Raw genomic sequence first — 72,089 nt, forward strand, 5'->3', positions numbered from 1 at the left:
GCAGGTTCACTGAACAGGTATGCAGTGGTGGGTTCACTGAACAGGTATGCAGTGGCAGGTTCACTGAACAGAACAGGTATGCAGTGGCGGGTTCACTGAACAGAACAGGTATGCAGTGGCGGGTTCACTGAACAGAACAGGTATACAGTGGCGGGTTCACAGAACAGGTATGCGGTGGCAGGTTCACTGAACAGGTATGCAGTGGTGGGTTCACTGAACAGGTATGCAGTGGTGGGTTCACAGTACAGGTATGCAGTGATGGGTTCACAGTACAGGTATGCAACAGAACAGGTATGCAGCCAGGAACAAGCTAAGCCTAGCTAATCTTTCCCTATGAGAGACAGTCTGCAGCAGCTCGCCCTACTCTCACTAACGCAGGCACACGAGTGAGCCTAATGGCCGCCGCTGCCTGCCTTTTATTAGGGGGGGAGTGGCTCCAGGGGCTAGTGTAGCCTAATTGGCTACACTGGGCCTGCTGACTGTGATGTAGAGGGTCAAAGTTGACCCTCATGGTGCATTATGGGGCGAACCGAACTTCCGCAAAAGTTCGCCTGCGGGACGCGAACGCGAACCACTGAAGTTTGCATGGAACCGTTCGCAGGCGAACGGTTCGGCCCAACTCTAACCCTTACCTAGCCTGGCACTCGGTGCACCCATGGGTGCACTGGGTGTCAGGCTAGGTGAGGATAACAGGTGAGGAGGTGGGGAGAGACAGCAGGAGCCAGCAGCTATGCGTCCGAAAGGAGGCATTCTCTGCTATGTGGGAGGCGTTGGAGATCTTCAATCAACTTAATTGAAGATCGCAACATAAGAGGATACATTGTTCGTTGGATCGTTTACCAAGGATATTGGCGTGGGATTTTTTTTTAAAGGTACAGGTAAGTATTTATGGTTCATTTAGAATAATATAATACTTTTCTCGTGGTTGTGTTTTTATTTTATTTAACCCTTTGTGGAAATAGGTAAGGGGTACTTTGTACCCCTATACTCATTTCTCCTGGGAGGGGGGTGAGCATCTGGGGTCCCCTTCTTAAAGGGTCTCTCCAAGATGATCCAGCACAGCTCTTTTATCTGAAAATTACTTTATTGGATCATAAAAAATACAAACATATAACTGCATAGTGGCTACGGTCCATCGTTTCAGACCATCCCAGTACTTGTTCACGCCACACAGCCAAATAAACAACTGCAAGCATGCTCCTTATATAGTCAAAGCTGTGACATGGCAACCAATCAGAGAAACCTATGCAAAAGACTGGACCTGATGGGGAACTACAGGGCTTGGCCACAAAGGGTACCGCCCTCCCACTCCATTGGTCAAAAATTTTGAAATGCATGATGTCATTGCAACAACATAAACATGTAAATGAAAAACATTTCTAACTCTGATCTATTGCACCTATGGGAATTTAAAAAGTTCCAGGGTGAAGTCCAGGGCATCATGATGCAGAGGGCATGGGCACAATCATGTGATCGGTAGAATAAAACTGCATATAAGAGTACACCGAGCGCTACCCGCCGTCGCCATGGCAAACGACGTCACATGACCGCCAATGCGGAAAGACGTACGCAATGACGCCTATACAGGCGTCCAATTGCCGCCGTGATGCGGAAAAACAGACGCATTGTACGCGTATCAAAATACGGAACTAACACAAACAAAAGTATGCATGCCCAATGCTATCAATAGATGACCTGGATTCAACCCATAAAGTAGCACCCCTAGTTCTATACTGCATCACAAAAGTGCAAAAAAAAATAAGATACAAGAGGACAAGAAGAAAATAACGCCTAAAAGGCACCCCCACCCCCAAAACAGTAGGCACAGAACCATAGGACATCTACCATACAAAGTTTAAATCATATTCCTTATTTAATCCCCCACGAATAATGGTCCCCAACTCCCTTATCCAACGTGCCTCTCTTTTTAACAGTTCTCTACCCCTATCACCCCTAAACCCACGGGGCACCCCGTCAATTACTTGAACTGTAAGCTGACTGACATCATGTCTAAATTGAATAAAATGTTCTGAAACTGCAGGGTCCAAGCTTTTACCCCTGATATTAGATTTGTGTTTAGAAACAAGATCTTTAAGCTCCTGCGTGGTCTTTCCCACGTAGCAGCTGCCACATGGACATTTAAGCATATATACAACAAAGCGTGAACAACAAGAAAAACGACCTCTAATCGCATATCTCTTTCCAGAAGAAGGGTGCGAATAAACATCACCTCTAACAATGCTATGGCACATGTGGCAGCCGAGACAGGGGAAAGTACCACACACACGAGGCACCTGTATATTGGAAACTCGATTAGGGTCTGAGTGAACAAGCCTGGATCTTAGTGAGGGGGCCCTTCTGTAGGAGAATAAAGGAGGCTGTTGGAATTCAGGAACATGAGGGAGGGAATCTTTAAGGGTGCGCCAATATTTGGTAACAATGCATTGTACCTCATCACTAATAGTATTAAAGGTAGAGACGAATGCTATTCGTCCCTCATTCCTACCCCTTCTACCCAATTTGGTTTTCCTCTTTTGGTATCTCATTAGTGTGTCAGAAGGATAGCCTCTCGACTGGAATCTCCTGCCCATTTCCACCAATCTCCTTTCCCTCAATTGACTTGCTATTAGGAATGCTGACCACCTGATGTCGTGGATGGAAGCTATTAAAATGAAGCACCGAATTCCTGTCCGTACTTTTAACGAACAGGTCCGTGCTAAGCTTCCCATCCTTCTTAAAGACACACGTATCCAAAAAGGACACTTCCTCCCGGTCCGCATTGACCGCCAAGCGAATATGACTGCATTTGCTATGTAAATTGTCAACAAACGTTGATAGGGTCGAATGTGGCCTCGACCACAGACAAAAAATGTCATCGATGTACCGCCACCATCCTCTGGCGTACATCGTGAACAAGTGGGTCATGGTATACAAAGGCCTCCTCCCAGAGGCCCATAAAAAGATTAGCATAAGAAGGTTCCACGGTCGACCCCATGGCAGTACCACGTCGTTAGATTAATTGGAGCAAAAAAGAAAGGTCCTCAGGCCACCATGATTATACCAATATACAAAAAGATTTATTGCAAAATAATTCATACAAAGCACAATCCCCTGGATGTAGCCCATAAATAAGTAACGATCCCTCCCCGAATTTAAAAACCAACAAACCATGCGGAGCATTAGCCAACGGCTTCCGGATATCTTGTCACATGATTCCATTAAGCATGATATGTTTAAATAAATATGGATGGGTCTCACCCGTGGAGAAGTCCCCTCTGCGTGTCATGCAGTGCCGCTCACTCCTCAAGGATGTCTGAGCGTTCCGGAGACCATGCGCATGGTGATGCCGGTATCCCCTCAGGCTGCCGGTATTGATGATTTCGCCTTGTGTTATTTTTCAAACACGCTGGACGCACTCAATGCGCTGGTCCTGTATGCGGGGTTGATTGCGACCGCCAAGGTGACGTCACGCGTCATGCACGCAAACACTCAGCAGGCCAAGGCGAAATCATCAACACCGGCAGCCTGAGGGGATACCGGCATCACCATGCGCATGGTCTCCGGAACGCTCAGACATCCTTGAGGAGTGAGCGGCACTGCATGACACGCTGAGGGGACTTCTCCACGGGTGAGACCCATCCATACTCATATCATATTATATCATATCATGCTTAATGGAATCATGTGACAAGATATCCGGAAGCCGTTGGCTAATATTACTGGAACTTGTAACCTATATATGGACAATCCTATCCTTAGACAAAGGGAGGAAGAGGGGGCCCCCGAAAACATTTTTGAGATATGATGGCAGAATGAAAGGTGTATGTATGCGCGGGCGACTGTGTTGGTGTGTATAATCTTATAGGCCTGGGCCAGTGATTGACATGCTGATCTAGTTGCGGGCACTGCATCACTCATGCATAACCTCTGCTCCGCATGGTTTGTTGGTTTTTAAATTTGGGGAGGGATCGTTACTTATTTATGGGCTACATCCAGGGGATTGTGCCTTGTATGAATTATTTTGCAATAAATCTTTTTGTGTATTGGTATAATCATGGTGGCCTGAGGACCTTTCTTTTTTGCTCCAATTAATCTGATTCCAGTACTTAGGTTGGCCCCACCCTATATTGTTCAGGGATATTAACCAATTTATGAAGCACCATTGCTCTCTCATTTATTATAGTACCACGTCGTTGTTGAAAAAATCGGGGACTCCCAGATGCCACCATAAACCCCCCCAGGGAGTCATCGCCCCCACCTCCCCCTGGGTGGGGAAGGGCCCATTGTCCATGGATTGGACAAGGGCTCCGGGGGGGGGAGGGGAAGGCTTGGCCGCAACTCCCACCCCCCCCGGAGCCCCTCCATACCATGTACCATGTGAGCTGGAATAGCTCAGGGTGCAAAACCCTAGTGTGCTGGGGCTCCACATTCTGGCCATCCCAGGCTGCATGGGGGACAAGGGGTTACAGAGGCTCGGGAGGGGGGACCCTACGCCATTTTTTTTTCAGATTTCCCCCACACAGCACATAAAAAATAAAAATAAAAAAGGTCACAAATGTGAAAAAAGTTAAACACCTTTTCATAATCCAGATCCATTGAGGACGCCATCCACGCCCTCCCGTTCATTCCGCCATGGCTCCCGCAGTAATAATGGCCCCGGTCGGGTCCCGACCCCTCTGAACGGGTCGGGTTCTCATTCCCCCCTCAATATGGCCGCCACAGATTGCCGCGGCTGCGCAGTCCGCATAGACGCGATTGCGGCTGCGCAGCTCTGGGACCTCCTCCCGATGCGTCCGATGTATGCACGCATATTGATGATGTGGCAGGAGGAGGGCCTAGAGCTGCACAGCCGCAATCGCGCCTATGCGGACTGCACAGCAGCAGCAATCTGTGGCGGCCATATTGAGGGGGGAATGAGAACCCGACCCATTTGGAGGGGTCGGGACCCGACCGGGGCCGGTATTACTGCGGGAGCCATGGCGGAATGAACGGGAGGGCGTGGATGGCATCCTCCATGGATCTGGATTATGAAAAGGTATTTAACTTTTTTCACATTTGTGGCCTCGGAAGTCCATTAAATATTGTTTCCTGCAATGCCCCTACAATGCTAGAAAATTTGCCACTGTTGAGCCATTGCCCTTTGAAATGGTGTGAGATTTTGGAAAGTGAAATAGGAGGCCCAATGAAAGCCTATGGGGGATTTAACCACTTTTGCACCCCTGTAACTCTGGTTTGCAGAGATATAGGGAACCCAACATTGGAGTACAAGTATAAGAATATGCCTTCTACCTGCATGAGACATGTCGTGAGATTCAGACGTTGCTAACGGCCATGGCTGCGACTTATGTACGTTAGAATCGCCACCATTACCATTGCCAAAATAAACAGGTTTTTGTGACCCTAGGCTATGACCTCTTTGGCCTAGGAGCCCCAAACTCTCCAATCCTGAGCCCCCTAAAAGTCCCTACAATGCTAGAAAATTTGCCACTGCTGAGCCATTGTCCTTTGAAAATATTTGAGATTTTTGAAAGGGAAATAGGGAGCCCAATGAAAGCAAATGGCAAAATTCAGCACTTTTGCAGTGCATCCCTATAATTCTGGTTGGTTATCATCACCCGTCAACTTTAGCAGTTAATAGCAAAGGCCCCTTACATCCTACAACACCAAATTTGCAGCATATGTTAAAAAGATAGCGGGAAACAATATTTAAAGGACTTCCGAGGCCACAAATATGAAAAAAGTTAAATACTTTTTCATAATCCAGATCCATGGAGGACGCCATCCGCGCCCTCCCATTCATTCCGCCATGGCACCCGCAGTAATACAGGCCCCGGTCGGGTCCTAACCCCTCCAAATGGGGTGGGTTCTCATTCCCCCCTCAATATGGCCGCCACAGATTGCCGCGGCTGCGCAGTCCGCATAGACGCGATTGCGGCTGCGCAGCTCTAGGGCCTCCTCCCGCCGCATCATCAATATGCGTGCATACATCGGACGCATCGGGAGGAGGCCCTAGAGCTGCACAGCCGCAATTGCGTCTATGCGGACTGCGCAGCTGCGGCAATCTGTGGCGGCCATATTGAGGGGGGAATGAGAACCCGCCCCGTTTGGAGGGGTCGGGGCCTGACCGGGGTCTGTATTACTGCAGGTGCCATGACGGAATGAACGGGAGGGCACAGATGGTGTCCTCCATGGATCTAGATTATAAAATGGTATTTACCTTTTTTCATACTTGTGGCCTCGTAAGTCCTTTAAAAAAAAAATATATTTTTTAATTATTTTTATGTGCTGAGTGTGGGAAATCTGAAAAAAAAAATGATGTGGGGTCCCCCTCCCGAGCCTCTGTAACCCCTTGTCCCCCATGCAGGCTGGGATAGCCAGAATGCGGAGCCCCGGCCGACTGGGGCTTCGCACCCTGAGCTATACCAGCCCGCATGGTCCATGGTATGGGGGGCTCTGGGGGGGAGGGGTGGCCAAGCCTTCCCCTCCCCCCCCCCCCAAGCCCTTGTCCAATCCATGGACAAGGGGCTCTTCCCCACCTCCGGTGCCCCAGGAGGAGGTGGGGGCGACGACTCCCTGGGGGGGGTTCATGTTGGCATCTGTGAGTCACCTTTAAAAAGGGGACCCCAGATGCCCACCCCCTCCCAGGAGAAATGAGTATAGAGGTACAAAGTACCCCTTACCCATTTCCACAAAGGTCTAACTGAAATAAAAACACAACCACGAAAAAAGTCCTTTAATTTTCTTAATTAACCAGAAATACTTACCTGTACCTTTAAAAAAATTTCCCACGCCAATATCCTCGGTAAACGATCCAACAAATTACAGTATCCTCTTATGTTGCGATCTTCAATTAAGTTGATTGAAGATCTCCGAAGCCCTCCACATAGCAGAGAATGCGTCCTTTCGTACACATAGCTGCCGGCTCCTGCTGTCTCTCCCCACCTGCCTGCCTGCACCTGTCAACCCCCACCTAGGCTGGCACCCAATGCACCCATGGGTGCACTGGGTGCCAGCCTAGGTGGGGGTTGACAGGTGCAGGCAGGTGGGTGGGGAGAGACAGCAGGAGCTAGCAGCTATGCGTCCGAAAGGACGCATTCTCTGCTATACTAACAGCTCATGAATGAGCCGGATCTTTTTTAATGAATCGGTTCTTTTTTAATGAATTGACTCTTATTTAAAATCGATTTTCTCAAAAACTATAAGGTCTTTTTTGAAAAAAATGTTTTCCTCTTGTGCCCACTGTTCTTCTTAACATTCCCAGTAAATTTGGTCTTGCTAGCTTTTAAAGGGTCTTTGCTATTAACCGTTAAAGTCGGCGGGGGTAAATTTTCCCACGGTCAGAAGGAGAATTTACATTGAAACTTTAAAATTGATTTTCTCAAAAACTATAAGGTCTTTTTGAAATGTTTTTTTCCTTTTGTTCCCACCGTTCTTCTTAACATTTCCTGCAAGTGTTTGGTGTTTCTAGCTTTTAAAAGGGCTTTGCTATTAACTGCTAAAGACGGCGGGCGTATAATTTTCCCACGGTCAGAAGGAGTTATTTTAAAATGATTTTCTCAAAAACGATAAGGTCTTTTTAAAAAAAAAATTCCCCTCTTGTAGTCACTGAAAGAGCTCAGGTGTTAGATGCCTTGAAACATCTTTTCCATCACTTTTCTGGCCAGCATAAATGTTTCTAGTTTTCAAAGTTCACCTCCCCATTGAAGTCTATTGCGGTTTGCGACAGTTCTCGCGAACCAAACTTTCACGGTAGGTTCGCAAACCTAAAATCGGAGGTTCGGGCCATCTCTACTGTTGGGCTGATACCACCTATATTTAACCCAAAACATAATTGCTGCATAATTTTATGGAGGTGTCTCCCCACACAATTAATTAGTGCTTATCTTTAAAAAAACAAACAAAAAAAACCATGATGCTACATGCATAATTTACCCTAAAAACCGCTTTGGAAGCAATTTGAATCCAATCGGATATCCCGGATACTGGGTTCAGATATCCAATTCTATTCGGGTACCAGAATGTTCAGATTCGGATATCCGATTTGGATCCGGATATCTGGGTATCCGAATCCAAATTCAATTCAGATTTTAAAAAGGGGTGTCCGAGCAGCACCCCTGCTTATCATTTACATGTTTTGGGCTTCCCTTCACGCCCAGTTTATTATGATATTGTTATCCACCCGTGCCTATTTTTCCTTGCACCTCTACTTCATGCAATATATACCACAGGAAGCAGCAAACATTAGTATGGACATATTACATGACACTAACATTCATAGGTTGGGGTTCGATAGCCAACGTTCCCAAACTTTGAGTATTTGTCTGGGCAACTCCGATTTTGGAACTCCGATTTTGGTACACAAGTTTTTTACAAGGCAGAGAGCGATTGATTTTACTTTTCCAGTCATTGACTGCGGGAACAATTCTGTGACGACCATCTGAAGGCGACACATTGCTTGGCCACAAACAGGGTTTCCACAAGGAGTAAGAAGGCAACAACTTTTCCCCAGAAGTCTGCTACTGGAGGACATTGCCATAACAAGTTAATAAAGGAAGGGTTGGGGGCATTACATTTAGGGCATTGGTTAGGAGTGGAGGGGGAGACATGGGGAGGGGTTGAATAGCATTGGTGGATGGTATGTAGTTGGGTTAAACATTCCCTCATGCAGGGTGAGACTTGGCGTGAGATAGGCAAACATTCCTCCCATTCCTCTTCATCTATAGTTGATCCCAGTTGCGTCCACTTAGACATAAAGGTTTGCGGGGATGGGTTCAGACATATGTTCAATTAGTAGAGGGTTCCCATATTGGGCTTGATTCACAAAAGACTGATAGCACGGCCAGTTTCACGCAAATTTTCTTTTCGCGTGAAACAATAATGTTTTTGTGCACAGACGTGAATTTTTCCACGCAAACAATATCGATTTCAGGCAAAAATTAGTGTTAGCTTGCAAAAACGTTATCGTTTTGCGCAAGAAAATTTGATCGCGCGCAACGCGACAATTTGCACGAAAACGGCCGTGCTATCAGTTAGCACTCTTTTGTGAATCAAGCCCATTGTGTTTCACCATCCCATCTTTTAAAAGTTCAAGAACTGGGGAGGTACCAGAGTGTGGGAAGCCTTGAGGAAACTGAACTATCAGGGTGTGTTGTAGTTGAAGGTACATATATGGATAGATATTAGGCAGTGTTATTTTGTGTCTGAAGAGTAATGAAGGGGACTAGTTTAGTGGCATCAGTGAGAGCCGTCATTCAGCTCTTCCCCGCGCTGAACTGAGCGGCGCCCACCTAATATGTACTCCCCAAAGAGTGGCGTTTTGCAGCTTTACAGAGTTCCGGGAACAATGGATTCTGCCATAGAGGAGTAAAATGGCAGTGCTGCACCGCCTAAGCCCGGAAGTCTTTATAATACCTGGTATCTGAGTTTGGCTCTAGATTTGTGCTATAGTATAGATACAACCACAGACCTGAGATTCTTAAGACACTGGGATATATACTGGTGAGTTGTGTACAATGTGAAGGACTTTCTTCCCTTTATATTTTAGTTGTTTTTTTTTACTAAGTTTTCCATTTGAGGGACCTTGGCCCAAAGCTGCACAGCCTGCAGCCAGAACCCTGTTATTTTCTAGAAAGTGACCACACCAGGATTATGTGGCAATACTCTATGAGAAGGTCTTTGTAACAGCCGACCTTCTCTTTAGTAGTAGAGCACTACTGCCTTTGCCAACAGCCCGACAATGGCTGCAAATCACTAAGGACCTGTTTCCACTTGTGCCGCAAACGTCAGTGAGACGCGCGGCGGCACTTCCAGGTGTGCGCGATCGCAGGCGAATCCCAGAAGTTGTGCTATGCACGGTTATGGGATTCGCAGCCTTTCGCATGAAAACTGTGAGCAGTTTCGGCCGAATCGCTAGCGCAAGTGATTCGGCCGGCGGGCACCATAGTTTCCTATGGCAGATTTTCCCCGTGCGATTTGTGTGCGGGGAAACTCTGCGGATTCGGAGCGGAAACCACTCCAGTGGAAACGGGCCCTAAATGTATTTCTGTAAAGCCACTGCGGGTGAGCTACATGCTCAGTGCACCAATGTTTTTGGCTTGCTGAATTACAATTGCCAGTTCCATTTTGGGTTACAACCATTTAGTGAATCATCCTCTATTGTCTAATGCTGGGCATACACGGTCAGCTTGTTCCTTATCAATCGAGCCGCTGATAGCTCGATTGATAATATCCGACGTGTCCCATCACCGAGGGGATCAATTCCGCGCTCAATACCCGCGGGCGGACAATAGCGGCGAATCGAGTGGAAGATAAGAAGCGCCGGTGGGGACAAGCGGGAATCGTTCCAGGTGCACGCGCGGACGAGCGCGGACGAGCGGGGATGAGGCGGGAGTCGATCCGGCGGCTAATTGGCCACTGGATCGACCCGTGTATGCCCAGCAAATATTCAGCAAACTGCTCAATAAAAAAATATTCTGAAAAAAGGTGTTTTTTTTGCTGTTGTTCTTAATGTCTGCATTCTAACTTGTATTTGATCAATAGGACTGAGTCCACCTTAAAACCCTTGGCACCAGAACTTTCTGTTATGCAGCCCCAATCCTTTGGAATGCATTGCCACACCATTCAAGTTCAAACTGAAAAGTCACCTGACTATTTCCTCTGTAACACAGTCCATTTTGCAACTATAGATCTGAGACTTATCTATTAATGAGCTTTGAGTCCTATGAAAGAAAAGTGTTTTATAAATGGTGTTTTGCATCTTTGTTTTATTTTCTATACAGATCAGTTATGGACCAAAAGATTCTTCCTGTAGCGAACAAAGAAAGTTCCCCTCATCATACCACATGTTTCCCGGTGGGAAGAGTGAGTCCAGAGCTGTTGTCCAGATTCTGAGGCACTTTGGCTGGACCTGGGTGGGAATTGTGTCTGCAGATGATGAGAGCAGCGAGAGGTCCAGCATGGAGCTCCAGGAAGCCATCACACAAAATGGAATCTGCATAGAATTCAAACTTACCCTATTCCACAAGATACTTACATGGGGAAGAAGTTTCAGGGGCACCCTAGCTCATTCCAGTTGTCGGGTGGTTATCTTTGCTGGTAATTTTGAGGACCCTAATTTGCTGAGCACTCTGATAGATATAAAAAACTACAGGAAAGTTTTCATTTTTCCTCTCAACCTCCCACACTACTTCCATCCCCTGGCTTCTTTTACGCTAAATGGATCTTTGCTGTTGAGCTTGCACAAAGTGGAGATTCCAGGCTTGAAAGACTTCCTGCTAAGTGCCAGCCCTCAGAAGTACCCAGACGTGCCTTTTCTGGAAAGTGTTTGGAAGGACACATTTGACTGCTGGCTAGGAGTCTGCAATGGGTCCGAAAGCTTCAGAACCTTGGAGAAGTCACGGTATGATGCGGAGGATTTCCGAATAGCATTCCAGGTGTATGCGGCAGTCCATGCTCTGGCACACGCCCTGAATGATATGTATTCCCATAGATCGAGAGACTCAACATCACAGGCAACCTGGAAGGTAATATACATCTTATATTTAATGCTCTACCAGGTGAGCGAGCCAGACCCTTATCATCCACAGCAGTCAGAAAACCACATTCTGAAACATTTCATGCTATTCATGAATGCTATTCTTTCCTCTATTATTTAAATATTGGAATACTATGGGCACCTACATGTCCTAGTGCTGGCCAATAAGCAGTTATAAACAGAATACCAAAGCAGCTCGGAGTGACCCAAAACCACTAGTAAAGTAAAGGGGACTAAACAAGACTGAAAAGTCCTCCTACTAAATAGCAATACTCAGTGTAATTTTCCCTCTTAAAACGGAAGGTATTTGCAATAATTCCGTTTTAAGTGAGTGACCGTGGTTACCCACAATGCACCACTGCTGAATGTGCAAATTATCTCTCTATGCCCCTGAAGCCAGGCTAGCATCCAGAACCGCTGGTCTATAGCAAGCCTACAGCTTCTTTGGTATTCTATTGTAAAGGTGAAAGTCATATCCCATAGAACCACATCAATCCCTGCCATGCACTGAGGAGCAGTGCTGCTCGGATACCCCTTTTCAAAATCCGGATCCGATTCGGATCCAGATACCCAGATATCCGATCCGGGTTGGATATCCGAGTTCAAAATTTTCTGATCCAAATCCGAATTGGATATCCGAGCCCAGTATCCCGGGTATCTGGGAAAATTCGGATATCCGGATAGGAAAAACAGAAGTGGCCTTTAAATTGCTTTAAAAAATTTTTTTTAGGGTATATGAGGCATGTAGCATCATTATTATGTAAAGGGGAACACTAATTGATGATGTGGGGACTTAACCCCCCCCCCCAAAAAAAAAAGGCTGTTCCAGACAGCGGTTGTGCAGCGGCCCACGTTGTGTCCAAAGTTCAACCGCACAACTGGGACATGACAGTTTTCAGCCAAGACACCTCCAAAAAATTACGCAGCAATTGTGTTTTGGGTTAAATATAGGTGGTATCAGTGGCCTGTGGTACCCTGGCCTGGCGGTAGGAGCTGCACAGGCAGCAGGAGCAGGGCAATGCAGCAGCAGCAGGTGTAATGTTTGCCAGGAGCATGCCGGACGTGGCACATTGCAATTGGCACTTAGCATGTGTCACGTGGCACTTGCCACATGTCACGTGTCACTTGGCAGGTGTCACGTTTCACGTGGTACTTGGCACGTGTCAAGGGGCACTTGCCACCTATGACGTGGCACTTGCTACGTGTCACATGGCACTTGCCAAGTGTCACATGCCACTTGCCACTTGTCACTTGTCACGTTTCCCGTGGAACTTGCCACGTGTCACGTGGCACTTGGCAAGTGGCATGTGAAACGTGGCAAGTGCCCCGTGGCAAGTGCCAGGTGACACGTGGCAAGTGAAACGTGACACGTGCCAAGTGACACGTGACACGTGCCAAGTGCCGAGTGACAGTCAGACAGCAGAGGAGAAGAGACTAGTGCACACTAACTGTCACACTGCCACTGCTCACAGCATAGCAGTTCTGTACAAACCTAACACAGTAGTACTACTACTCTAACAACTACTAGCAATGACTGCAGTACTACAGTACTAACTACACAATAACACAGTAATTCTATCCCCTAATCCCGAACCTAACCTATACCTAAGGCTAATAGCTGGCCAGCAGGCAGCAGCTGGCCTGGTCTGTGCACAGCACCCACATAGGCACATAGCAGCTGCCTGCAGCACACGCTCTGGCTGTCACACAAATGACATCAAGCTAATTAATGATTTAACAATAGTATAGTGATAGTAGTGAAGGGGTTAATCACTGAACAGCTTATCACTGTGTACAGCCCTTGCTACTAGGCCCAGCAGCACTGGAGCACACACTCTGACTGTCACACTATGACATCAATCAAGCTAATTAATGTTTAACAATAGTGTTGTAATGAATAGCGGAGATGCCGCCGCGCGGACAAGCGGCAAGGCGGCTGTCTCCGCGTTCAGGCCGGCGACCGTTTCCATGCAGCAACATGTCTCTAGTTTGCCTGGTCCTTCTAGTGCACACAGATGGAGAGATACGCGCGCGCGCCAGGCGACAGGACCTTTATGCCAGCAGAAGGGGAATCAGCTGATCAGGCCGATCAGCTGATCCCAGCTGGACTCCGGATTGGCTGAATGGCTGGGGCGGCGCTGCGGAGCGCTGTAACTATATATAGGACTTGTTTGTCAGTTGCTGGTTGTCTGCCGTTGCGAATACTCACGTGTGAGCACTCAGACCTCAGTCAGATCCTACAGTGTGTTAGAACCAGTTGGAACTGGGAATTCACACTTAGCCAGATTCCGCTTTAGGAGATTACTGTGTTATTACTGTGTTATACTTCAGACTAGTTCCTGGGTGTTGAGACCAAGGACCTCACACCTAAGTCTAGGATATTACTGTGTTATACTTCAGACTAGTTCCAGGGTGTTGAGACCAAGGACCTCACACCTAAGTCTAGGATATTACTGTGTTATACTTCAGACTAGTTCCCAGGTGTTGAGACCAAGGACCTCACACCCAGACTAGGATTGTGCTATATTGTTATCTGTTATGATCTCTGGCTTTGCTGACCTCTCTCCTGCTTTCTGATTCGGTACCTCGCATATCTGTCTACCTGTTGCCAACCTTGCCTGTACCCTGACACCGAATCAGTCTCCTGTCTTTGTACCTTATCTGCTCGTGTGTTGCCGACCTGGCTTGTATGACCCTTCTGGCTGCCACCCGTCCCTTGGGTGAACAGCCATTCTGTCCTCCTTGTGACACCAACCCTGTAGGTGTCCATTTGCTGTAGACTGCCTGCTCCTCAGGAAGTCCTTCTCACTGTGCAGTCAGGGGACTTTACCCATTGGAGTCCGCTGGCTGCAATACAGTCTATTCCCGATCCATCAGGGAACCCCTGGCTGCAGTACACTCTCCCTCTCCTCCTCTTAGGGAGGTTAGTGTCTACACAGTCAGAGGTCGCCTGCACCTCAGGTGTTCACTGGCTGCAGCTCAGTTCAATTCCCAGCTCTTCAGGGAATCATTGGCTGCAGTAGTGTCTGTATCTCCCACTCCTCGGGAGATAACCTTTCTTACTGTTGCACCAAACACTCACATTACATTAGGTGTCTTGTGTCAAGCTATACTTGTATTATTGGTGATTCTGCAGATCACCATATAATCAGGTATAACATCTGTATTATTGGTGATACTGCAGATCATCAATAATCAGATACACTCTGTGTGCTGACACCAATCATTACAAGTGTAGTGATAGTAGTGAAGGGGTTAATCACTGAACAGCTTTAGGTTTATTACTATGTACAGCCCTTGCTAGGCCACCAGCACTGGAGCATGTCTCTCAGTGAGCATTCAGCAAGCTAAGACGATATGTCTCATCATGGCAGCCCTCCTTATTATACAGGGGGGCTGGCCAGTGTTCCTTTCTGTGATTGGGTGCCAGGGTTTAGGCTGGGAGGCCTCTGATTGGCTCAATGAGGTCAGGTGGGGCTGGCCAGGGTTCCCCTCTGTGATTGGTTGCTAGGGCTTCTGCCACCTCACTGCATATAGGAGTTATTTGGTGGGGAAATCACTGATTCACAGCCAACACTGTTACAACAAGGTGAAGGCACTAAGCAAGTTACACCACCTCATACGTCTGAGTTAGGTGGCGATAGTATGGATGTAACATGTGAGGAGGGGGATGGTGAAGTACCTGATGTTGGTGCAGTTTTGGAGGTGTCTGAGGAAAGCGAAGCTGGGCAGGAGGATTATGATGACGATTATACGGATGCCACGTATGTTTCCAATAGAGTGGATGACCAGGGGGACAGTTCAGAGGGGGAGGCAAAGAGGAGTAGGAGGAGACGAGTCCATGAAAGAAGCAGAGGGAGCTCGTCCTCAGAAACAGCTGGGGGCAGTGTCTGGCGCCATGTATCACCAGCTATGGACAGCCAGCCAACATGCCCTTCAACGTCAGCTGCTGATGCCACCATAGTGCCATCACCCCAGGAGGGCTCAGCGGTTTGGAAATTTTTTAACGTGTGTGCCTCAGATCAGAGCAAAGCCATCTGTTGTCTCTGCCTCCAAAAATTGACCAAAACCAAACAGTACCAAGCGCTAGGCCATATTATGGATTGTGTTAACCCTAAAAAAGGGGAGCCTCACAGTGGTAATTATATCCACAATACACCAAAAAATCCACTGAAGTCTCACAATAACAATCTCAATTTATTAATAAATGCATACAAAACCTCCAAAAATTGAGCCGTGGAAAGGCCAACTCTCACGTAGGGACAAGTGCCTTATGAAGGCACATGGAGAAAAGGCATAAACAGCAATGGAAAGAACACCTGAGGAAAAGCAGCACCCAAAAGACAAGCCACCCTCCTCCTCCTCGTCCTCCTTCAGGTGCAGCATCTTCAGCCACTTTCTCCCTTGCACCTTCACAGCCACCCTCCTCCACACCGCCTCTGCCCTTGAGCGGTTCCTGCTTCTCTGTCCACAGCAGCCAGGTGTCCGTGAAGGAAGTCTTTGAGCGTAGGAAGCCAATTTCTGCCAGTCACCCTCTTTCCCGGCGTCTCACAGCTGGCGTGGTGGAACTATCAGCTTGCCAGCTATAGCATACAAACTGGTGGAGTCTGAGGCTTTCCGTAAATTTGGGACACCACAGTGGAAGATACCAGGCTGCAACTATTTTTCTAAAAAGGCCATACCCAAACTGTACCGTGCAGTTGAGAGGCAAGTGGTGTCATCTCTGGCGAAGAGCGTTGGGTCAAGGGTCCACCTGACCATGGAGGCTTGGTCTGCCAAGCACAGGCAGGGCCGCTACATTATGTACACAGCCCAATGGGTCAACTTGGTGAACGATGGCAAGCAGGGAGTATGTGGCTGCGCAGCGGACCAACTTGTGACACCTCCACGGCTTGCAGGCAGGCCTCCTGACACCACCTCTCCTTCTCCTCCTGCTACATCCTCTTCGCTATCATCATCCTCCTCCTCCTTGCCTGAGTTGCAGTTCAACTCTAGTGGTGCTGCCATCTCCTCTCCAGCTACACAGCCCCATCTCCCCAGAGCCTACGCTGCATTCCAGGTACGACAGTGTCACGCCATCTTAGACATGTCTTGCCTCAAAGCGGAGAGTCACACTGGACCAGCTCTCCTGGCTGCTCTTAACAAAGAGGTGGAGCAATGGCTGACCCGCACCAGCTGGAGATCGGAAACGTGGTGTGTGACAACAGCAGCAATCTCCTTTCCGCTTTGAATTTTGGAAAGCTGACACATGTACCCTGCATAGCACATGTGCTGAATCTGGTCGTTCAAAGATTTGTGTCAAAGTACCCAGGCTTATAGGACGTCCTGAAGCAGCCCAGGAAGTTGTGTGGGTATTTTAGGCGGTCTTACACAGCCATGGCACGCTTTGCGGACATTCAGTAGAGAAACAACTTGCCGGTGAGACGCTTGATATGCGATAGCCCGACTCGCTGGAATTCGACCCTGCTCATGTTCTCTCGCCTGCTAGACCAGGAGAAAGCCGTCAACCAGTACCTGTACAATTACAGAAGAAGGACACAATCTGGGAAGATGGGGATGTTGTGGCCCAACAACTGGACACTGATGCAAAATGCATGCAGGATCATGTGGCCATTTGAGGAGGTGACCAACCTGGTGAGTCACGCTGAAGGCACCATCAGCGGCTTGATCACCTACGCTTACTTCCTGGAGCGTGCCATGCGTAGAGTGGCGGATCAAGCTGTGGAGTAGTGTGAAGAAGAACAGTTACGGCAGGAGGAGTCGTGGGAGCAATTTTCATCCGAACCAGATGTTTCCTCAACACCTGCGGCAGCACAGAGGGGGAGGAGGAGGAAGAAGAGGAGTCGTGTGGGGAAGAAGAGGAGTCAGACTCGGATGATGAGGAAGGTGTTTCTGTGGAGGAGGAAGAGGCGGCGGCAGAAGAACAACCGCAGCAGCCATCACAGGGGGCTTGTGCTGCTCCACGTTCCCGTGGTATTGTTCGTGATTGGGGGGAGGAAGAGAACTTACGTAACATCATCACTCAGGAAGAACAAGAGGAGATGGATAGTACGTCTGGATCCAACTTTGTGCAGATGGCCTCCTTCATGTTGTCCAGCCTGTTGAGGGACCCCCGTATAAAAAAACTTAAGGGGAATGACCTGTACTGGGTGGCCACGCTACTAGACCCTCGGTACAGGCACAAAGTGGCAGACCTGTTACCAACTCAACAGAAGGTGGAAAGGATGCAGCATTTGCAGAACACGCTGGCAATGATGCTTTACAATGCGTTTAAGGGTGATGTGACAGCAGAAAGCAATAAAAATACCACTGCCAGTAATCCTCCTTCTCCCATGTCCACCCAGGCAAGGACAGGACGCTCCATCGATCTCATGGTAATGTCGGACATGCGGACATTCTTTAGTCCAACGCCTCGCCGTAGCCCTTCGGGATCCACCCTCCACCAACGCCTGGACCGGCAGGTATCCGACTACCTGGCCTTAACTGTGGATGTAGACACTGCGAGCAGCGACAATGAACCCTTGGACTACTGGGTGTGCAGACTTGACCTGTGGCCTGAGCTGTCCGAATTTGCCATCCAACTTCTCTCTTGCCCTGCCGCAAGCGTCCTGTCAGAAAGGACCTTCAGTGCAGCTGGAGGCATTGTCACTGAGAAGAGAAGTCGCCTAAGTCACAAAAGTGTTCAGTACCTGACCTTTATCAAAATGAATGAGGCCTGGATCCCGGAGGGATACTGCCTGCCCCAAGAGTAAGTCAGTCCTCACACACAGCATCTCTGCCTGCAGGCTGCTTGCCTTCTCCGCCACCACCAACAGGTTCCAGGACTCCAGGCGGATTCCTGAATTTTTAAGGCCGCTGCTAGCAGCGCCCGCTATAGTAATTTTTCTGGTGCGTGTACATGCCTGCCTAATTTTTCTGCCTGCACTGCGGGTGGCTGCAACAACAAAACAAAAGGCATGTACATGTGCCTATTCCCCTTCGTGATCATTACCTTGCCGCGGTGAAGGGGCTTGCGTATCACAATGAAGCAATGACCGCCGAGTGTCTCGGGTGGGGGTGGCACACCAAAGATATTAAGGTTGTTGCTTCATTGTGGTCAGACTAAATTTGATCAGCTGGACATTCACTGTTGTTCTATCATTGAGCTACCACAGCCCGGTGACCATATGGGCTGGAAAACCACCACGGCCTGCACTCTGGCCATGTTGCGCACCAGTCCAGCATGGCCGTCACTATGCAAACATCTGTTTGCGGTGCGTTACAGAGTGAGTTTGGTGTGTCAGTGTGAAGCAGTACCCTAATTACACTCCCTGATTGATGTATACACATGCAAGATGTTTGAAAGTCTTTTAGGCCTGCAATTTAGCATTCACTGTGTTTTCTGCCCTTAAAACGCTGCTTTGCGTCAAATCCAGATTTTTCCTTAGGACTTTTGGCATGTATCCCACTTCGCCACCTGAGGGTCCAGGTGTTAGACCCCTTGAAACATCTTTTCCATCACTTTTCTGGCCAGCATGAGTGTTTCCAGTTTTCCAAGTTCGCCTCCCCATTGAAGTCTATTGCGGTTCGCGAAAGTTCGTGCGACCCGAACCTTCCGCGTAAGTTCGCGAACGGGGTTCACAAACCGAAAATCGGAGGTTTGCGACATCTCTACTAAGGAACGCACGATACCCAGCATGACCGCACAAGGTGCTCGGAAGTGGTTTTTAATTTGCGCTTAGTGAAAATACCACAATGTCCCCTATACTTTCCAAGTAGTTTTGGGTCATCCTGACCTGCTTGGTTGCTGTGTTGTTCTGGTCCAAGCCCCTATTCCATACAGCCATATAAATTCCTGCCATGCACTAAGGAGGAACAAAAGTCTGAAACAGGCTGTCTGCATGAGGGGTTTATGTGGCTGTATACATTTTTTTATATCAATAAGTTTTTATTATTTTGTTGAAGCAGTTATAACAAGGTTATGCAACACATCAATGTCAGTACAGTTGGGTGAACATTGATATATATGTACTAATATTAAGTATATAAGCATATGACATACTTAAATTATGAAATATGGTGAGAAATAATGCAACATAGATATCTGTATAACATTGAAAGGTTTCAAGATCAACATCAATATCAATAATATCAATAATAATATCTAGTATTTCTCTACTTAGGGCATAGTCCTGTTGGGTGTTGTGTTGCCCAAGACTAGCCGCCTCTCTAGGTGTCGAAACACATCATGTCAAGAGAGGGGTTGTCTGTTATAGGGCAATCATAGAGTGGTCTTCATGCCCTGAAATCGAGAGGGGAGGGAGAAATAACAATCAAAACTATCAGAACTATCCAAATGATAACTAATAGCTACCAACTAGTACTAAGTTGAGGAAACTTAGCTACATTAACATCTGCATCTTGGGGGCGATAAGACAATGTTGATTGATCTAAAATAACGATAGGGGAGTTAGTGGTATTGGTGGGTATTTATTTATTGGTGGTTTATTACTGGATTTATTGATGGGGTAACTTTTGCGTCTTGATTATTTATTTATTTATGTTGTTGGAGATCATTTACTCTGCGGGGAAATCTGCTGGCCAGTCAATTGTAAATTCAAGTATAGAGGGAGGCGGCATAAGTAGGGTTTTATGGTCTCTCAAGTTACGTTCCATGCGTAGATTTAAGTCTACTGTGTTTCTCAACTGGTTCAAGAAAGAAATGTCCGTGGTGCCCCAGTTTTGTAGTATGAGGGATCTAGCTGATGCAATGATGTGGGTTATGATTAGTCTGAATCTAGGTGGGTAATTTTCTAGCCCGATGTGGAACAGAGCCAACTCAGCTGGTATCCTTATTGGTTTGGAGAGTCTTTTGCCTATTAATTTAGCTATTGAGTTCCAGAATACTTTAATTTTTGGGCAGTGCCATAAGATGTGGGATAGTGAACCAACGTTACCACATTGCCTCCAACATAGAGCCGAGGCCGAGTTGTCAAATTTAGTTATTTTTTTGTGAGGTATAATACCACTTAAGGAGTATTTTATGTATAGATTCTTTATGATTTGTGCAGGCAGAGAATTTGTAAAGGTTGCGAAATGCTAACGAGATATCAGAGGGGGTAAAAGAGCAGTTGAGATCTTCAGACCATGCACGGGTATATTTATGGAGAAGCGATTGGGTCCTTGCCATTAATGTTTTGTACCACACTGATATTCCTCCTTTAACCTCTTGAGGACCGTGGGCTTAAACCCCCCTAGTGACCAGGCAATTTTGTTCAAAATTGGCCACTGCAGCTTTAAGGCCAAGCTGCAGGACCGCACAACACAGCACACAAATGATTCCCCCCCCCCCCCCCCTTTTGTCCCCACCAATAGAGCTCTCTATTGGTGGGGTCTGATCGCCCCTGCAGTGTTTGGTTTTTTTATATAAATATTTATGTTATTTTTTTTAATTAAATTTCTGTATTTTTTAATGTATTTTATTCCCTCCATCCCTCCCACCCCCCAGGCAGCCAATAACGGCGATCGGCTGTCATAGGCTTCAGCCTATGAGAGCCGATCGCTCTCTTGCCCTCCAGGGGGACAGCCGTGTCACACGGCTGTCCCCAGTACAGCGCTGCTGCTGATCGCAGCGCTGTAAAATGCAATTAAGCGGCGGTTTCGCCGTTACAGTCTCCCAAGCGGCAATCGCCGCTCGGAGACTGAAGGCGGAGCTCAGCTCCGCCCACCAAGTAGGAGATGTGTGCGCAGCGTGCGCGCGATCTCCTGCAAATGCAAGCCCCAGGACTTTACGCCAATCGGCGTTAGGCGGTCCTGGGGCTGCCGCCGCGGCCACGCCTATCGGCGTGTAGCCGTTGGCAAGTGGTTAAGAGAAATCGGGAATGAATGAGGGTGTGTATGTGGGGTGGTATAGTGGTGATGAGATTATGACTAAGGCTGAGAAGGTGTTTAACTCTAAGATATTTAAAAATCTCCTTAGGGGATAAGGAGAACTTATCTTTTAGAAATTGAAAATTATGTACAGTTCTGGTGATGGGGCAGACTATATCTGAGATATAGAGGATACCTTTGTCATACCATGTCTTAAGGTCTAGATCTGGGGTGCTACACGGTAAAGAGTTCAAGGGAAGTTTTAGTGGTCTAGTTGGGTTATCGTTATTATTTTTTGTTAGGTAGTGGGCCCAAGCCGAGTTTGTTGCCTGTATTGTTGGGAATTCTGATTTATATTTAGATAAGCCTAATAATGCCAGAGCCAGGTATTGTACAGGGGAATACGTCTCGATTGAGTTTTCAATCTGGCACCATTTCTTCGGACTGTCTGTTTTCCACCACTCTGAGGCGGTGTCTAGTATACATGCGTAATAATATGATTTGATACATGGGACCCCTACCCCTCCAAATTCCTTCAATATGGATAGGTTATGATAAGCAATTCTGTGTCTTTTTTTATTACAAATGTAGTTTGCAATAATTCTTTGTACTTGGTTGAAGAAAGTATTCGGCAGTGGAATCTGCAGTGTGCGAAATAGATACATCAATTTCGGAAGGGATTTCATTTGGAATGCTGCTATCTTGCCCACCCAAGAGAGCTCGAATTTGGCTAAGGCTTCCAATTCCCTTGTTAGATTTTTTAATAGAGGAACATAGTTTAGTTCATAGATTTTCTTAGATGAAGAGGGGATGTTGACTCCCAAGTATGGAATGTGGGTCTTTGCCCAATGAAATGGGTAGGAATTTGATATCTGTTTCCTGAGAAGTGGAGGGGTGTTGATCCCTAGCATCAATGATTTACTCTCGTTCACTTTGTAGCATGATACCTCTGAATATTCTCGGAGTGTCTTAGTTATATGCATAAGTGAGTTTAAAGGGTTCTCAACAGTGATCAACACATGGTCCGCAAAAAGACCTATTTTGTGTGATACACCTTTTATTGTTATTCCATTGATGTCTTTGTTGCTTCTGATGGTTTCCGCTAGAGCTTCTATAACTAAGGTGAATATCAGGGGGGAAAGAGGGCACCCCTGTCTTGTGCTGTTAGTGATATAGAATTTATGCGAGTAAAAGCCTGCAACATTTACTATTGCTGATGGAGTGGAGTATAGTGACAATATTGCAGAGTATATAGGACCCTCAAACCCAAATCTATGTAGTATCTCCCCAAGAAATCCCCAGTGAACTCTGTCGAAGGCCTTCTCGGCATCAAGAGCTAGAAACAGGGAAGGCCTTCGACAGAGCTCCGTAAACCTAAGAAGGTTCAGGACCCTGCGAGTGCCATCCGTGGCTTGTCTATGTTTCGTGAACCCCACTTGATCCCAGTTTATTAATGAGGGTAGAATGTGGAGGAGTCTAGTGGCTATAATTTTTGCAAATAGCTTGGTGTCCGAGTTTAAAAGTGAAATTGGAGGGAGTTGGAAGTTGGAGGGAGTGTCCGTGGCTTTGCCCGGTTTTGGGATAACGGATATGATTGCTTGCGTGAACTGTTCCTGCATAGAGCCTTTTTTGATGAAATGGTTGAATAATGTTGCTAGTTTGGGGGCAAGGGAGGTGCCATAGTACTTATAATATTCGTTTGTGAAGCCATCAGGGCCTGGTGATTTATTACTCTTGAGGGTTTTTATATTGTTAAGAATCTCCTGAGGACAGATTGGGGCGTTATGCGTAGTTAACTGTTTAGGGGTGAGGGACGGGAGTTTAATTTGATCTAAGAATTGTTTAATCTTTTCAGGAGCAGGTTGAGTGGTGCTAGGGTCGTCTTTTAAGTTGTATAGAGTTTTATAGTAGTCACAGAAAGCATTAGCTATGTCTTTTGGGTTATAAAGGGTAGATTTGGTAACTGAATGGACTAATTTGGGGATTCTAGTCTTTGCTTGTATATGTTTGAGTTTTCTAGCTAGACATTTTCCTGCTTTATTACTACTGGAGTAGTGTAAAAGCTTCATTTTATAGATTTGGTGGTCCATGTCTGCGCATAGGAGTAATCTTAGTTCATGTCTTAGCGAGGATAGTTCCTTGTTAGCTATATCGCAGGCCTTGGCTTTATTTTGCGTTTCTAAGGTTCTAATCTTGAGTAATATGGAATCTATTTGCTTTGTTCGCGCGTGCTCCTAGTTGGATTAAGAAATCTCTAACAAATGCTTTATGGGCATTCCACAGACACTCTGTGCCAACTTCAGAGCTTGAGTTAAGATCAAAGTAGTCATCGTTTTTTTGCAAAATATGTGTTCGGTTGGTAGTGGAGTTTAGTAGGGAGTTATTTAGCCTCCATAAGGGGCGGTCTGGTCTGGTCCCTGATACCTTGATTGTTAATGTTATAGAAGCATGATCAGACCAGGAAATGGTGTTTATCTTTGCCTCAGAGATTTTTTGAAGTGTTAGCTTGTCAATACGTGAGTATGATTTGTGAACTTGCTAGAAGAATGAAAAATCTTTTTCTTCTGCATGCAATGATCTCCATGGGTCATATAGATTTTCTGAGGCAAGGATTTTAGCAATGGAGTTTTTGCGTTTGGAGTCTAGACATGATGTGTCTAACTTTGAGTCCACAATAGCATTATAATCTCCTCCTGCAATTAATGCTCCTTTTTTAATATCTTGGATTTTGTTAAATAGAGATCGAAGGAAGTTGAGTTGACCTGAATTAGGGGCATATAGGTTGACTAAAGTGAAAAGTTCACTGATCAGGAAGCAGACCAAAACCAGATAACAACCTTGAGGGACTCTTATTACCTTGTGGATTTCCGTTTGGATACAATCGTGGAAAGCTATAAGTACTCCCCTCTTCTTTTTTCTGCAATTTGCATAGAAAATTTTAGAAAATGAAGGATGGGAGCACTTAGGAGCCCTCCCCTCAGCGAAATGCGTCTCCTGTGCAAATAGTACATTCGCTTTATTGTCTAGCGTCTCCTTCCATAGAGATCTCCTTTTATATGGAGAGTTTAACCCATGTGCGTTTACAGATAGAAGCTTAAGGTCTATAGTCATAATTCAACAGTATACCAGCTTGGTTATGAATAAAATCACCAATATTCATCCACATACGATCAGCATTGTAGAAAAGTGAGAGAAAAAAAGAAAGTATCCCCTGTAGATGCAGATTCTTCATGCTTATATACAATAAAAAGGTAACTACATGAAGGTAAACAAGAAAAAACCTGTATAGAAACTTTAACATGTCCTATAAAAGGTAAATGAAGGTGACTTCACTTAAAGCCAGTTCAGGTTGTGGAGGCATGAGCAAGTGGCCCTGACAGAGTCAGAGCTAAGCTCAGTTGAAGTGATAGGTGGGTCCACCAAGTAGTAGGATTTTAAAGGCAGTCTGGGCTCTTCAGCTCAGTATGCTGGTGACGTTTAGATTGCCGTGGAATAGCATAGTTATTTATTTGGCGGAGTTGGTAGGGGTAACGGTACGCCTTTCTGTAGGAGGTTCCAAACACGTAGTAAACGTTCTCCATCCTCAGCAGATTGGATGACATAAGATTTCCCATTTTTAGAAAGGATTACCTTAGTCGGGAATCCCCACTTGTATATGATGTGATTCTCACGTAGGATCTTAGTAACAGGACTCAGTAATTTGCGCAAAGCCAGTGTAGCTTGGGAAAGGTCGGAGAAAATTTGAATTTTGTCAAAGGGCTCTGGGAGTTTTCCCTTGTTTCTTAGGTAGTGCATTAGTTCCTCTTTGACGTGATAAAATTGAAAGCATATGATTACATCTCTAGGAATCGAGTCAGGGAGATGTTTAGGTTTCGGTAGCCTGTGGGCTCTGGCTATGATCAATTCCACGTCAGAGAACCGTGGTAGTGTAGCTTTTAATAAGGAGAAAATCTCCTCTCCTATCCCCCTCAGCTTTATGTTGCATCTTCTGTTCCTGTCTTCAAGATCAGTGGCTTTTGCTTTGAGCCATGCTAGATCATTGGAATGATTTTCTACAGTGTCAATCATGTTGTTGTGGCCCTCTGTTAGTGCAGAGACTCTGTCTTCTGGAAGAGATATCCTATCGCCTAATGAGTCTATTGAGAATTGCAGCTGGCGTGTAGCAGTAAGCATTTCTGACATAAAAGCTGTTTTAAATGTCATAAACATGTCTTTGATGAAGGCCTGTGAGGCTGTCTGATCTGTTGCTGGATAAGTTTCTAATGAGGTGAAGTTAGAGGGGGAGGAGGGAGAGCTGAAGAGCGGAGCTGCAGCGCTATGCGTCCATCCAGCTAGATGCGCAGGACACGCCCCCTCTGGCTGTATACATTTTATAAGCTGTAGGTTTGCTATACATCAGTGGTTCTGGATGTAAGCCTGACTTCGGGGGCATAAAGAGATAATTTGAATATTAAATAGCAGTGCATTGTGGGAGCCCACAGTTGCTCACTCAAATACCTTCTGTTTGAGAAAGGCAAATTACACTAAGTAATACCCAGATTGCTTTCCACTAAGAAAGTATAAATTGCTAAAAGAGACTAAAAAGCCCTTTATTAAAAAGCAATGCTAAATGTAAGCTTGTAAACGAGAAGGTGTAAAGTGATCTGCATATTCGGGAGTGATGCATCAATGTATAAGCTATAGGCTTGCTATACCACGTACGTACAAAAAGGACGCCCGGACAAAAAGGGCGCGGGGTGTAAACGCTAATTAATAATTAACCACTTTCCCCCCGCCCGTACGAATTTCTCCGTCCCTTTTTCCATCCTTTAACCCCCAGGGACGGAGAAATCCGTACTTTGCGCACTCCCGCCGCTGTCCGCGCTCCCGCTCATAAACACGTCGCCCGCCGCTAGTAAACACGCCGCCGCCCGCTCGCCCGGAGATCAATGAATGGGAAAATCCATTCCCGTTTGTTGATCTAAGCCCCGCAATGATCCGCTGCTCTCCGATGGGCAGCGCGATCATTGTGATCTTACCCAGCCTCCAAGTACTTCCTCCAAGCTTCCGGAAGGACGCTTGGAGATCGCATTGAAACAAAAAGTTACTGTGGCCATCTTGTGGCCAAATAGTAAACTACACCCTACACATTTTTCACATACAAATAAATTACTTTTACACAAAAAATTAACTCATTACCTCCCACACTCCCAATTTTTTTTATTTTTAAAAAAAAAAATTAAAAAATGTACAATAAAAAAAATACATAAATAGTTACCTTAGGGACTGAACTTTTTAAATATTTATGTCAGGAGGGTACAACACTGTTACTTTATAAACTATGGGCTTGTAATTAGGGATGGACGCAAAACTGAAAAAAATGCACCTTTATTTCCAAATAAAATATTGGTGCCAAACATTGTGATAGGGACAATTTTATAACAGTTTTATTACCGGGACAAAAGGGCAAATACATTTCATGGGTTTTAATTACAGTAGCATGCATTAATTAAAAACTATAATGGCCGAAAACTGAAAAATAATTATTTTTTTCCCAGATTTTTCCTATTTTCCCATTAAAACACATTTAGAATAAAATAATTCTTGGCATAATGTCCCACCTAAAGAAAGCCTAATTAGTGGTGGAAAAAACAAGATATAGATCGTTTAATTGTGATAAGTAATGATAAAGTTATAGACGAATGAATGAAAGGAGCGCTGAAAGGTGAAAATTGCTCTGGTGGTCAGGGGGTAAAACCCCTCAGTGGTGAAGTGGTTAATCATTAATAGCGTTTATAAAAATAGTGTGCTATATTTCGTTTACAAATAATGTTTAACAAAATTATAAATCACTAAATAATGTTTATGAAATCGGCAATTGTGAAAACGTTAATCTTCCCTGTTTCAAAAGTTAAACTTATAATTATGTTTATTGAAAAAACAATAATATGTGTTTAATTGTTATAATTGTATATTATTGTGAATAACCTTCATTTATGATTTGTTCTTATGATAAAATCTGAAAATATTCTTTATAACGATGATATAAATACAACTACATTTGTAATAAGTGTTGTAAAACATTAGTAAGTATTACTAAAATTTTACTAAAACTATACCTAACCCTACTCTCACACAGAACCCTCCCTGTACCTATCCCTAACCCCTAGACCCCCCTGGTGGTGCCTAACCCTAACCACCCCCCTGGTGGTGCCTAAACCTAAGACCCCCCTGGTGGTGCCTAACCCTAAGACCCCCCTGGTGGTGCCTAAACCTAAGACCCCCCTGGTGGTGCCTAAACCTAAGACCCCCATGGTGGTGCCTAACTCTAAGACTCCCCTGGTGGTGCCTAAACCTAAGACCCCCCTGGTGGTGCCTAAACCTAAGACCCCTATGGTGGTGCCTAACTCTAAGACTCCCCTGGTGGTGCCTAACCCTAAGACCCCCCTGGTGGTGCCTAACCCTAAGACCCCACTGGTGGTGCCTAAACCTAAGACCCCCCTGGTGGTGCCTAACCCTAAGACCCCCCTGGTGGTGCCTAAACCTAAGACCCCCCTGGTGGTGCCTAAACCTAAGACCCCCCCTGGTGGTGCCTAACCCTAAGACCCCCCTGGTGGTGCCTAAACCTAAGACCCCCCCTGGTGGTGCCTAAACCTAAGACCCCCCTGGTGGTGCCTAACCCTAAGACCCCCCTGGTGGTGCCTAACCCTAAGACCCCCCCTGGTGGTGCCTAACCCTAAGACCCCCCTGGTGGTGCCTAAACCTAAGACCCCCCTGGTGGTGCCTAACCCTAAGACCCCCCTGGTGGTGCCTAACCCTAAGACCCCACTGGTGGTGCCTAACCCTAAGACCCCCCTGGTGGTGCCTAACCCTAAGACCCCCCTGGTGGTGCCTAACCCTAAGACCCCCCCTGGTGGTGCCTAACCCTAAGACCCCCCTGGTGGTGCCTAAACCTAAGACCCCCCTGGTGGTGCCTAACCCTAAGACCCCCCTGGTGTTGCCTAAACCTAAGACCCCCCTGGTGGTGCCTAAACCTAAGACCCCCCTGGTGGTGCCTAACCCTAAGACCCCCCTGGTGTTGCCTAAACCTAAGACCCCCCTGGTGGTGCCTAAACCTAAGACCCCCCTGGTGGTGCCTAACCCTAAGACCCCCCTGGTGGTGCCTAACCCTAACCATCCCCCTTACTGATCGCTTTATTATGTGGATAATAATATTTTACTAATTGTGGCTACAAAAAATATATTGCAATTTACGTTACGTTCTGATCGCTTTATTTTGTGAATAATAATGTTTTACAAACAGTAAGGGTTAAAACTTTAAATAATGTTTTAATTAGTTAAATAAGATAAATATGTTTAGTATTTTATAAACGTTATTCGGCACGGGTGCATTTTATAAACTTAAATCACCACAAGTTCAGTTATAAATCATTAAAAATCTCCAGGCGCCGTTTGTAAACTTTATTTAGCTCCAGCGCCCTTTTTTCCTGCTCTGCGCCCATTAAACGTTATTTATTATGAGAGTGAATGGCGGCGCCCTTTTTTCCCCGCTTCCTGCTATACCCCAGCGGGTCTGCATGTAAGCCTGGCATAAAGAGATGATTTGCACATTCAGGAGTGGTGCATTATGGGAAACCACAGTTGCTCAATTACAGCTGAATTATCACAAATGCCTTTTGGCAAAATTACTTATTGGACACTAAATGACGCATCTGTGAATTAGTCATATGAAAAAGTCTAAACAGGTGAATGAATGGTGAAAGTATTATTGCTATTCTTACCTCCAGATGAATTATTATCTGAAGAACATGCAGATGATGACCCTCGGGGGAGAAGAGGTGACCTTTGATGAGGAGGGGAATTATCTAGCAAAGTTTGACATTTTAAACTTAGTGATGTGGCCAAATTCAACAAAAGAGACAAAGACAGCTGGATATTATTCCCAGAGAGGTGGAGCTTCCCAGATACAGATTGATGACAGCGCGGTAATGTGGAATCCAGCTTTCACTCAGGTATGTTCTGCCTGCAAACAACAAATATTATCTCTACAGAAGCTGATGCACTTCATGTCCAAACCGAAGCAGGAAAGAGAGGACCAGGAAAAAGCTGCCATGGTTTAAAGAGGAACTTTATCCAAGGATTGAACTCCATCTCAGTCAGTAGCCTTTTAGGACCATTGTAGTCCCTTACACACTCCAATGAGTTCTGGGTCACCATGAGTTCGCTGGTTAGTCTGTCCCTCTCGGTGTTACAAGCCCTACTCCATAGAGCCAAATTAATCCATGCCATGCACTGATGAGGATCAAACAATCTGAAACAGTATGTATGCATGTTGGGTTATTATGGCTCTGTACAAATTAACAAGCTGACACATCATTGCTTTCCAGCGGTTCTGGAGGTGTGTTTAGCTTCTAAGGGTAGAATGGTTAATTTGCATATATTCAGCAGTGATGCACTGGGAGACATCTCAAGCTCACTCCAACCTGAATTATCCCAAATTCTTTCTGTTTTAGGAAAGCAAACTTTTGTTTTTCTTAACATCTTAGTAAGGGGGTTTTTAGGACCATTGTAGTCCCTTACACACTCCAATGAGTTCTGGGTCACCATGAGCTTGCTGGTTAGTCTGTACCTCTCAGTCAGTAGCCGATACCCCTTTTCCTATGAGAAATCTTTATCTTTTTCTCAACTAGAGCATCAAAGGTCTGTGTGGCTGATATTGTGGTGAAACCCCTCCCACCATGTGATGTCATAAGCCATGACCCCTGACAGTTTTCTGTCTGTTGTATTGTGGGAAATAACAGTAGTTTCCAACTGCCAGGCAAGCAGCATCTCCCTCTGTGCATAGAACTCTCAGTAGCGAACATTCCGTACAGATCACCTGGCAGAACTAAAGAGGTCGCCACCAGTGATACATTTCAGAATGTAAATCAGGGAGAGGAATTTTTTGTGATACTGAAAGATTTTCACCTAGGGAATTGTTATTGTATCCCCTTTTTGTGGAATGAATAATTCCTGGATAATATACAGTATACCTTTGTTTTTAGATTAGGACGCAGGCGCGTCTCTTATATCCAGAGCTCGTGCCACGGATATGTTTTGGGATGCCCCAGATGCCCAGCATAAGTGCCCCAAATCTTGTCTAGCCGCGGCCTCTGGATGCTTAATACAACAGCTGCCATTTTGTGGGCGGCGCTTGCTGCTTGTGACAGTCAGTAGCTCAGCCTGCAACTTCACCTATGGGCCGGCTGAACTCTGTACACCGCCGCCCCTGCCAAATCACTTATTTAACCTATTTTGGTTCCTGGACGTAGAAACTACATCCAGGAACCATGTGCGCTACCGCGCGCCCCCGCGGCCGATCGCACGCGTGCACGTGCACTCCCGGCCGCGGATTCGGTAGCCAGGGAATCAATGTATCGGGCTATGGTGCCCGATCACTGATTCCTCTCCCCCGCTGAAAAAGCAACAGCTTCTCTCGGAAGCTGTGCTTTTTCTGGCTGTTCTCTCCCCGATGCGTCACTCTAAGCGTGTGCTACGCTTAGAGTGACGTCATGTAAACAAACTCATGGCTGCCATCTTGTGGCCAAAAAGTAATACTACAACTGAAAATAAAAATACATTAAAATGAACACACATTTACATTATAAATCTATTGTTTACCCCCCACCCTCCCAAAACTACCCAAATAAAATGTTTACTATAAAAAAAAAACATTACAATAATAAAAAAAACATGTAAATATTTACCTAAGGGTCTAAACTTTTTAAATATCAATGTAAAGATGAAATATTTCTATATTTTTTTTATTTTAAACTTGTTAATAGTGATAGATGCACCTTGTTAATAGTGATAGATGGAAAAAATGCACCTTTATTTCCAAATAAAATATTGTCGCCATACATTGTGATAGGGACATAATTTTAACGGTGTAATTACCAAGACATATGGGCAAATACAATATGTGCGTTTTAATTATGGAGGCATGTATTATTTTAAAACTATAATGGCTGAAAACTGAGAAATAATGAATTTTTCCATTTTTTTCTTATTCTTCCTGTTAAAATGCGTTTACAGTAAAGTGGCTCTTAGCAAAATGTACCCCCCAAAGAAAGCCTAATTGGTGGCGGAAAAAACAAGATATAGATCAGTTCATTGTGATAAGTAGTGATAAAGTTATAGGCTAATGAATGGGAGGTGAACATTTCTCTCGTGAAAACCACGGAACCTGAATGGGTTAACCACTTAGTGACAATGTTACAGTATATCTACACCCCTGGAAACTGTATCTTAGCTTCAGGAGTGTAGATATGCATATCTTGCCACAATCGTTCTATGCGCGCTCTCACGTGTGTTCACATCGCCACCCGTTAGTACACAGATCAGTGTATTGGCACACAGTTTCCATTAACCAATCTAAGTACCTGCAATCAATGACCAATAGCATCAATAAGATGCTGTGGTCAAAGCGATTTTGTGAGCATTTGCGTTTTTCCTGTACCCTCCATTGAAGCAAAATCACCTCAAAAATGGCCCATGTACCGCTTTTCTGAGCAGATCGGGAACAAACCACTCAGATGGGAACTGTCTCATAGAGATTATTGGTGTAAACGCTTTCAGGACGTTTTTGAAAAAAATGCTCACGCTTAAAATTTGCCAAAAACGCCTATAGGGCTTGATTCACTAAAGCGTGATAACTGCTATCACAGCAATTATCATGTGATCTGCTGCGTGCAAACCCTTGTGGCTCCCCAGCTGCTCTATTGTCCCGGGATTTCCTCTGGTATCTTCTCCAGTGGTGGTGTTCTGCACCTATGCTGCATAACCGCGCCACGCCCCCGTCATGTTCCCGTGGCTGGAATCATTCTGCACCTATGCTGCATAACCGCGCCACGCCCCCGTCATGTTCCCGTGGCTGGAATCATTCTGCACCTGTGCTGCCCAACCGCGCCACGCCCCCGTCATGTTCCCGTGGCTGGGATCATTCTGCACCTTTGCTGCCCAACCGCTCCATGCCCCCGTCATGTTCCCGTGGCTGAAATCATTACTGCACCCGTGCTGCCCAACTGCGCCACGCCCCCGTCATGTTCCCGTGGCTGGGATAATTCTGCACCTATGCTGCACAACCGCGCCACGCCCCTGTCATGTTCCCGTGGCTGGACTCATTCTGCATCTGTGCTGCCCAACCGCGCCACGCCCCCGTCATGTTCCCGTGGCTGGAATCATTCTGCACCTGTGCTGCCCAACTGCGTCACGCCCCCGTCATGTTCCCGTGGCTGGGATCATTCTGCACCTTTGCTGCCCAACCGCTCCACGCCCCCGTCATGTTCCCGTGGCTGGAATCATTCTGCACCCGTGCTGCCCAACCGCTCCACGCCCCCGTCATGTTCCCGTGGCTGGAATCATTCTGCACCCGTGCTGCCCAACCGCTCCACGCCCCCGTCATGTTCCCGTGGCTGGGATCATTCTACACCTTTGCTGCCCAACCGCTCCACGCCCCCGTCATGTTCCCGTGGCTGGAATCATTCTGCACCCGTGCTGCCCAACCGCGCCACGCCCCCGTCATGTTCCCGTGGCTGGGATTATTCTGCACCTTTGCTGCCCAACCGTGCCACGCCCCCGTCATGTTCCCGTGGCTGGAATCATTCTGCACCTTTGCTGCCCAACCGCTCCACGCCCCCGTCATGTTCCCGTGGCTGGAATCATTCTGCACCTATGCTGCACAACCGCGCCACGCCCCCGTCATGTTCCCGTGGCTGGAATCATTCTGCACCTGTGCTGCCCAACCGCATCACGCCCCCGTCATGTTCCCGTGGCTGGAAATTTTCTGCACCTGTGCTGCCCAACCGCACCACGCCCCCGTCATGTTCCCGTGGCTGGGATCATTCTCCACCTTTGCTGCACAACCACGCCACGCCCCCGTCATGTTCCCGTGGCTGGGATCATTCTGCACCTTTGCTGCCCAACCGCGCCACGCCCCGTCATGTTCCCGTGGCTGGAATCATTCTGCACCCGTGCTGCCCAACCGCGCCACGCCCCCGTCATGTTCCCGTGGCTGGAATCATTCTGCACCCGTGCTGCCGAACCGCGCCACGCCCCCGTCATGTTCCCATGGCAGGAATCATTCTGCACCTGCGCTGTCCAGCAGCACCACGCCCCTGTCATCCTCCCATGACTGGGGTCATTCTGCACCTGCACTGCCCTTCTGCACCACACCCCCGTCATGCTCCTGTGGCTGGGATCATTTTGCATGGCACTGCCCAGCTGCACCACGCCCCCATCATGTTCCCTTGGCTGGGATAATTCTGCACCAGTGCAGTACTACCGCACAGGCACAAAACACTGCAACTGGTCCGAATTTGGAAAATACTGGAGGTGATCCTGGGAGAACAGAGCGGCCGGAGAGGTTGGCGAGGGAGACCACAGTTCTCATGGACCTGTAGAAAGCCCACAGTAAGCCCCCAACTCCTGTTGAAAAACTGATTTACTTACTTTTGACATATTGGTGTTCAATTGAGAGTAATGTATACATATATACATACACTTGACCTATCCTGTACATTTTTAAAGTGACTTAATAAAGATATAACTTTGAATGACTTGCACAAACAGGGCTAGTCTCTAAAAAATCCAAAGGATATAATGTTTAAAACCTATAGCTCCTGTGATCTTCAAGTGCCAAATTCAGCTACAAAGAGTTCCCGGTGTAGCCCATATATGTCAAATTCGGCTACAAAAAGGGTGCCTGGTGTAGCCCATATATGCCAATTTTGGCTACAAAGGGTGCCTGGTGTAGCCCATATATGTCAAATCCGGCTACAATAGACACCTGTTGTAGCCCACATATGCCAAATTTGGCTACAAAGGGCACCAGGTGTAGCCCATATGCCAAATTCAGCTACAAAGGGTGTCCTGTGTAGCCCATATATGCTAAATTTGACTACAAAGGGTGCCTGGTGTAGCCAAAAAATCTAGTTTTAGTTTATAAAAAGGATGCTGTTATAGGCAAAAATTGTCGGGCTGTAAAATAGCTCTAGATATAGCTAAGAAAAGTGATTACTATGACCTAACTGCTCCCTACTCTCACACAGAACCCTCCCCTGATATTGCCTAACCATAACCTCCCTCGTGGAGCCTAACCCTAACACCTCCCTGGAGGTGCCTAACCCTAAGACACCACCTGGTGATTATTATGACCTACCTTCTCCCTACTCTCCCACAGAACCCTCCCCATAACCCTAACCCCCACTGGTGCTGCCTAACCCTAAGACCCTCAGGTGGTGCCTAACCCCAAGACTCTGTGTCATGATATCGCAGCTAGTTCTGGTGTTGGGATAATACAGAAGCCATATTTTCCATTTTTATGTCCGCTGTGTATTCTGTCAGATGTGTGTATGTATACCAGTCTGCCAGTGGGCTTCATGTGAGTTCCTGTATGTAAATGTAAATTAACTCTGCATTCATTGTCCAGCAGGAGAAGCTACCATTGTCTGCTTCTAATTAGGAAACACTTAATCAGACAGTTACTTTGAAGCATATACAGGTGATCGGCTACCCTTTGGTCTGAAAAGCTACCCTTTGGTCCGAATACTGTCTTATATGTATACTTTGCTTTGTCACCTGTAACCTATCCTCCCAGCAAGGAAAGAGGTAATTAGATAATGGGCCCCTCTTTTGTCCTGCATCCTGCAAAGGTGTTGCATTGCTTTGAACTTTGTGTATATGTAAACAAGCCAAAATACAATCCAGACTAAAATGAGTCTGGACAGTGGAAGCTAACACAGGAACGTTTGAAGTTTACATATGACAGCCTACTGGAAGTGTGTGAGGTGGTTTGAAGTCTATGTGTAAAAACAGGAAAGCTTTGAAGGTTGCATATCACAGAAAGGATATGACAATCTGAGAGATTGCATTAGTTTTGGGACTGAACATTAAATACCCCCGGGCCACACTGCGGACTATATAAGTGGCCTAGGATAGTCACAACGGGTAGCTCCTTGGAGATAGCAAAGACGCTAGAGCTGCCCCGACTACTGGTCAGAAGCTGCGTTCTCCTGCAAACAACGCTCTGTATATGCTGGTAACATTTATGTCCCTGTTATTTTATGCAAACTGTCTTGTGTGTATCTTTGTAATTTTTATTTTGTAATTTTTACTTTGTTTTTGTAAATCTTTTGTATATATTATTTTCTGCATTGTTCCACTTTTTTTTCTGGAATATTAAATTGTTATTTAATAAGTGTGACTTCTGCTGTACTAAGCTAACGCTCATAGCCTAGAGAGACTGCAGTGTGATTAGAGATGGGCCGAACGGTTCGCCGGCAAACAGTTCCAGGCGAACTTAGGGTGGTTCGCCTTCGCAGAGAACCGGGAACCTTTTTTCAAAGTTCGGTTCGCCCATAGACTTTAATGGCCGCCGACTTTAGCGGTTAATAGCAAAGTCCCCTTACATAGTAAAAGCACCAAAATTGTTGGAAATGTTAAGTGGAATAGTGGGAACAAGAGGAAACATTTTTTTTCAAAAAGACTTTATACTTTTTGAGAAAATCAATTTTAAAGTTTCAAAGTAAAATGAGCCGATTCATAAAAAAGAACCGATTCATTAAAAAGAACCGGATGATTCATGAACTGTTAGTATAGCAGAGAATACGTCCTGAGCAGGACATGAAGCTGCTGGCTCAGCTGCTGTATCTCCCCACCTGCCTGCACCTGTCACCCTCACCTAGCCTGGCACCCATGGGTGCACCGAGTGCCAGGCTAGGTGAGGGTGACAGGTGAGGAGGTGGGGAGAAACAGCAGGAGCCGGCAGCTATGCGTCTGAAAGGACGCATTCTCTACTATGTGGGAAGCGTCGGAGATCTTCAATCAACTTAATTGAAGATCGGAACATAAGAGGATACATTGTTCATTGGATCATTTACCGTGGATATTGGCGTGGGAAATCTCACACCATTTCAAAGGGCAATGGCTCAGCAGTGGCACATTTTCTAGCATTGTAGGAACTGTTAGGGGGATCATAACTGGTGAGTTGCGGGCCCCTAGGCCAAAGAGGTCATAGCCTAGGGTCACAAAAACCTGTTTTTTGGGCAATTTCAATGGTGGAGATTCTGACGAAGATAAATTGCAGCCATGGCCGTTAGAAACGTCTGAATCTCATGACATGTCTCATGCAGGTAGAAGGCATACTTTTACTCCAAAGTTGGGTTCCCTACATCTCTGCAAACCAGAGTAACCGGGGTGCAAAAGTGGTCAAATCCCCTATAGGCTTTCATTGGGCCTCCTATTTAACTTTCCAAAATCTCACACCATTTCAAAGGGCAATTGCTCAGCAGTGGCACATTTTCTAGCAGTGTAGGAACTGTTAGGGGGATCATAACTGGTGAGTTTCGGGCCCCTAGACCAAAGAGGTCATAGCCTAGGGTCACAAAAACCTGTTTATTTGGGCAATATCAATTGTGGAGATTCTGATGAACATAAATCGCAGCCATGGCCGTTAGCAACGTCTGAATCTCACGACATGTCTCATGTAGAAGGCATATTGTTATACTTTTACTCCAAAGTTGGGTTCCCTACATCTCTGCAAACTAGAATTACAGGGGTGCAAATGTGGTCAAATCCCCCATAGGCTTTTATCGGGCTCCCTATTTCACTTTTCCGCTTTTATTGGGCTCCCTATTTTACTTTTCACCGAAGGTGGATGCCAGCCTAGGTGGGGGTTGACAGGTGCAGGCAGGTGGGGAGAGACAGCAGCGGGAGCCAGCAGCTTCACGTCCTGCCTAAGATGCATTCTCTGCTATACTAACGGCTCAGGAATGAGCCGGATCTTTTTAATGAATCGGTTCTTTTTTAATGAACTAACTCTTTTTTTACTTTAAAATCGATTTTCTCAAGAACTATAAGGTCTTTTTGAAAAAAAAATGTTTTCCTCTTGTTCCCACTGTTCTTCTTAACATTCCCAGTATTTTGGTGTTGCTAGCTTTTAAAGGGGCTTTGCTATTAACCGTTAAAGCCGGCGGGGGTATATTTTCCCACGGTCAGAAGGAGAATTTACATTGAAACTTTAAAATTGATTTTCTCAAAAACTATAAGGTCTTTTTGAAAAAAAAAATGTCCCTTTTGTTCCCACTGTTCTTGTTAAAGGGGCAGTATAGCGAACAATTGTAAAATTTGAAATATGTGCAAACATAGACAAATAAGAAATACATTTTTTCCAGAGTAAAATGAGCCATAAATTACTTTTCTCCTATGTTGCTGTCACTTACAGTAGGCAGTAGAAATGTGACAGAAGCGACAGGTTTTGGACTAGTCGATCTCTTCATAGGGGATTCTCAGCATGGCTTTTATTCTTTGTAAAGATATTCCAGAAAAAGGATTTAAACAATGATGCTGGCCAGCCTCCCTGCTCGCTACACAGTTTTTTGGCAGTTAGACAGAGCAACTGCCATTCACTAAGTGCTTTTGAAAATAAATAAATCCCTGAAAATCCCCCCATGAAGAGATGGACTAGTCCAAAACCTGTCGCTTCTGTCACATTTCTACTAGCTACTGTGACAGCAACATAGGAGAAAAGTAATTTGTGGCTCATTTTACTATGGAAAAAAACAGACTTCTTATTTGTATATGTTTGCACATATTTTAAATTTTACAATTTTTCGCCATAGTGCCCCTTTAACATTTCCTACAAGTTTGGTGTTTCTAGCTTTCAAAGGGGCTTTGCTATTAACTGCTAAAGTCGGCGGGCGTTTAATTTTCCCACGGTCAGAAGGAGTTATTTTAAAATGATTTTCTCAAAAACTATAAGGTCTTTTTGAAAAATGTTTTTCCCCTCTTGTAGTCACTGAAAGATCTCAGGTGTTAGACACCTTGGAACATATTTTCCATCACTTTTCTGGCCAGCATAAATGTTTCTAGTTTTCAAAGTTTGCCTCCCCATTGAAGTCTATTGCGGTTTGCGGAAGTTCGTGCGAACCGAACCTTCCGCGGAAGTTCACGAACAGGGTTTGCAAAACGAAAATCGGAGGTTCGGCCCATCACTAAGTGTAATTTACGTTACAAAGTCCGTGCCTGATTGTGCCGTGCTACTGTACGATTGTACTGTGTGTGTGTGCGTTGCGTTCCCGTATTCGGCCAAAAGCGCAAAGCTGACCCGACTACAAAAACACGGATTGCGTGCAGATCACTTGACAGCAGAGTGGAAGTGTCTAGCAGCAGCTAGTGGTGGCAGTGAGAAGTGCTTTGAGGTGAGACAGCCTTGTTGTAGCTTAACTAAGGCTGCTCCCCTCTCGATCTGGTCAAACCCGCAGTTGGGAACCGTATCTGCAGGCTTGCCGCGGGGCGGGTTCCTGACACTCTGCTGGTGGTGTCTAACCCTAAGAACCCCAGGTGGTGCCTAACCATAAGACCCCCCCCAGGTGGTGCCTAACCCTAAGACCCCCCAGGTGGCGCCTAACCCTAAGACTCCCCTGGTGGTGCCAACCCTAAGACTCCCCTGGTGGTGCCTAACCCTATGTCCCCCGGTGGTGCCTAACCCTTACCCCCCTAGTGGTGCCTAACCCTAAGACCCCCCCCCCCCCCACCACCACCACTTGTGATGCCTATTGCTAACCCCCCCTGCACCACCAAATCAAAAATCTTGCCTGTAAAAGGGTGCCCTTTTGTAGCAGAATAAAAAACCTTGTAGCCGAAAACCTTGTAGCTGAATAAAAATTAAGGGCTACAAAGGGGCGCCCACTTGTAACCTATAGAGATAGCAAAGACGCTAGAGCTGCCCCGACTACTGGTCAGAAGCTGCGTTCTCCTGCAAACAACGCTCTGTATATGCTGGTAACATTTATGTCCCTGTTATTTTATGCAAACTGTCTTGTGTGTATCTTTGTAATTTTTATTTTGTAATTTTTACTTTGTTTTTGTAAATCTTTTGTATATATTATTTTCTGCATTGTTCCACTTTTTTTTCTGGAATATTAAATTGTTATTTAATAAGTGTGACTTCTGCTGTACTAAGCTAACGCTCATAGCCTAGAGAGACTGCAGTGTGATTAGAGATGGGCCGAACGGTTCGCCGGCGAACAGTTCCAGGCGAACTTAGGGTGGTTCGCCTTCGCAGAGAACCGGGAACCTTTTTTCAAAGTTCGGTTCGCCCATAGACTTTAATGGCCGCCGACTTTAGCGGTTAATAGCAAAGTCCCCTTACATAGTAAAAGCACCAAAATTGTTGGAAATGTTAAGTGGAATAGTGGGAACAAGAGGAAACATTTTTTTTCAAAAAGACCTTATACTTTTTGAGAAAATCAATTTTAAAGTTTCAAAGTAAAATGAGCCGATTCATAAAAAAGAACTGATTCATAAAAAAGAACCGGATGATTCATGAACTGTTAGTATAGCAGAGAATACGTCCTGAGCAGGACATGAAGCTGCTGGCTCAGCTGCTGTATCTCCCCACCTGCCTGCACCTGTCACCCTCACCTAGCCTGGCACCCATGGGTGCACCGAGTGCCAGGCTAGGTGAGGGTGACAGGTGAGGAGGTGGGGAGAAACAGCAGGAGCCGGCAGCTATGCATCTGAAAGGATGCATTCTCTACTATGTGGGAAGCGTCGGAGATCTTCAATCAACTTAATTGAAGATCGGAACATAAGAGGATACATTGTTCATTGGATCATTTACCGTGGATATTGGCGTGGGAAATCTCACACCATTTCAAAGGGCAATGGCTCAGCAGTGGCACATTTTCTAGCATTGTAGGAACTGTTAGGGGGATCATAACTGGTGAGTTGCGGGCCCCTAGGCCAAAGAGGTCATAGCCTAGGGTCACAAAAACCTGTTTTTTGGGCAATTTCAATGGTGGAGATTCTGACGAAGATAAATTGCAGCCATGGCCGTTAGAAACGTCTGAATCTCATGACATGTCTCATGCAGGTAGAAGGCATACTTTGACTCCAAAGTTGGGTTCCCTACATCTCTGCAAACCAGAGTAACCGGGGTGCAAAAGTGGTCAAATCCCCTATAGGCTTTCATTGGGCCTCCTATTTAACTTTCCAAAATCTCACACCATTTCAAAGGGCAATTGCTCAGCAGTGGCACATTTTCTAGCAGTGTAGGAACTGTTAGGGGGATCATAACTGGTGAGTTTCGGGCCCCTAGACCAAAGAGGTCATAGCCTAGGGTCACAAAAACCTGTTTATTTGGGCAATATCAATTGTGGAGATTCTGATGAACATAAATCGCAGCCATGGCCGTTAGCAACGTCTGAATCTCACGACATGTCTCATGTAGAAGGCATATTGTTATACTTTTACTCCAAAGTTGGGTTCCCTACATCTCTGCAAACTAGAGTTACCGGGGTGCAAATGTGGTCAAATCCCCCATAGGCTTTTATCGGGCTCCCTATTTCACTTTTCCGCTTTCATTGGGCTCCCTATTTTACTTTTCACCCAAGGTGGGTGCCAGCCTAGGTGGGGGTTGACAGGTGCAGGCAGGTGGGGAGAGACAGTAGCGGGAGCCAGCAGCTTCACGTCCTGCCTAAGATGCATTCTCTGCTATACTAACGGCTCAGGAATGAGCCAGATCTTTTTAATGAATCGGTTCTTTTTTAATGAACCGACTCTTTTTTTACTTTAAAATCGATTTTCTCAAGAACTATAAGGTCTTTTTGAAAAAAAAATGTTTTCCTCTTGTTCCCACTGTTCTTCTTAACATTCCCAGTATTTTGGTGTTGCTAGCTTTTAAAGGGGCTTTGCTATTAACCGTTAAAGCCGGCGGGGGTATATTTTCCCACGGTCAGAAGGAGAATTTACATTGAAACTTTAAAATTGATTTTCTCAAAAACTATAAGGTCTTTTTGAAAAAAAAAATGTCCCTTTTGTTCCCACTGTTCTTGTTAAAGGGGCAGTATAGCGAACAATTGTAAAATTTGAAATATGTGCAAACATAGACAAATAAGAAATACATTTTTTCCAGAGTAAAATGAGCCATAAATTACTTTTCTCCTATGTTGCTGTCACTTACAGTAGGCAGTAGAAATGTGACAGAAGCGACAGGTTTTGGACTAGTCGATCTCTTCATAGGGGATTCTCAGCATGGCTTTTATTCTTTGTAAAGATATTCCAGAAAAAGGATTTAAACAATGATGCTGGCCAGCCTCCCTGCTCGCTACACAGTTTTTTGGCAGTTAGACAGAGCAACTGCCATTCACTAAGTGCTTTTGAAAATAAATAAATCCCTGAAAATCCCCCCATGAAGAGATGGACTAGTCCAAAACCTGTCGCTTCTGTCACATTTCTACTAGCTACTGTGACAGCAACACAGACTTCTTATTTGTATATGTTTGCACATATTTTAAATTTTACAATTTTTCGCCATAGTGCCCCTTTAACATTTCCTACAAGTTTGGTGTTTCTAGCTTTCAAAGGGGCTTTGCTATTAACTGCTAAAGTCGGCGGGCGTTTAATTTTCCCACGGTCAGAAGGAGTTATTTTAAAATGATTTTCTCAAAAACTATAAGGTCTTTTTGAAAAATGTTTTTCCCCTCTTGTAGTCACTGAAAGATCTCAGGTGTTAGACACCTTGGAACATATTTTCCATCACTTTTCTGGCCAGCATAAATGTTTCTAGTTTTCAAAGTTTGCCTCCCCATTGAAGTCTATTGCGGTTTACGGAAGTTCGTGCGAACCGAACCTTCCGCGGAAGTTCACGAACAGGGTTTGCAAAACGAAAATCGGAGGTTCGGCCCATCACTAAGTGTAATTTACGTTACAAAGTCCGTGCCTGATTGTGCCGTGCTACTGTACGATTGTACTGTGTGTGTGTGCGTTGCGTTCCCGTATTCGGCCTAAAGCGCAAAGCTGAAAACACGGATTGCGTGCAGATCACTTGACAGCAGAGTGGAAGTGTCTAGCAGCAGCTAGTGGTGGCAGTAAGAAGTGCTTTGAGGGGAGACAGCCTTGTTGTAGCTTAACTAAGGCTGCTCCCCTCTCGATCTGGTCAAACCCGCAGTTGGGAACCGTATCTTCAGGCTTGCCGCGGGGCGGGTTCCTGACACTCTGCTGGTGGTGTCTAACCCTAAGAACCCCAGGTGGTGCCTAACCATAAGACCCCCCCCAGGTGGTGCCTAACCCTAAGACCCCCCAGGTGGCGCCTAACCCTAAGACTCCCCTGGTGGTGCCAACCCTAAGACTCCCCTGGTGGTGCCTAACCCTATGTCCCCCGGTGGTGCCTAACCCTTACCCCCCTAGTGGTGCCTAACCATAAGACCCCCCCCCACCACCACCACTTGTGATGCCTATTGCTAACCCCCCCTGCACCACCAAATCAAAAATCTTGCCTGTAAAAGGGTGCCCTTTTGTAGCAGAATAAAAAACCTTGTAGCCGAAAACCTTGTAGCTGAATAAAAATTAAGGGCTACAAAGGGGCGCCCACTTGTAACCTATATCGAAACTTTGGTGCCCTTTTCACCACCTTGTAGCCCATATTTGCAGAAATAGCATTGATGTCTATGGAGGTGCCCTTTTCATACAGGCAGCTCAGGCTCCCTTTTTAACGGATCCCATGTTATGCTGCTTTCAATGATAAATGACGAGTTCTTCATTCCCTGCCAGACTCCGCCCAGCTCTGTTTGCAGTGTGAGCTGCCTCCCGGGATATCACAGAAATCCTAAGGAAGGATTCCACAGGTGCTGCTATGACTGTGCCCCGTGCCCAGAAGGAGAGATCACTAACGCCACTGGTGAGAGCGTAAATATCACTGTATAATCCTACGGGTCTACCTCATTCATAACGCTCTTCAGAAAGAAGGAATATCGTACCTGCATACTTCATACTGCTTATACCTTTTAGTGTCCACAATCCTCTGGCAGGGAAGCAGTAAGGGTGGAGATAAACCTTACCGTAAGGCACTGTAGGCATGAACCTAAAGGCGTATGATGATGTTAAGGTGGCTCACTCTCCTCCCCAAGTGCCTCCCTCCTGCCTTATCTATGCAGACTCCTTATGAGAGAGTGAATGAAAGGTTACTCACCCAGCTCTTGGGATTTCACTGACAAGATCTCCCTTCAGTAGGGGGGACCACTAGCTACTTTATACTGAGGGTACCTCCGGCTACCTAATATTAAGGGGCACCTGTAGCTACCTATGTTGGGGAAGAGAAGTAAGGGAAAAGTGACAGCTGGGACAGCCAGCACACATGCGATGCGGCGGGAGTTTGTAGGTTCATGGAAGGTGAAGTCTAGGGAGCAAGGACATCTGTGCCTATAGGATCCTGTAATATGAATCAGGGCCTGACCTTTAGTGTCTAAAGCAGATGCTAGGTGATGAATGAAATCCACCTTTTGAGGAAATTTCCCATTTTCTCAAGGCTTACACAAGGCAGGGAATAATCTAATTTAAAACAAAAACAAGTTTGATCTTCTGATGTCTCTTGACAGAATCTTGACAAAAAAAAACGAGATGAACATCTACGTGATTTCTCCATCTCTGATAAACTGCTGATTGCCAGGTCTTGGGGAACCTCCAACAGAACATTGAATATAGCTCTTGGCAATATTAGATCCATAACCTTATGGTTAAAATTGTTCAAGAGAGGGGGGAGGGTGCAGTGCCACCTTGGATAAGAAGGCTAAAAGTTGGGTTAGCTAAACATGGTGCCTCAAAAATACAGAAATAAACAGTAACTCAGTGCCTACGGCTCACTGATGTCCCTTTTAAGGTAGCCATACACTGGTCGATTTGCCATCAGATCGACCAACATATAGATCCCTCTCTGATCGAATCTGATCAGAGAGGGATTGTATGGCCACCTTTAATGCAAACAGATTGTGAATCAATTTCAGCATGAAACCGATCACAATCTGTGAAGCTGCTGCTAAAATCGTTAGGTGTATGGGCCCCTTTAGAGGTAGAACCTCTCATTCATGATAGTCTACACCCCGATGAATCCTAACTTTAGGCCTATTTGACAGGCTTGCAGCTAGACACCAAAATGGCAGCACCAGGCCAGGCAATATAATGTGAGGCAGCAGAGCAGGGAGATTGGTGCAAGCCTGATTCATACTACAGCCTTTGAAGTTTGGGGTTAATGGATGAGGCAGTATACCTCCAAGGCTACCTATAGCAAATTATAGGCTTGTCTGACCAGGTGTGTTTTGAGAGAGTGTTTGAAGTTTTTCATTCTCGGAGCATGACCAACAGCCTTGAGGGAGAGCATTCTAAAGGAGAGGTGATGCTCCTGAGAGGTGATTCCCACCAGATGCAGGAGTGAGAGGACATGAGTGATGCAGCTAGTAGCAGACAAGAGAGTCTCCTGGGACGAGTAAAGGTTTCAGGCATGAGGTATCTGGAGGTTAGTGTGGAAATGTAAGGAGGTGACCACTTATGTAGAGTTTTGTATGATAGGATGAGGAGATTAAACTGGATCCTTTGGTAATATGTAGCGAGAGAGATTTACAGGAAGGAACTGCGTCAGAGGATGAGAGGAGAAGTGGATAAGAAGGGCAGAAGAGTACTGTAGGGACTGGAGAGGGGCCAGTCTGGTTTTAGTATACTGCAGAGTAGGGTGCTACAATAGTCCAGAGGGATACTGTATGATTGGAACATGTACAAGAATTTAGATGCCTCCTGTGAAAGGAAGGGATAGATTCTGGAATTGTTCTTGAGATGATATGAGAACAATATGATATGAATGTAGAGACAGCAGATAGACAGTCAGGGACTCAAGCTAATTTTGTAGACTGGGTGTAACGATTGGTGTCAGATTTTTCTGATTATTGGTGATCTGCAGTATCACCAATAATACAGATGCTATACCTGATTATGTGGTGATCTGCAGAATCACCAATAATACTAGTATAGCTAGACACAGGACACCTAATGTGGTATTGTGTTTGATGCAACAGTAATTGGAGAACTTATCTCCCGAGGAGCGGGAGATACAGACAATACTGCAGCCAAGGATCCCCTGAGGGGCAGGGTATTCAGACTGCACTACAGCCAGTGGACACCTGAGAAGCAGGGAACACTGACGGTGCTTGAGAGTATGATCACCTGAAGAGCAGGTGATCAAGACTAGGCTATAGCCTAGGATCCCCTGAGGAGCAGGGAATACAGACTGTACTGCAGCCAAGAATTCCCTGAGGAGCAGGGAATTCAGATTGTACTGCAGCCAGTGGACACCTGAGGAGCAGGGCCCACTGACTGTGCTGCAAGGGTGGTCACAGATAGAATGAGTGATTATGACTGTACTACAGGCAAGGATTCCCTGAGGAGCAAGGGAATCGGACTGTACTGCAGCCAGTGGACTCCGGAGGAGCAGGAGCCACTGACTGTGCTGCAAGATGATCTCCTGAGGAGCAGGTGATCAACAGACTTTGCTTGCAGCTAACAGGCACCTGAGGAGCAAGTGTCGCAGACAGTACAGCAAGGCTGATCACCTAAGGGTGAGGTGACAGCCCTAAAGTATTCCCTCACTAGTGGCAAGACCCACTAGTGAGGGCAGAAAGGTTAGACAAGCAAGGTCAGCAACGAACGGACAGATATAGTACAGAGGCAGAAGACTGATTCAGTATCCAGTTACAGGCAGTGTTGGCAACAGTTATCAGATAGGCAGAAGTACCGAATCAGTAAGCAAGAGAGTAGTCAGAAAGGTGAGATATCATAGCAGATAAACAGTAGTAATATAGCAATATCCTAGTCTAGGTGTGAAGTCCTTGGTTTCAACACCTGGGAACTAGACAAACAGATGAACAGTAGCAATATAGCAATATCCTAGTCTAGGTGTGAAGTCCTTGGTTTCAACACCTGGGAACTAGACTAACAGATGAACAGTAGCAATATAGCAATATCCTAGTCTAGGTGTGAAGTCCTTGGTTTCAACACCTGGGAACTAGACTAAAGAATTGTACACAAGTCTTACAATACAATAGTACTTAAAGCTATCAACGGAATCTGACTCAGTGTGAATTCCCAGCTCCGGCTGGTTCTAACACACTGTAAGATCTGACTAGGGTCTGAGCGCTCACACGTAAGCATTCACAACAGCAGACAACTTGCAACAGACAGGCAAGTCCTATAAATACCCAGAGCGCTCCACAGTGCCGCCCCAGTCACTCAGCCAATCCGGAGCATAGCTGGAGTCAGCTGACCGGCTTGATTAGCTCCCCTTTTACTTGCATAAAGGTCCTGTCACCTAACGCGCGCGTAGCTCTCAATCTGTGTGCACTAGAAGGACCAGGCGAACCAGCAGCATGTTGCTGTGTGGCAGAAGCCGCCGGCTGGAACGTGGAGATGGCCACGATGCCGCTTGCCCATGCGGCGGCATCTCCGCTATTCTTTACACAGGGATGCTCGGATACCCCTTTTTAAAATCCGAATTGATTCGGATCCGGATAGCTAGAAATCCAGATCTGAATCGGATATCCGAATCTGAACGTTCTGGTATCCAAATAGAATCTGATATCCGAACCCATTATCCGGGTAAACCCAAATTAATTTGGATATCTGTATAGAAAACCGGAAGTGGCCTTTGAATTGCTTCCAAAACGTTTTTTTAAAGTAAATGATGCATGAAGCATCATGTTTTTTTTTTTTTTTTTTTTTTTTTTTAATAGAAACACCAATTGATTATGTGGGGAGGTAAAATACAACAAAAAATGGCTGTAAATTAACATCAGGACTAGGTTCCAGACAGCGGTCATGCAGCTCACATTGTGTCCAAAGTCCAACCACACAACTGGGACATGACAGTTTTCAGCCCAGACACCTCAAAAAAATTACACAGCAATTGTGTTTTGGGTTAAATATAGGTGGTATTAGCACAGCAGCAGTGGTGGGAGCAGCACAGGCAGCAGGAGCAGGGCAATGCAGCAGCAGCAGGTGTAACATGTGCCATGAGCATGCAAGAGATTGTACTAAGTCTGTGGCACCTACCGTTGGTACCACGGCTGTAAAAAATTTTTGAACCAGGCGGCTTAGTTAGTAATAGTTAACAATCAGGAGGAGCCAGGAGGTTGTGGTGGTGGTAAAGGGTGGTAAGGCAGGCATAGTGATTCCCAGCCACTTCATGTTCCCCTCTTGCCAACAACAGGGAAAGACTTGCCCAACAGTCTCTGGCAGCGTTTTTTCCTTGCAAGGAAAGCGGCGGAGGGAGCAGAGGAGGCCACTGAGGACTGGCTGGCTGAACAGGCCTCATTGTCGGCAGGAGTGGCAGAGGGGGTTCTGGTGCTCCGAGTCTGACCACTGCCAACTTGCTGCGAACATGAGTGCTGGTGGGGGTGGAGGTCTCAGTTGTAGAGCTGATGGTGGCCTGCTCATCCACCATCAGCTGGAAAATGGCCACTACACGCTGCTGCGTCTCTGCAGCGTGACTCCCCCTAACAGCTGGATGGCCAGTGGGTAGCGGCAGAATGGACACTGACGTGGCAGAACTGCTGATGGTGACCACAATGTTGCTCCCTCTCCTCTTGGCCTTGCTGCCCCTCCTTCAGCTGCCTGTGCCAGTAAACATAGTACAACTTATATGTGATGATGTCACCAGATGATGTGGGGTACTTGTACTTTATTAAAATCGGGGTTGGACTTTAAAGAAAATCAGCACGGAGTGACAGACAGCAGAGTAGAAGACAGTGCACACTAACTGTCTAACTGTCACACTGACACTGCTCAGCACAGCAGCACTGCAGTACTCTGTAGTAAGCTAACACAGTACTATTCTAACAACTAACTAGCACTGCAGTACTAACTACACAATAACACAGTAATCCAATTCCCTAACCTATACTGTAGCTAAGGCTAATATCAGGCCAGCAGCAGGCCTGGCCTGTGCGCAGCACACACACAGACACAGGACCTAACTAGCAGCTGCTGCTGCACAGAGTCTGACTGTCACTGAATAAAATCAAACAATTACACAAGCTAGCTAACTAAAAATCAATAGAACAATAGTCTAGTGAAGGTGTTTAGCACTCAAAACGTTAGGTTTATTTCTGTATACAGCACTTGCTAGGCCAGCAGCACTGGAGATGTCTCTCAGTGAGCAGTCACAAGCAAGGATAAGATTTATCATCGTAGCACCCCTCCTTATATACTGTACAGGAGGGGCTTGCGGGGTTCTCTTCTGTGATTGGTTGCTAGGGCTTAGGCTGGGAGCCCTCTGATTGGCTCAATTAAGTCATGGAGTCATCTCCATGGTTACCGTATCCGGATTTGGATATCCAACCTAAGTATCCGACCGGATTCCGGAATTCAGATAGATGTCTGAGTTAACTCGGATAGTGCTATTCGTATTTACACAGCTATCCAGGATCCGAATCCGAGTTCGGATTTTCTGGGTAGTTCAGATACCCTAAATCCGGATGAGCATCCCTGATTGTAGATAGGTCAGAAGCTGATAAATAGATTTGGGTGTCATCAGCTTGGGGTGATATTGAAAACCAAAAGAGCTTACTAACTTTCCCAGACCATGAATGTAAATGGAGATGAAAGGTCCAAGGACAGAGCCTTGAGGTACACAATACAACACACAGCAGGCCTGGAGAGGAGTTAGTATGGGAGTAGGAGACACTGAAGTAAAGTCCAGACAGGTAAGAGTGGATACAGGAATATGCTAGTAGTTGCATCAGACACTGCAGCAGCACATTCAGGCATGCATGAGGAAGCAGGAGCACATCATGTAATATTCTCATGACACTGCTTTGATCTTCTTTAATTCTCAAGAATATTTTTTCTTTATTTTTTACTGATAGTTTTTGTTTTGTAGATATGGAGAGATGCTTGAAGTGCCCGGAGTACAGCTGGTCTAATGAGAGAAGAGACACGTGTGTTCCAAGGACTATTGTGTTCCTATCTTATGGAGATACACTTGGATCGTGTTTTGTTCTTGCTGCACTTTTTCTATGTTTCTTGACTTGTGTTGTGGTTGGTCTGTTTGCCAAACACAAAGAGACAGCTGTTGTAAAAGCCAATAATCGAAATGTCAGTATGGTCCTTCTCCTCTCACTGATCTTGTCCTTCTTGTGTCCTCTGCTGTTCATTGGACTTCCCACCAAGGAGTCTTGTCTTTTACGACAAGTGGCTATGGGGGTTCTTTGTACCATTTCAGTGTCTTCGGTTTTCTCTAAAACAGTCACTGTTGTCTTGGCTTTTAGAGCTACCAGACCAGGCTGGACACTAAGGAGATGCCTGGGTAGACATTTTTCTGTATCTCTTCTGATGGTGTGTTCTTCTGGGGAGGTTATGATCTGCATCTTCTGGTTGACCATCTCTCCACCGTATCTGGAATATAACACCGAGGTAGAAATTGGAAAGATGATATTTCAGTGTAACGAGGCCTCTGTTACTGCTTTCTATGCTGTGATCGGCTACATGGGATGTTTAGCTGTGTTGAGCTTTATTGTAGCATATTTGGCCAGGAAACTTCCGGACGCCTTCAATGAAGCTCAGTACATCACCTTCGGCATGCTGGTCTTCTGCAGTGTTTGGATCTCCTTCATCCCAGCCTACCTCAGCACCAAAGGGAAGTACATGGTGGCTGTGGAGGTCTTCTCCATCTTGGCCTCCAGTGCTGGACTCCTGGGCTGCATCTTCATCCCCAAATGTTACATCATTCTCCTGAGACCAGAACTGAACATTAAGTCTAATTTGATGACGCAAGAACAGGTGAAGCAAACTCTAAAGTAAAAAACAAAATGCACAATCCCATGCTAGTTTACATAGACTTTTAAATTAAAAAGTACATCTTTGTAACAAGTAATTGCAGCATGTTCAACAAAATAATAAGTTAGAATGAGACAGGAAATCGAGGTTGAAACCAACAGATGGTTTGTTCTGACTCTAACTAGTCTTTACTAGAGTTAGTGCTCGTCAGACATTGCAGTACCTTATTTAGTTCACATAGTCTGGTCCAATGTCCTGATGAAATACTTGACTGAGCGAAACGGTGATCAACCTTCGAGTCCGCACTGACTTCTCCCTCACTATCACCAATGTGAGTGTGCTTTTCTGCTTCGGATAGAAACGTACAATTTGTATTAATGTTTTAGCCGGATAAATATTGTCATTTCAAGGATGGCTCCTCTACTACCTCTACCTTCAGCTGGTTGAATTTAAAGGATACCTGAGGTGACATGTGATATGATGAGATAGACAATGGTATGTACAGTGCCAAGCACACAAATAGCTATGCTGTGTTCCTTTTTTTTTCTGCCTGAAAGAGTTAAATATCAGGTATGTAAGTGGCTGTCTCAGTCCTGACTCAGACAGGAAGTGACTACAGTGTGACAGTGATGAGCGAAAATGCAAAAAATTTGTTTTGCTGAATTTTTGCTAAATTTTCGCCTAATTTCGTTTCGACAGGCAAATTTTCCTTTGAATTTTTTTGCGTTAATTTTCGCCTAATGCCCGTTATTTTCACACTACTTGTGTATTATTGCGGACATTTTTTTCCACATAAGGGCATTAGCGTCCGCATACAGAGAAGTTTCTTGCGTATTATTGTGGACATTTTTCCGCATAAAGGCATAAGCGTCCGCATAGAATGAATTTACATGCGGATTATTGCAGACATTTTTCCGCATAAGCGTCCGCATACAATTTTTGATGCTGGTTGAAAACGCAAATATTTCTGAAGATTTTCGCAAAAATTCACCGAATTCGAAAACGGAATGTTCGATGCGAAAATGACTTAGGCAAATTTTCGCAAGCAACACTGCAGTGTGACCCTCACTGATAAGAAATTCCTCTTTTTACCTCTTTTTTGCTCTCAGAAGCCATTTTCTGCTAGGAAAGTGATTTATAGTTGGAATTTTCTATCAATGAGGGTCACACTGTAGTCACTTCCTGTCTGAGTCAGGACTGAGTCAGCCACTTACATACCTGATATATATTTTTTTTAAATGTTTTATTTGGTTTTAAAAGTTTTCATACGATTACAGCATTTTGAATTTTACATGACGTACAGCTCACTTGTTTTTGCTTGAGATCAAAATTATGTGTGGTACAATATTCTTAACGATATAAAATAGTTACAGAGGTTATTTGAAAATCACATCCGCTGCACACATAAAACAGGTTACTTTGCCAGTTGTAATCTACGAAAAACATCCCTACCCTCCCACCTTAACAGCACCCCTTTAACCCCCTCCCGTTTAACCCTAAAACCATTCCCACCCCTCTCCCTACCCCTCCCCTTTTTGGCACTGTTTCTTCCACTTTTCAAAACAAGAGTATTTGGAGCCATCTTTTTTGTAATTGTGAATACATACCTGATATTTAACTCTTTCATGCAGAGAAAGAAAAAAGGAACACAGCATAGTTATTTGTGTGCTAGGCACTGTACATACACAAGTCTATCTCATTATGTTACATGTCACTTCGGGTATCCTTTAAGTACTTGACCAGACTATGTGCAGGAAAGTAGACAATTAGCAGGCTGGTAAATGCCTTCACAAAGTGTTGAGGGAATGTAATTAGAGGGAACTGCAGGCAGCCATCATAAATCCTGTAAAAAGGCTGTTGGACTATCTACTATGTTGATCCTCTGTGTGAAACACAGACCCAGAACAATATTGCAGATCCGGTGTTCTGACTCAAGTCTGGCTCCTATTGGCTTCTTTCAGATGCAACCAGTTTTACACTTGAGATGTCTATTGGCAGTCTGATGCCCCGCCCCCACAGCATTGCACTGCCCAAAATCCCCATCATGTGACACTGCGGCAGAGTACGCCGACAGAATCATATGCATAATCCCCCCCACGGAGGTCTGGAAAGTCAACAGATTCTTCAGAATATGTAAAAATGCAGAAGAGAACAGGAAGCCCCCATGGTTAGATATGGCCCGAACCTCCGATTTTCGGTTTGCGAACTTGGTTCGCGCGAACTGTCGAGAGCCGCAATAGACTTCAATGGGGAGGCAAACTTGGAAAACTAGAAAAAATTATACTAGCCACAAAAGTGATGGAAAAGATGTATCAAGGGGTCTAACACCTGGAGGGGGGCATGGCGGAGTGGAATACATGCTAAAAGTCCTGGTGAAAATTCAAAGCAAAGCAGCGTTTTAAGGGCAGAAATCACATTGAATGCTAAATTGCAGGCCTTAAGTGCTTTCACACATCTTGCATGTGTATACATCAATCAGGCAGTATAATCCCTCCTCCTCCTCTTGTCTTGTCTTCCATGGAATTGTAGGGTGCCAAAAGCAACCTCACATACATTGGCCGGGAATAAAACCCAGGTCAACTGCTTTGAAGGCAGCTATGCTCACCACTATACCACCAACACTACATGCTGAAGCCAGCCTAGCATGTACCATTGTGATATACCCAAGAGAAAAGTGAGCTTGATTAGGGATTTGTAGGATGTCAAAAGCAACCTCACATACATTAGCTACCGTAATATCTATGTTACGGCAGGGCCCTTATTACATTTTCTCTTACAGGGCTGTGGAAACCGTAGAAATTTGATATATATGGTTTTTGTTTAAAGTGTCGTTATACTTCTTGGAGCAGACTTTTTACCTCCCTCCACAAGACACACATGCATCCACATAAAATCATTTAGCAACAACTGTGTGCACAGTCCCTGTGGTGCAATCAGTTAGCGTGTTCAGCTGTTAACCAAAAGGTTGGTGGTTCAAGCCCAGAGAGATAAAGAGATGATTCTGCATGGCTATTTGTGGTTCTCTTTGGACAACTGTTGAATGCAAAAGGCGAGGCTGTCCCTGGGTGGGCTTGAGCTACCAACCTTTCAGTTAACAGCTGAATGTGCTAACCGATTGTGCCACAGAGACTGTGCATGCAGATGCTGTTGAATTATTTTATGGGGATGTATGTGCGTCTTTTGGAGGGAGGAAGTAAGTCTGCTCCAAGAAGTCTCAGCATGTAGAGTTGGTGGTATAGTGGTGAGCATAGCTGCCTTAAAAGCAGTTGACCCGGGCTTGATTCCTGGCCAATGTATGTGAGGTTGCTTTTGACATCCTACAAATCCCTAAGCAAGCTCATTTTTCTCTTGGGTATATCACAATGGTACATGCTAGGCTAGCTTCAGCATGTAGTGTTGGTGGTATAGTGGTGAACATAGCTGCCTTCAAAGCAGTTGACCTGTGTTTGATTCCTGGCCAATGTATGTGAGGTTGCTTTTGACATCCTACAAATTTCTAAGCAAGCTCATTTTTCTCTTGGGTATATCACAATGGTACATGCTAGACTGGCTTCAGCAGGTAGTGTTGGTGGTATAGTGGTGAGCATAGCTGCCTTTAAAGCAGTTGACCTGGGTCAGATTCCTGGCCAATGTATGTAAGCTGGCTTTTCACATCCTACAAATCCCTGGAAGAAAAGACGAGGAGGGAGGAGGAGGAAGGTGCAGGGGAAAAAAAAACCATAAGAACAAGATTAGCTCTCAAAAGAGCTGTTGTGGGGTGCTATTTTAGGAATAAGACTCAGCCAGCTAACAAGCTTACAAGAGCACAACTAATCTTTCCCTATGAGAGTCTGCCAGCAGCTTTCCCTTCACTAATTACTACAGGGACACGAACGACTATAATGGCCGGTGCTGCCTGCCTTATATAAGGGGTGGGGTGGCTCCAGGAGATAGTGCCGCCTGATTGGCTACAATGGGCCTGCTGCCTGTGATGTAGAGGGTAAAAGTTGACCATAATGGTGCACTATGGGGGCGAACTAAACTTCTGGGAAAGTTCGCATTCGCATGCGATCGTGGACCACCCAAAGTTCGCCTGGAACCGTTCGCCAGCGCACCGTTCGGGCCATCTCTACTCATGGTACAATAAGTCCATGGAAAGGGTGTATTAACAGATGAGTGTGAAACTTCCACACCCGGGTTGTAGAATGGCATCCATAGTAAAAAGCTTTCAGTGTGGCAGGTCCAACCACCTTCTGGAGTGTGCAGGTTTCCTCTGGTTCTGCCGCTTTCCAATAGTGATGAGCACAAATTTAGCGTAATGGTAATTTTGCAATTTTTGCATCGTAACTCACAATTTCGATGCAAAATTCGAATGCAAAATTTGGGTAAATCGTCATTAATTTGGTTTGTAAATGTAAACAGGAACCGTAATTTTGCAATTTCATGTCATTTTGGGCTGACTTTAGCGGTTAATAGCAAAACCCCCCATATATGCAATTGTTCCGAAAATTACTACGTTTGTTATGGAGAAGAGTGGGAACGAGTCAAAAAGACCTTGTAGTTTTTGAGAAAATCAATTTTAAAAATGCAAAGGAAAAATGCTTTTAAAACTCCTTTTTCCTTTGCATTTTTATAATCGATTTTTTTAAAAAGTACAAAACTACAAAGCCTTTTTTATTTAGTTATTTTTTTTCATTTATTCCCACCACTCTCCTTAACATAGCAATTTTGGTGGCAATAGCGTGTATGGGGGCATTGTTGTTAACTGCTTAAATTGGTACAAAATTGCACAAAATTACACAAAAATTACACAGAATTACAAATGGATTGCACTAAATCATTTGATGTCTAAATCGTAATTATATATGGCCATAATTGCGAGAATGTATGCAAATTTTTGTGTCATCGTAAATTTGCGATTATCAAGAAAAAGTTGGAGATTTAGAAAGTAGTACACAATAACCCTTGGGAGTCCATGGTAAACTGAAGTTAGAGGGGGCTCCCCAAAATTTATACAAATATTAAAATCAGTCTAAAGGGTAAAAATCACTTACCTCACAAACAGTATGACAAAAAAAAATATATTTTTTATTCCAAATGAATTATTTTTGTGTCATATTTGAGGTAGGTGATTCTTACCTTTTAACTGCCTAACGACTGCTCCACGCCGATTGGCGAGAGTGGCTGGGAATAGGGATAGAAAGGGACCGCGCACCAATGCGCGCGCATCCCCGCTTGAATAACAGAGCGTAACTCCGTCATCAGTCTCACGGTGGTGATCGCCACTAGGGACTATTCGATGGCAAAACCACCGTCTAATATAGGGATGATCGGAAAGAGCAAATTCCGTTCCACCGGAATTTGTGGATTCCGCCAGCGCATAATTCTGTCGCTATGAAAATTCCGCTGGATTTTTGAGAAATTCCGCAGAATTCCAGATTCTAGCGGAAAAAATAAACTAACCACAAATGGAACCTTCTTTATGCTAAATGGTAGCCCATAGAGCCTATTGACTGTTCCCTCGGTCCTTTTTCTCTTCCTCCTTCTCCAGAGGAGGAGGGTCTTGTCTTCCAAGGAATTGTAGGATTTCAAAAGACATCTTGCATACATTGGCTGGGAATCGAACCCAAGTCTTGTGCTTGGTACTTAGACAGCTCTCCTCACTGCTATACCACCAGCAACACTACATGCTGAAGCCAGCCTAGCATGTACCATTATGATATATCCAAGAGAAAACTGAGCTTGCTTAGGGATTTGTAGGCTGTCAAAAGCCAACTCACATACATTGCCCAGGAATCAAACCCAGGCTTACCGCTCTGTAGGCTGCTATCCTAACCATTATACCACCAACACTACACACTACAATGCTACATGCTGAAGCCAGCCTAGCATGTACCATTATGATATATCCAAGAGAAAAATGAGCTTGCTTAGGGATTTGTAGGATGTCAAAAGCCAACTCACATACATTGGCCAGGAATCGAAACCAGGCCTACTGTTTGGTAGGCTGCTAGCCTAACCATTATACCACCAACACAACACACTACGATGCTACATGCTGAAGCCAGCCTAGCATGTACCATTATGATATATCCAAGAGAAAAATGAGCTTGCTTAGGAATTTGTAGGATGTCAAAAGCCAACTCACATACATTGGCTAGGAATCGAACCCAGGCCTACAGCTTGGTAGGCTGCTATCCTAACCATTATACCACCAACACAAATTACTACAATGCTACATGCTGAAGCCAGCCTAGCATGTACCATTATGATATATCCAAGAGAAAAAATAGCTTCCTTAGGGATTTGTAGGATGTCAAAAGCCAACTCACATACATTGGACAGGAATCGAACCCAGGCCTATCGCTTGGAAGGCTGCTATCCTAACCATTATACCACCAACACAACACACTACAATGCTGCATGCTGAAGCCAGCCTAGCATGTACCATTATGATATATCCAAGAGAAAAATTAGCTTCCTTAGGGATTTGTAGGATGTCAAAAGCCAACTCACTTATATTGGCCGGGAATCGAAACCAGGCCTATCGCTTGGTAGGTTGCTATCCTAACCATTATACCACCAACACAACACACTACGATGCTACATGCTGAAGCCAGCCTAGCATGTACCATTATGATATATCCAAGAGAAAAATGAGCTTGCTTAGGGATTTGTAGGATGTCAAAAGCCAACTCACATATATTGGCCAGGAATCAAAGCCAAGCCTACTGTTTGGTAGGCTGCTATCCTAACCATTATTAGAGATGGGCCGAACGGTTCACCAGCGAACGGTTCCAGGCGAACTTTGGCTGGTTCGCCTTCGCAAGCGAAGGCGGACTTTCCCGGAAGTTCAATTTGCCCCATAATGCTCCATTAGGGTCAACTTTGACCCTTTACATCACAGTCAGCAGGCACATTGTAGCCAATTAGGCTATACTCTCTCCTGGAGCCACTCCCTCCCCTGTATATAAGGCAGGCTCCGCCGGCCATTACACTCACTCGTGTGCCTGCAATAGTGAGACTAGGACGAGCTGCTGCAGACTGTTTCTCCTAGGGAAAGATTAGTTAGGCTCTTGGCTTGTTAGCTTGCTCCTGGCTGAATGTTATTGCTATAATAGCACCCAGCAACAGCGTGTCACTACACTTGTGTTGTATAGACAGCTTTTATAATTCATACTGTGTGCCACTGCCAGTGCCAGCCCTGGCCAATCACAATCACACACCTGTGTCAGCTGCACATTGTGCAATACCCATTATTACTGCACTTGGGTTGCGGCGGCAGATTTTGTAATTCATATTGTGTGCAGTGTCACTGCCAGCCAGGCTCAGCACATTCAGTGACTAACTGTATCAGCTGCACATTGTGTAATACCCATTATTACTGCACTTGTGTTGCGGTGACAGCTTTTTTAATTCATACAGTGTGCAGTGTCACTGCATCTGTGACTGCACATTGTATTATACCTGACAGTCAGTGCATACCTTTCACTTGAATGGATGGCAGACTTGCCCTCCAGAACAGATTCTCGTGAAAGGCAAGTGGTGTCATCTTTGTCCGCCATAACAGATTCTCGTTAAAGGATTTAAAGTGAATTCATTTAAAAAGCAGCAGGATCTCGAAAGTCCTCCCGTATTGTTATTTTTGGTCACTACTAGTGTTGGGCGAACAGTGTTCACCACTGTTCGGGTTCTGCAGAACATCACCCTGTTCGGTTGATGTTCGAGTTCGGCCGAACACCTGATGGTGTTCGGCCAAACCGTTCGGCCACATGGCCGAACTAAGAGCGCATGGCCGAACGTTCCCCGAACGTTCAGCTAGCGCTGTGATTGGCCGAACGGGTCACGTGGTTCGGACCCGAACGCGCTCTGATTGGCCGAACTGTCACGTGGTTCGGGTAAATAAATACCCGAACCACGTCATATCTCCGCCATTTGTCTGTGGGTTTAGCTTTGGATAGGCAGGCAGGGTAGTTCGCGCTCCAGCCACGCTAGCCAGGGTCCCCCCAGTCATTGTGTCGCTGCTGGGAATAGTAGTACACCGCTCGCTCAGCCACACTATATAGCATTCTGTTTACTGCCACTCTGTGTACCTCGCTCAGCCACACTATATAGCATTCTGTTTACTGCCACTCTGTGTCTGCTGGGAATAGTAGTACACCGCTCGCTCAGCCACACTATATAGCATTCTGTTTACTGCCACTCTGTGTACCTCGCTCAGCCACACTATATAGCATTATTGTGTTTACTGCCACTCTGTGTCTGCTGGGAATAGTAGTACACCGCTCGCTCACCCACACTATATAGCATTCTGTTTACTGCCTGTAACGATTGGTGTCAGCAAGAGGCACAAATATCTGATTAAGTGGTGATATACAGAATCACCACTAATGCAGATATGTTAGAGTGAAATAGTAAGTATCTTCCTGATGGTAAATCAGCGGAAGGCTCACTAACACGGTAAGTGCCTGAAATGATCTACTCAGACCAGTGTCACACCCCGAACCTTGATTATTGGGGATCCGCAGTATCGCCAATAATACAAGGATAGACCCGATTATATAGCAATCTGCGGAATTGCTAATAATGCGGGTAGATGTAAAGCAGTGGACACACGAACAACATGAAAATATACAAAGCAGTAAATATTCACAAAGTTGTGGAAATATCCACCACACGGCAATTCCTCAGAGGTGTGGTTACCTCTGAATGGGAACCCCGTGTGTGAGATCCCCCAAAGTGGCAGTGGAGGAATCTCGGCCTCTGGCAGTAACGGTCTGCTAGGGCCGGCGTCTCAGGGAGGCAAGCCTCAGATAATAACCCAACAGTAGGAGACGTTCCACTGAAGGGAGCAAGGTCAGACAGAAAGAGGTTCGGCAACAGTACAGGCGGCAACAGTACAGAGACGTGAGACGAGAGAATAGTCAGGAACCAAGCCAATAGTCGTTAACGGTACGGGCTGGCAGAGTACAGAATCAGGAAGCAGAAGAGAAGTCAAGACAGGCACAGAATCATACACAGAGAATCAATAACAATAATAATAATCTCCTAGTCTAGGTGTGAAGTCCTTGGTTTCAACACCTGGGATCTAGTCTAAGGTCTGAGTGCTGACACAGGGTATCGCAAACACAGACAAAGTGTGACTGAAAAGCACTTCCTTATATACTGCCTGGGAGAGAAGTCTCCACCCCAGGCAGCAACCAATCAGAGCAGGCTAAAATGTCAGCTGACCTCCAGGTCAGCTGACACGCTTTCTAAGAGTATAAAGGCGTGTCTGGTGTGCGGCCGCACCCCCTAGAGGCAAGATGGCAGAACCCTGGTGAACAGCATGTTGGTGAGTTTGGAGCAGAGTGCTCGGACGGGTGTGCGCAGCGGATGCGGACGAATTTCCGCATCCCGCGTTGGAAGGTCCGCTTGCCGGACTGGATGCGACCATATTTCCGCAATCCATCCGGCGTTGCAGATTTTTCGTTACAGTACCCCTCCCTCTAGGCGTGGACTCCGGACACGTCCCACCTGGCCTGTCAGGATGGAGCTCATGGAACCGTCTCCTAAGTTTATCAGCATGTAAATCACCTGCTTTGACCCAGGATCTTTCCTCTAGACCGTACCCTCTCCAATGCACCAAATACTGCACTGAACCCTGAACTCGTCTGGAGTCCAAGATCTCCTCAACCTCCCATTCAGGCTCACCATCAACCATGACAGGGTGAGGAGGGGGGGAATCCACCTGAACAGCTGGTTTCAGGAGTGACACATGAAAGGCTTTCCCCACCTTTAGAGACTGCGGTAACCTGACTCTGTAAGTAACACGATTAACCCTTTCGGAAATTGGATATGGTCCAATATACCTGGGCCCCAGTTTCGCGGATGGCTGCCTCAGAGCTATATGACGAGTTGATATCCAAACTCTGTCTCCTGGTTTAAACTCCCACTCCGCAGACCGTCTCTTATCTGCCTGCCTCTTCTGTATGATGAAAGCCTTTTTTAAATTTTCTCCGACATTAGCCCAAATCCTCTTGAAAGATTCCTGCCACTCCTCCAGGACAGGGAATGGAGAGGTCGACACTGGCAAAGGAGAAAATTTGGGAGATTTCCCATTGACAATTTGAAAAGGCGCATAACCAGAGGACTCATTCCTGAGATTGTTATGTGCGAACTCAGCAAATGGTAGAAACTCCGCCCACTGGTGTTGGGCGTCCGCCACATAACATCTCAGGAACTGTTCCAAAGATTGATTGGTCCTCTCTGTCTGGCCGTTGGTCTGTGGATGGTAACCTGATGAAAAGGACAACGACATACCCATCCCCTTACAGAAGGCCCGCCAGAACCTAGAGACAAACTGGACCCCTCTGTCTGAGACAACATTCTCTGGAATGCCGTGTAATTTAAAGATATTTTGAATAAAAAGATCTGCTAATTTTTGAGCAGTAGGGAAACCACTCAAAGGCACAAAGTGGGCCATCTTACTGAATCTGTCTGTGACCACCCATATGACAGTCTTTCCATTGGAATCTGGAAGTTCTCCCACGAAGTCCATGGAAATATGTGTCCATGGCTCCTGAGGGGAGGGCAGAGACTGCAAAGTTCCAACTGGAGCCAGTCGGGAGGGTTTGCTCCTGGCACAGACGGTACAGGTCTTAACAAATTCCTTGCAATCTTGTTGTAGAGATGGCCACCAGACAGATCTACACAACAATTCTTGGGTTCGGGTAATGCCAGGGTGTCCAGCATTCTTGTGTCCATGAAACAACTGCAGCACTTTGGGACGTAAAGTACAAGGGACATAAAGAACCCCTCTTGGTTTCCCTTCTGGCACTTCTAATTGAAAAGGACTTAAGAGGCTAGGAAGGTCTTCAACTATCTCAGTGGCTGCCAGGATGATCTCTTTCGACAGAATACTTTCTGAGGAAGGAGATGGAGCAGTTTCAGGTTCAAAACAACGAGAAAGGGCGTCCGCTTTAACGTTCTTACTCCCTGGTGTGAATGTAATTATAAAATTAAAACGGCAGAAAAAGAGAGCCCATCTAGCCTGTCTGGGGGTGAGTCTTTTAGCTTTTTCAATGTACTGTAAATTTTTATGATCCGTGTACACAGTAATTACATGCTCCGCCCCCTCTAACCAGTGGCGCCACTCCTCAAAAGCAAGCTTGATGGCTAATAATTCCCTGTTTCCAACATCATAATTTCTCTGGGCAGGAGAGAATTTTCTGGAAAAAAAAGCACAGGGATGAAGCTTGCCCTGAAGTCCTGAACGTTGAGACAATACTGCTCCTACTCCAACCTCCGAGGCATCCACCTCCACTATAAATGGGTAAGCAACATCTACATGACGTAATATGGGAGCAGAACAGAATGCCTCTTTCAGAGAGGAAAATGCCACAACTGCTTCTTCTGACCAATGAGTGGCATCAGCCCCTTTTTTTGTCAAATTAGTAAGCGGAGACACCACCGAAGAGAACCCCTTGATAAATTTTCTATAATAATTTGCGAATCCCAAGAATCTCTGTAGTGCTTTAAGCCCAGATGGTTGTGGCCAATCCCTTACAGCAGAGACCTTTTTGGGATCCATGGACAACCCTGATGTAGAGATAATGTAACCAAGAAAGGCAATCTCCTTTACCTCAAAAACACATTTCTCTAATTTCGCAAACAATTGATTCTCCCTGAGTCTTTGTAACACATACTTCACATGTTGGCGGTGTTCCGTGATATTTTTAGAAAATATTAAGATATCATCTAAGTAGACGATTACAAAGCGACCCAGTACCTCCCTAAAAATCTCGTTGACGAACTCCTGAAAAACTGCAGGAGCGTTACACAACCCAAAGGGCATCACCAAGTATTCGTAATGCCCCTTGGGAGTGTTGAATGCCGTCTTCCATTCATCTTCCTCCCTGATACGGATCAAATTGTAGGCCCCCCTTAGATCCAACTTAGTGAAAACAGAAGCCCCGGGAACCTGTGTAAATAAATCGTCGATTAGCGGTAGTGGATACCGATTCTTAATCGTGATCTTATTTAGACCCCTGTAGTCAATACAGGGGCGCAAACCACCATCTTTTTTCTGAACGAAAAAGAATCCCGCTCCTGCAGGAGATCTTGAAGGGCGGATGAAACCCTTCTGCAAATTCTCCTGAATGTACTCGTCCATGGCCGATTTTTCCGGGGACGAGAGGTTGTATAGGTGGCCCCTGGGTGGCATGGTTCCTGGTTTCAAATCTATTGGGCAATCAAAAGGTCTATGGGGGGGTAATTGATCTGCTGCCCTAGGACAAAAGACATCAGCATATTCCTGATATTGTGGAGGTACTCCTTCCACTTGAATCTTAGTAGAACACAAAACTACATTCTGTAAACAATGTTGTGTACAATAAGGCGACCAAGTAGTCAACTGCCCATTCCCCCAATCAAACTGAGGAGAATGTAATCGTAACCAGGGCAACCCTAGTATCACCGTAGAGGTAGACATCTTTAAAACGAAAAACTGTATGACCTCCCTGTGCAGAGCTCCCACTTGCAGCGAGAGGGGAGGTGTCTGACACAGTGGGGACTTTCCTTGCAAAGGAGTGTCATCAATCGCTGTAACATATAAATGTCTTCCTACCGGAAGTACAGGGATATTTAAACTTAAAGCAAAGCTTAAATCTAAAAAGTTAGCTGTTGACCCGGAATCTACAAATGCTGTGGTAGGAAAGTTCTTCCCTTCCCAATTTAGGGAACAGGGCAATAAAATTTTTTCTTGTTTTGGAGGTAAAACAATTCCGCTTAGGGTGGTACCCCCTACCACACCTAAGCCGAGGAGTTTCCCGACTTCCTACCACAGTTTTGTGCAATGTGGCCCTTTTCCCCGCAGTACATGCAAAGACCCTCTCTGCGTCTTCTTGACCTTTCCGCCTCCGTGAGGCGCCCGTGGCCTAACTGCATCGGCTCCTCAGTCTCAACTGCTGCCGAGCTACTGGCCCCAGAAGTCCTAGAGTACATGGGGTACCTGCCCTTCTTGTTGTACCTCAGACGTCTATCTATTTTAATAGACAGCGTAATAGCCTCATCTAGATCTTTGGGTTCCGGATGACTAACCATCACGTCAGTTACTGCTTCTGACAACCCATCTAGGTATCTATCCAAGAGTGCATATCGCTCCCATCTAGAGGACACAGCCCACTTCCTAAACTCTGACGCATACTCCTCAGCAGTACTGCGTCCTTGTCTAAGGTTTTTGAGCTTACGTTCGGCCGTGGCGGCACTATCTGGATCATCGTAGATGACCGCCATGGCCTTAAAAAACTCCTGGACAGAAGACAGAGCAGGATGCTCATCAGGTAAGCCATAAGCCCACGTCTGGGAATCTGCATGCAATAGAGTCTTGATAAGAGTGACCTTCTGAGCCTCGGTTCCCGAGGACACAGGTTTCATCTCAAAGTAAGACAGCACTCTGTGACGGAAATTCTGGAAATCTGGCCTTGTGCCTGAAAATTTCTCAGGAATGTTCATTTTAGGCTCGCTAAGAGCCGGGGGAGGTAGAACGTTAAGTGGTGATTGCAACCTTTGGACAGTCTCATTTAACTGAGTAATCTGAGCCTGCTGTGCAGTTACAGTAATCTTCAGCTGTTCTAACTCTGCCCTTACAGTCTGAAGCTGGTTTATCACCCCCTCCATCTTACTTCTTTATGGTCTGTGTTTCTGTAACGATTGGTGTCAGCAAGAGGCACAAATATCTGATTAAGTGGTGATATACAGAATCACCACTAATGCAGATATGTTAGAGTGAAATAGTAAGTATCTTCCTGATGGTAAATCAGCGGAAGGCTCACTAACACGGTAAGTGCCTGAAATGATCTACTCAGACCAGTGTCACACCCCGAACCTTGATTATTGGGGATCCGCAGTATCGCCAATAATACAAGGATAGACCCGATTATATAGCAATCTGCGGAATTGCTAATAATGCGGGTAGATGTAAAGCAGTGGACACACGAACAACATGAAAATATACAAAGCAGTAAATATTCACAAAGTTGTGGAAATATCCACCACACGGCAATTCCTCAGAGGTGTGGTTACCTCTGAATGGGAACCCCGTGTGTGAGATCCCCCAAAGTGGCAGTGGAGGAATCTCGGCCTCTGGCAGTAACGGTCTGCTAGGGCCGGCGTCTCAGGGAGGCAAGCCTCAGATAATAACCCAACAGTAGGAGACGTTCCACTGAAGGGAGCAAGGTCAGACAGAAAGAGGTTCGGCAACAGTACAGGCGGCAACAGTACAGAGACGTGAGACGAGAGAATAGTCAGGAACCAAGCCAATAGTCGTTAACGGTACGGGCTGGCAGAGTACAGAATCAGGAAGCAGAAGAGAAGTCAAGACAGGCACAGAATCATACACAGAGAATCAATAACAATAATAATAATCTCCTAGTCTAGGTGTGAAGTCCTTGGTTTCAACACCTGGGATCTAGTCTAAGGTCTGAGTGCTGACACAGGGTATCGCAAACACAGACAAAGTGTGACTGAAAAGCACTTCCTTATATACTGCCTGGGAGAGAAGTCTCCACCCCAGGCAGCAACCAATCAGAGCAGGCTAAAATGTCAGCTGACCTCCAGGTCAGCTGACACGCTTTCTAAGAGTATAAAGGCGTGTCTGGTGTGCGGCCGCACCCCCTAGAGGCAAGATGGCAGAACCCTGGTAAACAGCATGTTGGTGAGTTTGGAGCAGAGTGCTCGGACGGGTGTGCGCAGCGGATGCGGACGAATTTCCGCATCCCGCGTTGGAAGGTCCGCTTGCCGGACTGGATGCGACCATATTTCCGCAATCCATCCGGCGTTGCAGATTTTTCGTTACACTGCCACTCTGTGTCTGCTGGGAATAGTAGTACACCGCTCGCTCAGCCACACTATATAGCATTCTGTTTACTGCCACTCTGTGTACCTCGCTCAGCCACACTATATAGCATTATTGTGTTTACTGCCACTCTGTGTCTGCTGGGAATAGTAGTACACCGCTCGCTCAGCCACACTATATAGCATTCTGTTTACTGCCACTCTGTGTACCTCGCTCAGCCACACTATATAGCATTATTGTGTTTACTGCCACTCTGTGTCTGCTGGGAATAGTAGTACACCGCTCGCTCAGCCACACTATATAGCATTCTGTTTACTGCCACTCTGTGTCTGCTGGGGACAGTAGTACACCGCTCGCTCAGCCACACTATATAGCATTGTGTTTACTGCCACTCTGTGTACACCGCTCACCCAGCACACTATATAGCATTGTGTTTACTGCCACTCTGTGTCTGCTGGGAACAGTAGTACACCGCTCGCTCAGCCACACTATATAGCATTGTGTTTACTGCCACTCTGTGTACACTGCTCACCCAGCACACTATATAGCATTGTGTTTACTGCCACTCTGTGTCTGCTGGGAACAGTAGTACACCGCTCGCTCAGCCACACTATATAGCATTGTGTTTACTGCCACTCTGTGTACACCGCTCACCCAGCACACTATATAGCATTGTGTTTACTGCAAATCTGTGTCTGCTGGGAACAGTAGTACACCGCTCGCTCAGCCACACAATATAGCATTGTGTTTACTGCCACTCTGTGTACACCGCTCACCCAGCACACTATATAGCATTGTGTACTCTGCCAGTCAGTGTGTATATTGCTGGGATCAGTAATACTCCACTCAACGTCAACCACTATATGAGCTCACCATGAGTTCCTCAGAGACCTCCGCTGTGAGCAGCACTCCCAACAACAGCAACAGCCAACGCCCCACGCAAGCTATAACATCCACCCCAGCAGCCAGTGGTCAACAGCAGCCCTCCCCGGAGGAGAACGTTGTGTCCATCGGTCCGGCGCCAGAGCGATTATTGAGGGCTGCCATTGAGGAGATGATGGGGCCTGATGTGGAGGAGGAGGTCGGGCTCAGGCCAGCATCCCAAGTTAATGTTGAGGACGATGAGGGGTCTGTGTCTGGGGATGTTGGGGTGGCAGAGGTGGTGGGTGGGTCAGACTCAGGAGAAGAGTTGTATGATGAGGATGATGACCGGGACCATCTGTATGTGCCTCAGAGTCCGACCCCGGAAAACATGTTGTATCGTGTGTTTAGGTACTAAAATCTGCGTTCCCACTTCCCAGTACTGCCCGGGTCCACGGATCCATATAATTTTTTGGGCAGCACTATCAAACTGTGGTACTATGAGTGAGTTGCCATGGTCCTTCTGTGCTGTCACACTCACCGTCTGTCTGCAGATGGATTGTTCAACACAGCTACGCCATGTGACATGTAGTCCTTGACCATCTTCTCCAGGCGATTGGTGTTGGAGGACGTGGAACTGCCCGATTGCTGTTCTGTGGGCTGCTGCATGGGTGTCAGAAAATGTTCCCACTCCAAGGACACTGCCAATACCATTCCCTTTTCGGCACTAGCAGCAGCTTGTGTTCTTTGCTGCCCTCCTGGTCCTCCTGGGTTTGCTGAAGTCAGTCTGTCGGTGTACAACTGGCTAGAGAAGGAGGAGGATGTCAATCTCCTCTCTAAAGTCTCCATCCTCAAGGGCCTGCTGGAATTGTTCCATTTTTGACCTGTCTGACACTTTCTTTAATCAGTTTTTTAACATTGTGTTGGTATAAACTGGGTATAAACCCAGTAATTGGTGTTGTCCAGAATAATGAATAATAATGAATAGTGAATAATGCGCGGGCCGCGTTCAATGCAGTCTAGCATGAATTGAGCCATGTGTGCCAGAGAGTCCTGCCAGACTCCTCTGTCTTCATGTTCTTGTGAGCGTTGTGATTGTTGTGATGCACCATATTCGTCACCAGCATCACTTTCTTCCTCTTCTGCTGTCCATTCCCGCTAAATTGTGGAAGTCCAACGTGCACCGCTCTGTCCCTCGGCAGTGGGGGCATCCAATTCCTGCTCCAACTCCAGCTGTTCCTCGTCCTGTTCTTTGTCATAGCTGGGACCAGCGTTTCCTGAGGCAGGTTGCCTGATGTTGGTATCATCACGCTGATCGTTTTCATCTTCAGATTCCCCCACTTGCATCATGCCAGCGGTTTCCATCTTCAACATTGATTTCTTCAGTAAACACAGCAGTGGTATTGTAATGCTGACTGTAGAATTGTCACTGCTCAGTCACAAGCAACGTGGATTGCTCAAAATTTTGGAGGACTTGGCAGAGATCCAACATGGTGGCCCAATCAGATCCACAGAAGCTTGGTAGCTAGCTGCTGGAATGCGCCTCGGCACTGCGCAAAAGCGTGCTAGCATGTGCAGCGTAGAATTCCAGGGCGTAGGGAGGGACATCACCCAGCGAGCGATGGTGCGCTAGATTGAAGCGCTCCTGCCTCTCTTGGTGAGTCCTTCAGAAGCGGTACTGGACTTTAAAAAATGTTTTGTTTTTTTTCCTTCAACAGAAGATCTGCCACGTTGGAGTGAGGAGGACGCCGCCGACCCCGACACCAAGCTGAACCCCGGCGAACTCCAAGCAGAGGATCTTCAGGTACCCTCAAGGCTTTGAGCAAGCTGAGGAGGATCAGCAGTCCCGACGAGACCTCTCCTCATATGTGACTGTGTGCAGTGGAGTAGAGCTCCCCAGAACAACCTCTCACTTGTCACTTTGTCACTGGTCACTTTGTCACTTTGTCATTTTGTCACTTTGTCACTTGTCACTTTGTCACTTGTCACTTGTCACTTTGTCACTTGTCACTTTGTCATTTTGTCACTTTGTCAGTCACTTTGTCACTTTGTCACTTTGTCACTGGTCACTTTGTCACTTTTCACTTTGTCACTTTTCACTTTGTCACTTGTTACTTGGTCACTTGTCACTTGGTCACTTGGTCACTTGTCCAGATGATCTCGGTACACCTCCTGCGATTCAAATTCCTGCTCACATTGCTCTGGGATTTGGGTGTGATGAATGATGCATCTAACTGGCCACCGGAGGCAATTAAGGCCTTCAAAACATTGAAAGCAGCTTTCTGTTCCGCCCCCATTTTGCGTCATGTTGAGTTGTTGACGTCATGTTCATCCTCGGCCTCGCCTTGCATTTCAGTGCGAGGTGCATTTTCCACAGAAAAAGGTTGTGAATCCGGGCACAACATTTGTGGCTGTTCCATTGACCTTTCAAAGGTAGAAGATTGTGGGGGTGGGAATAGCTCCTCCGAATAGCCCATTGTGTCCTGAAAACTACTCATTGCATTGCTTTGCGCATGCATTTTTTTTGTCCTCATGCAAGGCCTGAGTTGCGCCTGAAAGCGTGGCCTTCTCCTCCTGCGCCTCCTCCTGTTCCATCACGTGTGCTGCTGCTGGTGTTGGGTTAGCGTTACCGGTCCCTTTTCCTGGAACCTCTTCTCTGTATTACATTTATGACTGCATGGCGGCAAAAAGCATGTTACCTGTGCAAAGAAACATGACATTTTCCACATTTAAAAGACAGTTTTTCCTTTGAAACTTTACAATCAATTTTCTCAAAAACTATAAACTCTTTTTCAAATATTTTTTTTCCTCTTGTACCCACTCCCAAGGTGCACATACCCTGTAAATTTGGGGTATGTAGCATGTAAGGAAGCTTTACAAAGCACGAAAGTTCGGGTCCCCATTGACTTCCATTATGTTCGGAGTTCGGCGCGAACACCCGAACATCGCGGCGATGTTCGGCGAACGTTCGCGAACCCGAACATCTAGGTGTTCGCCCAACACTAGTCACTATCTCGGGGTGGACATGCCATGCCTGCTGCCTTCCTTGCCTGGATGTGTGGTGGTAGCCATTTCTTAGGCTCCAACTCCGGACCGGAATACAACCAGGATTCCCCAGCCATTACCTGTGGTCACTCACAATGGCAGACTTGCTCTCCATAAAAGATACTCGCCTCCTTGAGGAGGAGACCAACCTGGTGAATCGCAATGAAGGCACCATCAGACTTGTCCTCCATAACAGATTGTCGTTAAAGGATTTAAAGTTAATTTGTAACGATTGGTGTCAGCAACACAGATTTTTCTGATTATTGGTGATCTGCAGTATCACCAATAATACAGATGCTATACCTGGTTATGTGGTGATCTGCAGAATCACCAATAATACAAGTATAGCTAGACACAGGACACCTAATGTGGTATTGTGTTTGGTGCAACAGTAATTAGAGAAGTTATCTCCCGAGGAGCGGGAGACACAGACAATATTGCAGCCAAGGATCCCCTGAGGGGCAGGGGATCCAGACTGCACTGCAGCCAGTGGACGCCTGAGCAGCAGGGACCACTGGCGGTGATAGAGAGTATGATCACCTGAAGGGCAGGTGACCAAGACTAAACAATAGCCTAGGATTCCCTGAGGAGCAGGGAATACAGACTATACTGCAGCCAAGAATTCCCTGAGGAGCAGGGAATTCAGATAGTACTGCAGCCAGTGGACACCTGAGGAGCAGGGACTACTGACTGTGCTGCAAGTGAGGTCACAGGTGGAATGAGTGATTAAGACTGTACTGCAGCCAAGGATTCCCTGAGGCGCAGGGAACCAGACTGTACTGCAGCCAGTGGACCCCAGAGGAGCAGGGACCACTGACTGTGCTGCAAGATGATCTCTTGAGGGGCAGGTGATCAACAGACACTATTTGCAACTATGAGACACCTGAGGAACAAGTGTCACAGATAGTACAGTAAGATTGATCACCTAAGGGTTAGGTGACAGCGCTTAAGATTTCCCTTACTAGTGGTAGACCCACTAGTGGGGATAGAAAGGTCAGACAAGCAAGGTCAGCAACGAACGGACAGATACAGTACAGAGGCGGAAGACTGATTCAGTATCCAGGTACAGGCAGAGTTCGCAACAGTATACAGATAGGTAGAAGTACCGAGCAACCAAGAGAGTAGTCAGGAGAGTGAGAGATCATAACAGATAATACAGTAGTAATATAGCAATTCTAGTCTAGGTGTGAAGTCCTTGGTTTCAACACCTGGGAACTAGACTAACAGATGTACAATAGCGATATAGCAATAACCTAGTCTAGGTGTGAAATTCTTGGTTTCTACACCTGGGAACTAGACTAAAGAATGGTACACAAGTCTAACAATATAATAGTACTTAAAGCTATCTACAGAATCTGACTAAGTGTGAATTCCCAGCTCCGGCTGGTTCTAACACACTGTAAGATCTGACTAGGGTCTGAGCACCCACACGTTAGCATTCGCAACAGCAGACAACTTGCAACTGACAGGCAAGCCCTATAAATACCCAGAGTGCTCCACAGCACAACCCCAGTCACTCAGTCAATCCGGAGCATAGCTGGAGTCAGCTGATCGGCCTGATCAGCTGACTCCCCTTCTACTTGCATAAAGGTCCTGTCGCCTGGCACGCGCGTAGCTCTTAATCTGTGTGCACTAGAAGGACCAGGTGAACCAGCAGCATGTAGCTGCGCGGCAGAACCCGCCGGCTGGAACGCGGAGATGGCCGCCCTGCCACTTGCCCATGCGGCGGCATCTCCGCTATTGTAATGATTTGCTCAGCTGCCTGTGCAGGCAGGCAGCTTTTTGACCATTGTTTGGGTTTGCATGCTGCAGGACTCTGGAAAGGAGAGCTTCTGTCAGTTTTGCAGCTTGTGCTTGCTGAGGAATTTGCATACGTTGTCATGCAAATTGCCTGGCCACATTCATTGGAGGCGTGTACTATAAGTACTATGTGTTTCCCACAATGCTTGGCTGGTCATAAGGATTTAGTCCTGTGTAACACTCCTGGAGGAGTGTCAGCCTTGCTCTTTGTTTTAAGATCAGCTTAGAGTTATCCCTGGAAACTGCACTGGGCATGTTTCCTTTGTGCAGTTAGGATTGCTTATCTGTTTTGTTTGTCTGTTGCGATTGTCCTGTCCCAGCGGTGGTCGACAGGAAATCGTTCTGTGTGTCTGGGTGCTAACCGGAACAGCGGTTGTTACTGGTAGCCCCTTCTGATCTGTACCTGGATCGCACTAGCATCCTGCGCTAGTGCTGTGGATCCTTCTGTTCTGTCTTCCTGGATCGCACTCGCCTTGTGCTAGTGCTGTGAATCCTTCTGTTCTGTCTTCCTGGATCGCACTCGCCTTGTGCTAGTGCTGTGGATCCTTCTGTTCTGCCTTCCTGGATCGCACTCGCCTTGCGCTAGTGCTGTGGATCCTTCTGGTCTGCTACTCTGTTCTGTCTACCTGGATCGCACTGGCATCCTGCGCTAGTGCTGTGGATCCTTCTGTTCTGTCCTCCTGGATCGCGCTAGCCACTTTCGCTAGTGCTATGGATCCTATCTCTCGCTTGTCCCTGTTTTCGTGTGTCTGTCTTGTCTGCTACGAACGCTTGCTGGAGGCTCGGTGAGGTAACCGTTAAGCAAGCGTTCGCGTCCTCTGTTTCATGTTTGTCTGTCGATGGTTAGTTAGGCGTGCTTGTCTCTATTGTGCTTATCACGTGGAGGCTGCGCATAAACGCGTGCACTGTTGCGAATGAGTGCGGTGTTCGCGTTTAGCTAGCGTTTGTTATTTTCCGTATCTCCTCATTGTATGATTTGCTGTGCCTTTGCTACTCTCGTGCTCTGCCTTGCTATAACCTTGTGTCACATCTGGCGATCGCACCTCTCGCGATCGCGTTCCTACTTCTTATCTGCTGTGGTGTGTGCACCGTCGCGGGTTGACGACTAGTTTGGTGCACACACATACAACCTGTCCCTTTGCTCGTTCTCATTCGCAATCGCTTCTCTTGCGAGTGCGTTCTGCGCTTCGTACAATTCCTGTCTGGCATTTGTGGAGGTACAGAGGATTGGTTCCTCTGCGCTCCACAACGCCATCTGCCGACAGGAATTTCCCTCTACGGGTGCGTAGCACCTTTTGCTGGGTTCCTGCAATCATACGCTTGTGGAGGATTTCCGCCGTATCTGCGCACGCGTTGTGCGCTGATCACGGAGGAAGTTCCACAATTGTTACAGTATGACCAGCCCAACCCAAAACCCCAGTGTAGACGGAATTTCCGATTTGACGATTTTGTCGAATATGGCTCTTGTACCTTTAAGAGATTTAAAAATCTTGAACCTGAATCAGCAGACGAGTTTTTGTCTGAGTGTACGAAACTGTTAGCGAACCCTGAATTCCAATGCACCCCAGTGTC

At 46.1% G+C, this 72,089-nt stretch overlaps 1 protein-coding gene and 1 non-coding gene across 2 annotated transcripts; one reads left to right on the forward strand and one right to left on the reverse strand.

Moving 5' to 3' along the window:
- Nucleotides 1-3,331: 3,331 nt before the first annotated feature.
- Nucleotides 3,332-50,020, forward strand: LOC137571095 (vomeronasal type-2 receptor 26-like). The gene is made up of 6 exons (XM_068279776.1): nt 3,332-3,460; nt 10,779-11,522; nt 29,149-29,373; nt 34,057-34,064; nt 42,964-43,079; nt 49,101-50,020. The coding sequence occupies exons 1-6, from the start codon at nt 3,332-3,334 to the stop codon at nt 50,018-50,020; spliced, it is 2,142 nt and encodes a 713-aa protein (XP_068135877.1).
- A 6,104-nt stretch (nt 50,021-56,124) lies between these two features.
- On the reverse strand, nt 56,125-56,196 carry TRNAG-ACC (transfer RNA glycine (anticodon ACC)). The gene has a single exon. It is a non-coding gene; the product is annotated as a tRNA-Gly (tRNA).
- Between the last annotated feature and the right edge of the window lie 15,893 nt (nt 56,197-72,089).

Source organism: Hyperolius riggenbachi, chromosome 4 (genome assembly GCF_040937935.1).
Source record: "Hyperolius riggenbachi isolate aHypRig1 chromosome 4, aHypRig1.pri, whole genome shotgun sequence".
In the NCBI taxonomy this organism is placed as follows: Eukaryota; Metazoa; Chordata; class Amphibia; order Anura; family Hyperoliidae; genus Hyperolius; species Hyperolius riggenbachi.

What these genes read in the sequence shown, in the direction of transcription:
- LOC137571095 (XM_068279776.1), top strand. Translation starts at nt 3,332, where the DNA reads ATGCGCATGGTGATGCCGGTATCCCCTCAGGCTGCCGGTATTGATGAT. An exon ending in GGTTGATTGCGACCGCCAAG is followed by an intron (nt 3,461 to 10,778) that starts GTGACGTCACGC and finishes TTTTCTATACAG; the next exon opens with ATCAGTTATGGACCAAAAGA. An exon ending in CATCACAGGCAACCTGGAAG is followed by an intron (nt 11,523 to 29,148) that starts GTAATATACATC and finishes TCTTACCTCCAG; the next exon opens with ATGAATTATTATCTGAAGAA.